Genomic DNA, 60948 nt, shown 5'->3' with positions numbered 1-60948 from the left:
GTGCACATGTGATGCACACCATCTTTTAGAAATTTGTAGTCTTGAAGTCTGAAGTTGAAAACGCAAACTTAATAAAGTTCCTTTACAGCCAGGCTGAAGGATGCTGCCTGTGGGAATTGCTATTAACTTACCTTTATGCATAAAATCAGCAGGGTGACCTTTGCAGGAGTTTTGGCTTAAAGCAGCAATAATTAAGTGATGGGAGATACTTCATTAAGCGAGGTCATTTATTAGTTTATCTGAGCTTAAGATATAAATATTATATTACAGATGGGTTTATTTTGAAATTCGAGGCTTAGTGGCAGCCTTTTGTTGTCATGCTGGTTATTTATTTTTAGTTGATGCAATGTGGAATGCAGTTTAATGCAGACACATGGGAGTTCAGGGCAAATAATCCATGATGCTGTGCAGATGTGCTGCACACGTCTGGCATGATACTGAAGAATCTGATAGCATTGTCTATCTTTTGCAATGCTGGAAACCATTAGAAACATTAATTGTCACAATAAGGCTTGATTGGGCTACATCAGAGTCCCGGCCGATTGTTTGGGGATGTATAACTCAAATCCTGAGGGTTCTGGGGATAGGCTGTAGTTTCTGCTCCATTTCACTCCAGTCAAGCCTGAAGTGTATGAAACAGTGTCTAGCAAGTGCTCTCTGAGTGTGTCTTCCATTCTGTGAGTAAAAACTACAATTTCAGATCAGGAAATGCCAGTGAAGCAGCAGTCGTTCAGTCTATCAGAAAAATAAATATGAGATTGGATCATTATAAAACTGCTGTATTTATTTTATAAAGTGCCTGGAGGTGAGGGAGATACACAGCAAATGAATCAGCTGAACAGATTCTATTAGTGCAATCTGTGACTTTTGTAAGATTTTCAAACTGTATGGACCCAATGCACTGAAATGCCCCCCTCCAAAATATATAGTGTGTTATATAATTTAAAGTAAAATTTTAATCAAAATCATTTTTTCACACATACAGTCCAAGTGTATACAAGTAACACAAAGATACATGATTTACAGAGACAACGGCTTCATTTTCACAAAACTTTTTTTTCTTTTGTTTATAAGGCAACCTGGGTTGTTCAACAAAGAGTTTTTATAAAATTATGTCTGACATCAAACAGCACTGAATACACATCATGTACAACAAACGATGTACAAAATAAACAAGATTTGGTCGACAAAGTCCAGTGGAAATAATAGAAATACATAGGCAGTTAAAAAGTCAGTATGTCAGTAAACATGGTTTCTCTCTTTGGTGAGTTCAAATAAAATATAGTTTTATTTATATTTTATTCACATTTGTTTAAAAAAAGTTTCTTTATGAAAATACGTCACAGTTGTAATGTAATGTGGTACACTTTGTATGTATGTAACATATTGAAGTCTTGGGAGGATGCGCAATGCCATGGCTAACTTATGACGCCCTTGATCAGAGTTATATATTAATGGGTAAATAATGAGAGGTGATCAGTATTTACCAGCTAACATCAAGCGTCATCAAGCAGCAACAGCAAAAATGAACTAAGATCAACAGAAACAGATGTTGTAATGTAGCAAAAGTTTACAAAATACTTTTTTTTACATCAAGATGTGATTAAATATTTTGTGTTATATACACCATCTTCACATGGGTTCAGTTTTTGAAATAAATTCTGGATGTTTTATGTGACACTTTTAAATACAAACCCCGATATCAATGCAAATATAATCTGAAATAAATACATAAACGTAATAAATAAATAAAACATGGGAAGGTCATTCACTTTCTGTCCGAAGCTTGCAAAATCTTCTTAATGACCCCTCTGGAGTATCACAGTATTAAGCGTTATTGTTAAATCCACACAAAACACACATCAAACAGAAATGAGGGGTGCTGATTTTGCCACCCATCAAATGTCAGACAGTTTTTATTTAACAGATGTGTAGCTAATCTATCAACACAGAAGGGAATATGTGCATCAAAATGTAAGCTTGCTGTAATTGATCGATAAACCTTTTCATAACAAACGTTTCCTCCCTTATTATTATCTGTCCATACATGGCTGTTTAAATTACTATTGGGTGAGCAGCCTTAGGAGGTGTAAGAGCCGGGGTTACAGGCAAGCAGAAGGTTGATATCACCAGAGCAAGGGTTTAGGAAAAGGATCGGTCCTCATATTGTCAAGCTCCTCTTCCTTTGACCCAGAAGCTTAACACTGATTATAAGGAAGCCACAAGGATTTCGTAAAGCCAAAAGAATTTAATCTGCTTCCACTGTGCCTGCATGACAAATCCATGCGCAGCACTTAACAGATTACATAAATGAGAATCACTTGGCTCCATAAAATAATGTATATATAATCATACCTTTCCTCGTCTGCAAGAGAACTCTAAGTTGGGAACGCTCATTTATCGCTCTCGGGGAGTTCAAACACATAATACGTTAAATTGCTCTTTATGTCAACACCTTCCTTGCACAGTAAAAAAAAAAAGCAACAAAAAAATAAGACCAAGTCTAACAAAAGGAAATAAAAATAGTTGTAAAATCAAATCCTCAGAACAAAGAGGGAAAAAAAGTATTTACCAATGTTTACAACAGTAAGAAAGATGTAAAAAAGAAAGAAGAAAAATGATTTAAAAAAAAAGACACATTATAAAAGCTTCTTAACAATGGCTTGTTTGTATAAAATAGCCACATCTCACATTAACCAAAACATCATGTGTTGAGATTGTGTTTTAGTTTAAAAAAAGCAGTTGATGACTGTACGTTAAATTGTTTTCACTTCAGAGTGTTATGACTCATTTTTTATTATTTTGTTTTTACTCTGTGCTGTTTTCTGTTTTCTTCCTTACCAAAAAGCTTCTTTCTGTCAAATTAAGCTGCTGATAAAGAGCAGGTAATTCAAAGAGCAGTTTAGCATTTTTATCATAATAGATACAAATGGCAGTTTTGGCAACATATGAATGCGTCATGGTCAGTCAAATTTCAAGTACTCATAACCAGTAACAACAGTAAAATTATAGGGTCAAACCTGATGTAATGTGACCATTGAACCATTTCGTTGTTTCGAAAAAACCCAGCCCGTCTACGTCCCGAACGGTACCTTATAACGAGAACTTCATGTCATTTTTGTGCAGTTAAAATGAACTTTTGTCACCAGGCAAAATAAATCGCATGACTCCTTAGTCATACCGGACAAACAGCGACCTTGCTGGAGGAATCAGTATGGAGATTGCGTGTTTCTGTGGTCACACGGCTGTGGTCTGTTTGATGCTGTGGAAGCTGATCCTGGTCGGAGAGGTCGGGATAGACATGGCTCGTGCCACTCGAACTCGAAGAGCGTGGTTGTCCTGCCAGCGGTGCCACCGTTTTCTTACTGCTGAGCGAACCTACAACGATAACAAGATATATAGAGAATAAAAGAATATTACAATAAACTTCAAATTATTTTTTAAGATATTATACAACATTTTGGGAAGTCATTTTAATTGTTTAATGTAAAGATAGAGCCATGTGAATAAATAATTGTTTTAGACGATTCTGTGCAGTCCTGTGAAACTCCATTATTCAGTTCAGCTTGTAGAAAGCACCTTTAGCGCTCCTTAACTTGAAGTATTGTTTTCTGTATGACTTCCAGTCTCTGGAAGAACCCACACTTCTTTACAACACTTCAGTTCATTGAGGTTTGTAGGCATTTGTTTATGCACAGCTCTCTTAAGGTCCTGCTCCATCATTTCAGTCACGTTTAGGTCTTGACTTTGGCATTATAACACTTTGACTCTTTTCTTTTTCAGATTCTGTTATAGATTTGCTGCTGATTTAGCTATTGGACAAATGGCTTCACATTTGAAAGAGTACTTTGGTATACAGAGGAGTTTGTGGTCGACTCAGTGACCGCAAGGTACCCAGGTCCTGTAACAGCAAAAAACAGCCGAAATCATCAGCCCTCCAACACGGTGCTGACAGTTGGTCTCAGGTGTTTGTGCTGATTTGCTGTGTTTGGGTTCCTCCACACATGGTACTGTGCTTTATGGCGAAACATCCCTACTTTGGCCTCACATGTCCAAAGGACATTGTTCCAGACGTTTTGTGGTTTGTTCAGTTGCAACTTTGCAAACCTAAGCGTTCCTGCCATGTGATTTTGGAGATGCTTTCTCCTGACAACCCTTTTAAACAAACCGTGCTTGCTCGTTTTTCTTCTAATTATACTTTCATGAACTTTAACACTTAACATGCTAACTAAATCCTGTAGAGTCTGCGATGTGGTTCTTGGATTTTTTGCTGTTTCTGTCACCAAAGAGGTTGTCACACTTGTTGATGAGCAGCTGATCGAGTGCATTTGATTAGCAGCACCTGGCTGCTACTTACAATACCCACTGCATTCCTGTGGAAGCAGTAAGGGTGTGCTAAGTTTTTAACAAGATTATAATGAGTCCTGTTAAAACTCTGATTTTCTCATGACTGTAAATGTATGACTTTAACGGTAGACTATGAGACCGTAAACACATTAACTAATTAACTAACTAATGAAAAATAATATTCAGGTAAAAATGTTATATTAAAAAAATATAACTTTTTTGCCAATAATTTAAAGGGCTCTGTTCCCACAATGTGTGTCTTTATGTATAAATTAAACCCCATTATTATACTGATTTAATTTCTGTTTCCTCTCGATTACGATCAAACGTGACATAATCGTTATACTCCCCGTCTGTTGTCCTTTTGTCTCGATTTATAGGTTTTTCTTTTATTAAAAATTTCTGAATGTGATTCTTAATAAAAGTCACCTTCACAACCTTCCACCATGATCTGGCGTTATATTTTAAAATCAAATAAATGGTGATTTCAGCATATTTGGCCACAAAACCTAATTTCTGTCTCTGCTGCTCATCCACCTCCCCGTGTCCGTATTCAGTCCTTTGAATCCAAGTCAGGTACAAAGTTTTCCACACTCACATTAATTTTAATGACTGCAGTCAATGTTTTTTGATGCAGGTCCTGCCACTTGCTAGGACTTGACATCTTCTTAACACTTTTAGGCAGTTATTTGGGCACTTATTTTAAAGACCCCATTTAAAAGAATGGGAATTTCAATGGTCCCCCAGAACATAAAAATTGCATGCATCAAATCATTGAGTGAAACTGCTTAAAAGGCCTGGCAACTTTGCCCTGGAAAAAAAAGGTTTCTTTCTCAGAAGTTATACGTCTACTTCACTTGTGAAGAGTTACACAGCATTTTGGCTTCACTATCGGCTCAATCAAGAGTCCCAACACAATCCTCCTGACTCATTCCACCAGACCACTGAAGAAAAGCCAGTTTAATTAATATGGGTACAGTAAACTAAGAAAAACAACACTACGCATATTTATGTCTATCCCCAAAATGTTGAAACTTGACTGTGCACTTGTAACAACATGACTTACTAATTTGTTTCATGGTTTGGCTGCAAAAATTTCTGGCACAACTTCACCTACTTCCAAGGTGCATGGAGAGGATGAAAGAATTCACAATGCAGGAACTCCAGCAACACTTGAGGGAAGATGTGGCCTGATGAAGGCCCTGATGAAGGCCACAAGCCGAAAAGTGTCAGTCAATTATTAAAGTTGTTCATCTTCCCTCAAGTGTTTCATGGTTTGGCTGCCAGAAAGCATCTGATTGATTCATTTGGGTTAAGAGCGGAAAATGCGGTCCCTCTCATTATGAAATCCTCCAACAGAGTTTTATTCAGGAATCTTTCTTTCCATCACAATGATGCATATGCCTCAGTGTTTCTGTTTGCTTTGATCAATTCAAGATCTTTGACTAAAGAGCCTCAACAATTCCAGATAACATCAATATTAATCCAAAAGTCTCAAAAAGCAAAATCCTTGCTACAAAATTACAACCACGTTACCTCAACTCAAGATAATCAACTCAATCAGTATACCTTTAAGTCAGGGGTGTCCAACTCCAGGCCTGAAGGGCCGGTGTCCTGCAGGTTTTAGATCTCACCCTGGGTCAAAACACCTGAATCAAATGATTAGTTCATTCCCAGGCCTCTGGAGAACTTCAAGACATGTTGAGGAGGTCATTTAGCCATTTAAATCTGCTGTGTTGGATCAAGGACACATCTAAAACCTGCAGGACATCGTCCCTTCAGGCCTGGAGTTGGACACCACTGACTTAAGTCAACGCTTCAAATTTCCTACTAAACATGCTAACACTATGCCTCACTATATAAATAAATGCATCCTTTAGACTTGAAGGACGTAATGTTTCATTTGATTTCAATGGCTTGCCGGTCTATAATTGACCCAGTATCTGAAACTGTCATGGACCTGGGTCGTTGACCTAGTGTTTTGAGTTTGTTTGGCTTCATGAGGCATTTTGTTTTGCATTGTTTGCTCTTGTTCTTTCTTCATGGAGTATTTGTGATTATTATGTTCAGTTTGAGAGCCCTGGGGTTATTTCTTCGTACATCAAGTTTTGTTCCCTTTCGTGTCCCGTTTGTCTCGGTCTGTGTGCATCCTCCCCAGAATCTCCTGTGTTAGTTATTTGTGCCTCCCTGTGAAGTCTCTCTTGTCTCCCTGTTTATTCGCCTGTTTCCCAGTCATGTCTCTGTGTGTCTGACTGGTTGCTCTCACTCTCTTGCCCCCTGTCTGTGTCTACCTACTCGTCTCTTTCTCCTCCCTCTGTTCCCTGTATTCAGTCAGTCTGCGGCTCAGTGCATGTTTCTTGTTTTATTCTGACAGTCTCTTGTCCTGTGTGCATCTTGTTCAGTTTTGGTTCCCTTGTCTCGCAATGGCGTGTCCAGCGGGGTGGCCTGGGGGGGCACAGGCCACCCCCCCAACCAGACTGACCACCCCAGGTGCCACCCCAAAGGCAAAACAATAAAATTCAATCAAATATCAAATGTCCGATTATGTTTTCACGGTGAAGCTCAGATATCCGAGTGTAAGTGAATGCAGCATCGGCTTCTGCGCTATGTGCATCATGTTAGCAAAGGTAGGAGAGCCAAGCACGAAAGACAGCACTGCAGGAAACAATTTTTCGGTGAAAGAAAATGAGGACAGAATAAATGTCCCGGTAAGTAATATTAAGTTTGTTGAGTTTAGTAAACTTCGGTGAAATTAGAATACCAAGGAAAAAATAACACTTAAAGAATAATTGCAGCCGTGGAATATTTCAGACAGTATGCTACAGAGGGGAGCTAACATAAGAGTTATGAGTTATAAGATGTAATCTAAGTCGTAACATTGCTGTATGGAGCTGCAGATTTGGTTGCAGGTTAACATAGCTGGACTGGCCATCGGGCTTATTTGACTTATTTTTTATTTTTTTTGTAACGGCATGAACAATGAGAGGTGGTGGATTGGCCAGATGCAGGTCGATGTGTAGAAATAACTCCGTTGTTTGGTGGTGGCTATGGCGGGGCTTCCACAGAGGCAACAGGTGGATGAGGGAAGGGGAGGCAGGAGGAGAGCCCCGAGGCAGCCGCCAGTCCGAGTGTCAGGTGAACTGAACTTCAGGTAAGAAGTTATGACCTGCAGTCTATCTGGGTCAGATATGAACTAAGTTTAGGTGGAGTTTATTTTCGTTGTGCTGACTTTTTACTGTCAGTTGCAATAACTCATACTGCGTTCTAGCCAGCTTGGAGTTTTTATACAGCTGTTCGGTTGCTATGATGTTACTGATAGTGAACTTTATTTTATTCATAAGGTTAGTTAGTAGAGTTGCCAACGGCTCCTTAAAAAAATGGAATGGTCCCTCAATCAGAGAAAATATTACACGTTTCGTATTGAGCTGAGAAGAGACGCAGTTTGTCCCGAACTTCAGCTAGAATGGAAAAAGACACAAAGCTGGATTTATTCTGTCTTTACGCTGCACAGCTGCCTCTTCTCTCATCCTGCCTCTCCTGTTGCTACTTCAATCATGAAACTGATCGATGATCAGCTGATCTTTTCTCTCTTGTTTGTTTATCGCCCACTTTGCGCCAGAAAGAGGAAACCAGCAGATGTTGCGCTAAACAACAGCAGCACGTTTAAGCTTGATCGGCTGTTGTTAGAATTTATTTAATATTAATTTCTAGTATCAGCTGATGTTTGCTGGAGCCACAGCTGTAAAGCTGCTGGTCATGATGTCGGTTTGGATATCTGGTGAGAGGGAAACGTGAAGACCACCCACCAGGATCCTTTTTTATGTAGCTGACAGCTGGTAACTGTGCAGGGGCGGGTCTAGCAAAGTTTTGCCAGGGGGCCAGGTAGGGCATTAACAGGGAAAGGGGGCACAAAGAAATACTTTTCTTTCTTATTCTCATTTAAAATATCTAGCTTTTATTAAATAATTATCTAAATCTTACAACCAAAGTTTTTATCTGACGTAAAATGTATAGAAATCATACATATACCAAAAAGACTGTACATCACTGTCACAACAGGGTTTGTTTTCATTCAAAGGCTTTATGGCTTTAATACCTGGTGGGTCGGTCTGTAGTCAAAATGCCCGATTTTCTGTCCCAGTCCAGCCCTGCAGGTTATACTGGCAGTGTCACCATGCCAGCTGAATGTATTTCATCATCAGCCAGTGTTGTTCTTTATCAATATTACCAAAGTTTACCATAAGGCAGCATAGAAAGTTTTATTCAAATATTAGTCTTTTCAGTTGTTTCTCCACTTTTTTCCTGTTTCAAAATCAAACACCAGTTTGTGAGAAGATTATCTTCTTTTTTTAACAGGCAGAGAAAGTTTTACATTGGAACTGGCTAATTTGTCAATTGTTTGTTACAAATGTTCGTATTTTAATATTCAAAAATGTTTTTGCCCAAAACATATGTGCAGTATATGTCAGTAAAAATACTATGCAAATATTGCTGTCCTTGAATGCTGAGTAAACACTGACAAAGCACTGATTGTATCTCTTGTACTTTATCAACGCAGTATCTAAAAACTTTGCACCGTAGTGGTTAAAATCTCATTCTAATAAGAGTTAAAAGTGCATTTGGTTATTAGGTTTATAGGATTATTGAATTATGGTTAATGGTTGGTAGAATTTTTTTTTTTAAACATTATCTGCCAATTAAATCTGCCACCCTTCTCCAAATCTGTGCCCCTACCTGGCCCCCCCAACAAAAATTTTCTAGACACGCCACTGTTGTCTCGTCAGTTAGATTATGTCCAGCCGTGTTTCCCAGGTGTTTCCTCTCTGCCCTTAATCCTGGTGTGTATATGCCTGTGTCTCCTCCGGCCTCTTCTTGATCTCCCTCATTCCTCTGGCTGTGTATTCTGGCTGTTTAGTTTCTTAGTGTCATTCCAGTTTTGTTTTGTTTAGTTTTTCAGTTAGCTTAGTTTCTGAATCCAGCAGTAAAGTGAGTTCAGCCCTGCATGTGTGTTCTGCGTTTTTGGGTCCTATTCCTGCCTGCCTCACACAGCGTTATGACAGAAAAAGGATGTTTTGACACAAATTCTTTCAATTAACACTTGTTCTGTGTCTAGATAACTGACAGTAGTAAACATAACACGGTTTGACTTTGACCACTGCAGAAGAAATTAATAATTGGATCCCCTGGTACTGGATATTTTTGTCTTATGAACCACGTCAGTAGCCAATTGAATCAATTTCAGTTTGAGTCCTGCAAATAGATCTATTAGTCTCTCATTAGTCTTGATTCTACTTGTGTTAAGCTCTATTTATGTCAGATGATATATAAACTATACTGACCATTCTCAGATCCCTGTCCGTCTTTCGGCAATAAAAAGCTGGATAGCTCCAAATTTCCTTCCAACTAATGAAGCCAAATCAGGGGTTATATTAAAGTGTCACACCCACCCTGACAGCTCACATAAAAAGGGAGCGTAAGTTTTGATGACATTTCTATATTTGTGGTATTTGTCATTTTGTATTTTGTTTTATATTAGTGGAGCATTTTGTAGCTGTGGTTTGAAAAGTGTTCTACATATTTATGCACTATTTCTTTTTCTAAAAATGATACTAAAGCCAGACAAAGACAGGAAGCCAGAATGTCCATATGGACAAAAACCAAAATCGGAAAACAACAAGCTGTGACAGAGCTGGGTGGTTTTTATGCACTATACTAGCAAAATCATATAATAAATAGCAATAGTTAAGTCAAGCCTCCTAATTTTTCATTTTTTAAATAAGGACCGCTTTACAGCAGTCGTTTGTAATGTGGCCTAAAGTCACACAATTGCTTTTTTCGTTTTGTTGTTTGCCACTCAGAGTCTTAAATTGCAATTAATATCTGTTCAAATAGGATGACTCAATTTCTTCACATCACGTCATTAAATTAACAAACTCTTTACCCCCGAGTTTCAATAATTTTAGGGATGAGAGCGCGCAGCAAGAGAGTCCTTCATTTTTTTTCTATCACAATTTATCACAATTTATGTGTAATCATAATGGCGTTAATGACTTTCAACCAGCTGGAGTTTTGGTAATTTGCTTTTATTTCAATCAGGCAAAAATGAGACAGCCTCATAAAAGTTTTCTATGCTGTTATTTCACTGACTGCACGGAAACTCTTTGGCATTTTCTTTTCTATTACAGCTACTTGATCCTCCCCCTGGTTGAACATAAAAATGTTAACTTGGAGGCAAGTTAGAAAAACAATATTAAAACGAATTAAGGCTATCAATTTATGGTTTTATTAAGCTTGTGTATCAAAGAAAAAACTCCAAAGACATTGACAGTAAAATTAACATCATAAATAACGGGCGTTTTGCTAAACTCCAGTGACTCACCTCTCCGTTTAGAAAGCAGTAAAACACTGACACAAAGAACCCCTGCAAAATAAGACACATTAGAATTAGAAGCAGAAAATGTGCCTGTATTATGTAATGGCACTGTAATTAGACGCAATCATTATAAAGAAAAGGCAAAACAAATTTCCAAAGCAAAATATAGAATTTTTAAAGCTCTACTCGAACCCCCCCTCCCCCTACTCAGCCCTACATTTAAGCACAGGAGATAAATAAATAAATAATAGCCACAGAGCAGAAATCATGCCCACATGGCTCTGTTATTCCTGACAGCTGAGAGCACTGAACATGAGGTAGGAGGGCCATGTTGTGTGTAAGCGCAGCCAGGATGCTACTTCAAATCATCTTCCCACAAGAAGCCTTAGAACCTGAAAAGTCGCTCTTTAAAGTAGCGATACAACTCTGAGATAAAAACACATTAAGAAATCAGAATGATTCATATTTTTAGCTTTGTGGGCAGTGAGTGTGAGCTTTCAAACTCTGGCCACTGTCACACTGTATTATTAATCATAATCTCACCTGAAAAGACTGTAGAAAGGAGTTGAAATAGATGAACACAATTTGCGAGATGTCATCCTCCCCCGGATTCACAAAGAAGAGCATGTAGGTGATGCCGAGCAGAGGTAGCAAGACTAGTGTTGCTTTCACGGCTTTTCTGTGAAGACAGAGTTGGAGTCTCATTTATAGAATTGCAAAAATTGAGCCTTGAATGTCAGCCCAGTGGATTCTGGAAAATGCATGACTCTGTGTCAGCGGCAGACAGGGATAAAAATAAAAATGTCACCCTCCACCACATGGATGTTTCAGATTGGAAGATGGGCCCCTTTTCAGGGGTAGCAAAAATATGTATGTCACATATAATTCTAGCTCTTCTGTAATAATTTTGACAGTGTGAATAAGAGCAAAGTTTAGCTTTCTTGGTTTTGCAATGCAACAATAAGCCATCACATCTATAGATGAAAATGTGGATGATTTATGTCCTCCTCCACTGCATCCATAAACCTCCTCTGTGGTCCTGTCACATGTCCAACATGTCCACTACGCCTCCTCTGAGCACGTCCAAGCCAATTTTGCTTCGGCTCTCTGAATTTGTTTTTCCAAAATAAAGCTCAAACTGTCCCATACTTTGAAATGTTCACAAGAGGATCCAATAAGCAGACACAGCAGGCACTGGCAAGTGGATGGATAAACTAGAAACCTTAATCTAGAACTCATAGACAACCAAAAGCAGTGTGAAGTGTGATGGAAAAACTCAAATGAATCCAAATCCATGGAATCTAAAACCCAACAGGAGCAATCCAAAACACAGGGAGGCAGCAGAAAACAAGGGAGTCTCGAGAACAGGCGAGAGATGTAACAACGCCTATACGGACTAGGGAGAGGGATAATAAGACACAGGAGAAATCAATCAAATCAGGGTGGAAAAAGAAAGTGAAAACACATAAAGCCACATGAGGAAAACAAAAGGGCAAGTAAAAGAAAGAAGGACAAAAAAAACCAATACTTGCAGAACAAAATACGCACAGGCTCAGACAGGGAAAACTCTGAAAGCACTCACGTGAGAAAAAGATTCAAGATCATAAGGGCAACAGCCAAACCTAATTCAAGGAATAACAGAAAAGACCATGGTGGGGACTTTTAATATGAGCTATGACAGTCCCATAATTTAGGGATGACCACAAACCTTTCTTTGCCCTTACTGATTATAATTTTCATTTTAAAACAATCGGTTTTTTTAAGGTCAAGAAGTTCAGCTTGAAACCCCTGTGCTTCATTTGCTTAAATTTGTATGGCTCACAACAATCACCAGCAATCCAGCCCCAGCCTGAAAAGACTACACTCAGATTGTCTGAGCCGTGACACTGAAAACACTCTGTGCGCTTGAAATAATCCCCACTGGAGAAAAACACACTTGACACAGTAACAGCAGGTAGGTAAACAAGCTCACTCTTTTAGCAATTTCAGCCATTCCAGATCTACAACCTAACAGCATAATTCAGGTATGCACTCAGCTCGTGCCTCTCAAGCGCACGCTAAATCTCTGCTCTCTTCTCAGGCACACAGAATCAGACAAACCCAAGGTTTTTCCCCTTTAACTGTTACTAGTGCGTGTAAATGAAAGAACTTCTTGCATGAAGTATTGCAACTGAGTTCACTAAGGTTGAGGCGTTTGTCTTGAATCTTTATTTTATGGGTAAGAAGCACATTTGTAGTACTTTTGCAGTGTCCTGTAATAAGTTACAAGACAAGACAATATACTTATTTTGTTTCAGGCTTATATTATTATTATTATATACTTTATTAAGCACACTGGTTACCAGGTTAGACCTGTGTTGGACCCCTGTTTGCCTTTAGAACTGCATTAATCCTTTGTGGCATAGTTTGAATAAGGTTCCTCAAACATTCCTCAGAGACTTTGATCCGTTTTAACATGACGGCATCTCGCAGTTGCTGTAGATTTGTCAGCTGCACATTCATGATGTGAACCTCCCATTCACCAGATCCGAAAGGTGCACTGTTGAATTGACATGTGGCGACATTTGGCATTTGCGAAGTGAATTTATTGTCATGTCGAAGAAACCACTTGGAGATGATTTGAGCTTTGTGCCGTCAGATGATGGGTACACTGTAGTCATGAAGGGATGGAGGTGGTCAGTGTTTAAATGATGATCATGTAGTACAACAGGGCCCAGTGTATGTCAAGAAAATATCCCCCATACACCATCACAGCACCACCAAAAGCCTGAACCATTCATACAAGGTTGGATGGATGCTTTCATGTGGTCTATGACTCTACCATCCAAATTTCACAAGACACCAAATCACAGCACAGTTTTTTAGTGAAGTTAGTTTCTTTTCCCACAAAATTTCCAATACTTAGCCTTAAAGTCATAAGGCAAAAGTCACAACCACAATAACAGATTTCTTCCTTAATAGCAGTTTGATTTAATTATCATTAACACCGGACCCTTTGATCACCAAACATCTGTTCACTGATAGGATATTAACGCTCTTAGATTTGTATGAAATGAGGTCTGATGCTGATGATAAAGGTTTAAATGAGTCTAATCACTCTAAAAATGTGCTTCTTCTGAAACACTCCTTAATGTCCTTGAAAGAAGGAAGACAAAGTGTACTGCTCCTAAATTTATATGCAGTTACCAACAGAATCAACTCACCTGTACTGTATTGTTTCTGATGTGGTTGAAGCTCTTAGTTTGGTCATAAGAATTCGAACTATATTGAAGAGGAAAACAAAGTTTATCTAGAAGAAGAAGACATAAGGAAATTATTACTTTAAAATGCTGTGCTAATGACTTATATTATACAGAGGGGAAAATATCAGACAGCTCAGTCAGTGTTGAGCTGGGAGAGAAGAAGTAACACTCGTCACAGCATATAATCTTCCTTAACAAGACAGTGATTAATCATATTACATGTTGCTAAGGACTTACATAAGCACAAACATTTATGTGAAATCAATTTCTTATTTTCAGAAGTCTTTTGTTTGGAAACCCTTAAGACTACAGTTCTGTGCAAAAGTCATGAGTCATCCCTCATTTCTTTATATTTAGCTTCAAAGGAGTCAGACAGAAGTTTTTCTTTGGACATTGAGTCCTTTTTAATTCATTTTCAGTCCAGTCCTTGCACCTGACCATTTTCAGTGGGATGCTTTTTGTTTGTCAGTTCACTTAATGCTGACCACTGGCCATATGTAAAAACATGAAGCTGTGTCCTGCTTTGGGGCTGTATTTTTCATATGGAATCAAAAATGCAGAAAAGTGAAATTAATTGATATTGATTAACTATGTAATATCATATCTAAAGCATCTGATTGGCAACAGCTTGGGTTTTTTTTGTATTTCAAACAATCTATATACTAAAGTCTTACCTGGATAGAAAAACACAGTGGAATACTATTAGTCATGGATTGGCCTCCACAGAGCTGAGACCACAACATTGTTGAAAAAGTGTAGGATCATCTTCATGGAGAACAGAACAAAACACAACATCCAAAGAAAAGCTTTTGATGTCCTTCAAAGAAGCCTAATTCTGAAGACTACTTAAAGAAATTACAAAAAAAGCTTGTCTAAGAGAGTCCAGACTGTCCTGAAGAATACTTGAAAGTCAATATGTTGGTATGACCAGCTGGTCGTGCTGCCTTTGAAGCTTGCTGGTATTGTAAAAGTTCTTTTTCGAGCCTGAAGGCTGCTTAAAGGAATTGCTGGAAAGCTTGCCGAAGAGAGCTCAGGCTGTGTTGAAGAATAAAGGTGGTCACACCAAAAATGTTCCATGTTTGCACATTTCAATAAATGGCTGCACAAAATATTCAAAAGTGAGGGGCTCAGTACTTTTGCACTGTACTGCTTTTGTGACTTTCTAATCTAGTCACTGCACAGAAATGCAAAAAAAAAAAAATCAGTATAGGGCAGATTTTCTATGTTAATTAGCAAATAATGTCAAATTAATGGCAATAAATTTACAGTCCGTTTTCTTTGTTGTAGCTCACCAAAAGCACAAGAATAACAGGTCCCTGGTAAATGTAGTCCATGTATTTTCCAGGTTCTTTACCAAACCAGCATCTGTTGACAGGAAAAGAAGAAGAAACGTACCGTTAATTAAAGAAATTATCCAGAAAACATTCTAATTATGTGGCCACAAATTATTAGGGGATTTCTTACTGTTCATTTTCATAATACAGCTTTCCTATGGCCCAAGCCACAATTATAGGACACGGAATACCTGGAGTAACAAGGAAGAGTCGTGTAAGTGGAAATAAAATAAAACGTATTTGGTAAACAGATTTTTTTTTTCATGGAATTGAAGAAAGAAGGTCAGAATAATAAAGACAAAAATCAAAGATTGTTTTTTTTTTTCTTTGCTTTTCGGTTTTTGTTTTGTTACATGCACAGCCATGGGGAGGGGGAGGGGATAACAAACTAACACGCTTCAACTACAAAGAATCAAGTTAAAACAGAACATGCTCCAATTTTTACTGCCCTCAAGGGTTATAGAGTAACGGCAACAGTAGCATAATCTCTGCCAAAAGGGGCTTCAGAGTCATACCATATAACTCATGAATCACAACTGCTTCCCCTAGTCCAGCATGTAATGTATATCTGGAAAAAGTTTTGATGTTGATGCTTTGACAAAGTAAATAGAAGGTTTTTCACATATAAAACAAACAACACAAATCAAAACAATCTTTTTTAACTGCTTTAATAAAACAAAAAAGGACCAGTTCACCATACCTCTAAAATCAGTCACTGCTGAATAAAGGCCATGCGTTAACGTGTCAAATCAGCGTGTTAGGTGCCAGGCCTGACAAAGTAAGACCAAGTGTGCTTGAATAGGCTGAGATTTCTTATAAAAAGCATTGACCTCTCCAGAAAAGAGCAACTGCACTGACCGTATCAATCAAACGCGAATGCAATCACCGTTCAGAGCATACTAATTTTATTAGCTGTCTTCAGACTGTTTTTCATCAAATTTTTCGTTACATGTAACATATAACAGCTTTGCAGGAGGAAAATGTCCACAAATCGGACGAAATGTTCGTAAATCTGAAAAGTATCAGTAAAATCACTTTAAATAAAACACACATCAAAAGCAGTTTTGATCCCAGCTCATCAGACCTGTGGTAGCGGACAGATTTCATGCGCCCCACTTCTATCACCTCCTAATGAAATTAATTAGAAGCCTCTCCAAATGAAACCCAATGAGAAAGCACCTGCAATAACCCCATTTAAAATAAAGCATATATTATATTGTACATACTCTATGATTGTTAATATGAAATTAACGACTTAAATGGATAATACTTTATATATGGAGGTGGAGTGGATGAGTGGACCTGCAAATAGGAACTACTCTGCTAATCTAATCTTTTTGAGACAAGCTGCCAGTACTTACTATTATATTCTTATTAAAATCATATTAGAGAATTAAAAATCTGATGAATATGTGTGAGATCTTTTTTTTATTTCTATTTCAAAGCTAACATTAGCTTCCCAATAATATCATCCATCTGTCATTCACCGTCATCTACTCTCTACATCTGCTGATAAGATTTCATATTTTAATCTTGTGCTCACAAAGCTCCATTAACTCATTTTCTCATGACCTAGTTTGAAGTAAAGTATGAGGGGTTTTTCTTTCTGCTGAGCACACTATGTCCATTACATAAACAGAAGGAGAAAATCTCAGTGTTTCCGGGAAGCATGCGAGCAGAATACTTTGTGTATTTCTGTCCCTGATGATGTTGGCTCTGTACAGCATATAATATGCTTGATTTATCAGTCAAGGTGAGATCATTTATAGGGTCATGATGGGATATCTGCTGTATATTCAGGACTCAAAGTCAAGCACGCTGCATGCCGGTTCTTTCATTAAATTAAAGTCTTATCTCGGATATGAACCACTAAAGAGTTTCCCTCCTCTTCACTGGAGAAGTGATTGTACTCTCGGGCACATGTTCAGTTCAAACAATAACGCCTGATAACAGTATTTTGTCACAACCTGGTTTTCAATTAATGCAAGAAAAGTGAAATTCTCCTTTTGAGTATATGTATTGTTTGACAAACTGTTCTTTTTCTAATTTTGAGCACATTCACCAGTCACTCTGTTAGTTACAGCTTGCTAGCGCCATGTTGGATCCAATTTTGCCTTTAAAACTGCCTTAATATTTCATGGCATAGATCGAACAAGGTTGAATTCCTCAAAGCCTTTGGTTCATACTGACATAACAGCATCACACACACAACAAAACCAAACGTGTGCCATAGTCAGCTCTACAGAAGACAAGCGAGTATTAAAGGAGTGACGTTTTGTCACTGTGGCAGGTAATTTCAAATGCAGTGTTTCTATCAGCTTAACAAACAAACTGTCTGTGTTCAGTTTATTTCGCAGTTTTTTTTCTAGCTGAAGGTCCAGCTGCTGTATTTCACAGGGAGAGAAAAGAAAGAGCGCTAACGTCACTCAGAGAAAGATAAGAAAGGCAGGACAGGAGATGAAGAACAGAGGTTAGATTTAAAGGTAAGGACTGCTCAGTAGTGTTTGATAAATTGGATATGCAAGTTTTCAAATTTTTTAATCAGGTATGTACAGGTCTGTAAATGCGACATGTTTTTTTTTTTTCATATTGTGAAACATGCTGCAAAACAAACTGAGCAAGACTAACTGTGCTATTTAACCTCCTAGGACCTGGCATCCACATATGTGGACATCACATTTTGGGTTATTTAGACCAAAATACAGTTTTGCTCTACAAGGGCCTGATATCCACTTATGAGGACATTATACTGCTACTGTTCTATCAAAATTTTAAATGAATATCCTCATATGCGGCTCTCATTTTTCATAAAAAGAAAAACAAGGTAAAAAAAATGCATGCCGTGGAAGAGTTTAGGTCTTAGGAGGTTAAAGGTTGCATGAAAATACTCTGCAGGTTAGTGCAGGATAAACTGGTTAACTTGCTGCACTGTGGTGGATTTAGATCAGCTGATCACAGCCGCTACATTAAGAAAACCTACTGGAGCTCTCAATAGAAATTATTGTGAGCTGCGATTCTTTTTCCCCACGCTGAACCACAACTAATATTAGGGTTCCCTCACCTGCTGAATCCCACTTTAACCTCTTCGCTACTCATGTTCCTCGTTAGAGGCAAAGTTACCCTCTACAATGTAGGCAACAAAAAACAGGGCTATTTTTCATTTTCCTTCTTTTTTTCTGCTCATGTTCTCTTTAACTGATTCAAGCTGAGTACATTTAAGGATTATTTCAATTTACATAAAAATTGTATACTTATATACTAGTATTTTATCATCACATTGCCACCTCTGTTCATGCTGTTTCCACCATTCTGACAGTGCTGCAGAAAATATTGAGAGTCATTAGGCCAGACAACATTTTTCCAATCTTCTGTTGTACAATTTCGGTGAGCCTGTGTGAATTGGAGCCTCACTTTCCTGTTCTTAGCTGGCAGGAGTGGCGCCAAGTCTGATCTTCTGACGTGGCTGCAAGGTCTGAAGAGCTGTGCATTCAGAGATGCTCTTCTTGGTTGTAATGAGTGGTTACTGCTGCCTTTCCACTAGCTTGCAGCAGTCTTTCCATTCTCCTCTGACCTCTGATATCAAAGAGGTATTTTCACCCAGGGAACTGTTTTTTGTTTTGTTTTGTTTTTTTGTTTTTTTAATCGTTCTCTGTAAATTCTCAAGAGGATTTATTAAAAAATCCCAGCTATGTTCAAAGTCGCTTAAATCACCTTTCTTCCCCATTCTGATGCTTGGTTTGAACTTCAGCAGGCCGTCTTGATCATGTCTACATGTTTAAATGCATGTGTGCCCTGGTTGCTGATTTAATGATTACCTGATTATGTATGTCCTTCAAGAATCAATAACACAAATAAATAAATATTTGACATTCGTACGAGCCGCTTTCCAATTTTTTTTCTGCTGTACTTTAATCTTCTAAAGAAATGTCTTATAACCTTATCAGCTAGTTTTTAGAGAGATCAGAGTATAGTAAAATGGAAAAAAAAACTTCTATAAATACAGTGACAGATTTTAATAACACAGTGGATAAAAATATCATTGCTGTGCCCTGTTTTTAGATTTATTCAAGGCCTTTGAAATGGTGCATTTTACACAATCCACTCATTTAAAAGTATTGGTTCATCAAAGGAAAGCTTATGTTCATTGTGTCCAAACAGATGATAGCTTGGCTTAAGGTAAAGGTAATGTCACCTAATAATACTTTGTCTTATTTTGTTTCATTTTACCATTTTATTAAACTAAAGTCTGTATATTCAGCCTGTTTATGCTTTGAATAGAGTTTATAAAGCACTATGGTTTTTCCATAGAGTATGAAATGTGTTTCATAAAAAAATGCCTTGAGCTGAATATAGCATGACAAATGCATTGATAACAATCATACTTACACCAGCCGATAAACAGGAAGACCCACTTTCTCAGCTTATCAGTTGAATATGTCATTACAATGGCTGTGTGAAGGTAGCATCCTTCAACAAACATCCAGAAAAAGTTTGTCACCACAAAGTAGTTGTATATAGTCGTTATTAAGCGACACCAAGGCTGAAAAAAAAGAATTCAGAAAAGATTTTAAAGACTTTGTATTGGTAAATTAACACCTCAGTGATACTTTCAAACCCCATAACACATCACTACTGTTACCTCATTGCTCTCATGGATATTGTGGTCAATCAGCTGAAGCAAAAACCACATAACATTCCTCAGTATAAAGGTGGTGATTAAGTTCCAGTGGATGATGTTTCGAAGACATCGTATGCTCCTAAAACAATAAGCCAAACGCAGATGGCTGATTAAGATGTTTTGAAAAACAAACTCAAGTCAGGTCAGTTTAATTACTGCATCTAGACCGTTTAAGCACACGACACATGAACCAACGTGCTATCACAGAAACAATACAAAATGATTTAAGAACAAGAAATAAAATATAATTATTTAAGCTACTAAATTAATGAAATTAATGAATGAAAATGGCACAATAAATTAAAACTACAGTAATTTGAGCTGAAAAGAAAAGCTAATGAGAAGATGTAGGTTTTCAGTTGGATTGGGTTACTGAGGAAAATGATCTAATCCAGAAACAGAGACAATTCCAAGGCTGCGACTAAGACTGCAGGGTGATCTGCACAAGCCAATTACTGTAAGACGTTAATCAGCGGACATAAGTGAGTAGGGCTGTGCGATATGACCAAAATCTCATATCCCAATATAAGAATTCTATCGTCCGATAACGATATAAATCACACAAATGTAACATTTTCTGTAAATTCTGTGAATCTCAGGCAGCTCATCTTGCCTTAAGTGTTTCCAGCTGCGCGTTGCGTACCTGGGGTCGAGTGTTTTAACCGATGCATGAAACTATACATTTTTAGGCATAAGTTGTAACAGCCGCTGTTTTCTTTGTGAGTATTTATTACACGGCGTGCTGCGGGGAAACGCCTGCTCTAACGTTTGAGTCTAAGGTTTATTTTTTAGCACCTGGTGGATCTTTTTTACTTCTCATCAGTAAATAATCTGCTCTTTCACGTGATTCAGCTTATTTTGAAAAGTCTCAACAGGATCTTGAGCTTTATTGTGAAAGGTTTATGTGGAACATAAACAAGCGGACACGCGATGGTGTTACCGTCATTGTTGCTAATGACAACGCATAAAAACAGGCGCTTGTCCGTCCACAGTGTGGTTATATTAAATATAAGAGAAAGAGAGAACTTTAAGAAATTAACATAGCCACTACAGTGACCATCAAAACCATAAAAAAATATTGCCGTAAACAGTTTATTTTGCGACACCACGAAACAAACGATAGCGTCAAATGAAACGATAGACGTTTTTATATCATCATCCGATATATATCGTTACATCCTATGCCCTATTAGTGAGTGGCATGGGATGTAGGACTGTAAAATGTCTGATAGATAACCTGGAGCGAGCCCATTCAACCTCTTATATGTGAGCCACAATATTTTGAAATTCAACCTGTATGTCTCAGGAAGCCAGTGTTGCGTTTTAAGACAGGGCTAAATACGACTGTGCTTCTGACTGTGCTTCTGTGTACCTGTCAGAAGTCAGCATTTTGAACCAGTTGTACAATGCAGCATTAATTCTAAGAAGTGAGATCGTATGAAGAAAAAATTTAGAAAGCTGTCGCACAATGCAGGAGAACGACTTGGAAAGATAGAGGCAGTGTGGTTAAGGACAAAACTGATAGTGCTGAACAGGATCCTTCATCTGCTGGAGTAAGGAGAAATAAATAAAGCATTTGTTTCTCAAGGCCTTGACAGCCTCCTGATATGTGTTTAGAGAATGTCTTAAAATTTCACAAGGCACTTTTTTTCTGCTTCTTTTGTGCTCTCCTGCATCATTGTCTAAGTGTCAAAAGTTTAAAAGTAAAGGACAGTTTATTCACAGTGAGATGACATTATAGGCTGGAATATTGACAAAATAAGTTTATACTTGGGATGAAGCCGCTGCAATGGTTTGCCCGGTTATTGGCTTTTACACCTTTGATCAATTTTCTGGCAGTTCTGTAATTGCAGTCAGTGTGTGAAAACTGAGCCTTTTTTAGGCCAATCAATTTTTTCCAGTTGCCAGTTCCTGTTTGCAGGCAATTATTACGAGATTAGTTTCGAACTACATAAAACTTCATGATAAACTAAAAGTGTGCTAACTCTAAAAATGCATGTATAATGTTTGTGTGCTCAGATTTGACACAGTTATGACTCAGGGAACAGGCACTTTCATGCAAATTAGGGTTTTACTTTTTTTAAAAATGTAGACATCTTCAGCTTTAAAACACTGCTGAAAGTTAATCTTTGTACAAGATTTAGCACTGACTTATAGTTGCAGGTGATTCTTCAAATGCATTTCCCGAAATGGCCAAGAATAAATATATATGTGGAGAAATAGTTGCTGATTTCTCTGTGAAGTCTAGGGAGATTTAACCTCAGAAGACAATAACTATTTTAGTCTCCATGAAATAATCGGTATTTGCTTTCAGAAGCCCATATTGATCTAACCTCAGTACACAAAGTATCTCAGGATGCTGGTGTTTGCCCTCTTTTGTCATAACTGATATATCGTGTGTGTGTGTGTGTGTGTGTGTGTGTGTGTGTGTGTGTGTGTGTGTGTGTGTGTGTGTGTGTTTTGAAGCCAGGATATGAAAAGAGATACAACTTCAAACACAAGTGTTGGGAAACGCACATTAGGCCCTTCCGTGCCTGAGTGCTCCATCGCGGCTGAGCTGCAGAGTTCTATTCATCTGACATAAGCAAGTTAATGATAAGCAGTGTGAGTATGATGTGGATTTCACTGATTGTCTTCCATGAGGTGCATACAGGACACGTTTCAAATATGCACTATTTTTGTACTTGCCTTAAGCACAAGAAGAGAATGAAGGCCACGACAAGAGCTCCCACAGAGATGCAATGGCCTAAGTAGTTGATGATCAGCGCTATTTTATAATGCATCGGATATTTTCTCTGAAAAGACAGCCCATGAATTACTTCTTTATTGTTACAGCTGCATAATAGAAACAAAGACAAAGCAATGTATAAACACAGTGGAAGAACCTATCTAGTGCATGCAGTTTAACAACAAGAGTGCCTTTTCCCTGCAAATTTTAGATGTTAATACATGTTCAGTGCACTAATAGGTCGTCACAAGTAATTACATGCTTAGGTCGTGACAATAGTAGAGGAACCAAGAGGCAGTGGCATGCAGAGTGCATTCAAAGCCAAGCTTTTACATTACTGATGCAAATAATCATTCATCTTTAATGAAGCAGTTAGCAAAGTATTCTATGCTTGAATGAAAGTAGGTTTTTTGTCTTTTTAAACTGTTCCATTTGCAAACATTATTGAGAGACCTAATGATCCCAACATTGGTGGAGCAAATACGTTTCCCTTAGGCTGCAGTTAAATAATTTTAGTCCGAGATTTTTGAATTTGAATGATAACAAGAACATAATTTGTATGAGAGGGCTGTCTCTACATCATTTCAGCTGCTACTCAATCCAGGCTTCATTGTACTGAGATTTAACTATGATTATAAAAAGCAAATGTCATTGACATACTTCAGTCTTGGCTTAAAATTATCTAAGAATATAGAGCAAGACACAGAATCGGAGCCACAGTACGAGGTAATCAGGCCAAAACTTGCTACATACAGTGCATCGCTCCTGCAGTTTGTCCTCCGGCTTTGTTTACAAAGACACAGACAATACTGCTCAAAAAGAACATGTTTTAAAGTGGGGGGGGGGGTTTAACCGCACCGTATCATAAAGGGACATACGGTTCTGTTTGGTTCTTTTTCATTGTTGCATCCGATTGCAATTTTTCTGACGATGATGAGTGTTTTTCTGAAGAACTGCAGGATTTACTCCCGCCTGCAGTCACCTACCTTCTCCTCCAAAATGGGTTCACAGTTGGAGTAATTACTCTTCAGCGCCCATGTTCCGTTATCCATACATTCCCTGTAAGCGCTCCCTGCAAGAAAAGAGAAAACGGTAAAGCTTTGGCATTCTCGCAAACATATTGTTTTAAAATGCACGTTGAGCTATAAAGATAAATACAGATCTTGCATATTCATTATTCCAAAGCACTGCAATCAGCTAAGTCAAGAGCAGGCATAAACCAGTGATTTGCTGTTACAGTAAAGTGTTTTCCAAGTAGGTAAGCTAAACCATCCTTGTAATTTCTTCAGAGCTCAGTTCAAAGTTGAGCACTACTATCCGTCTGACTCTCACCCAGAATACCAATTTAGCAATACAAATTTTTATTCATAGGGGGAAATGCAAAGCCTCTTACTCTGTCAGTTTATTTGCATATCTCTTAAAACCCGCTCCCCATAATCAACTTTGAACTGCATTTTCCATTTTGAAGTTCTTCCTTGTGCATTCAGTGGGTTCTTGTTATCTCTTTAACACTAGGAAATGTATAGAGGGCAGGGGGGAACACAGCAGCATGTTTCTGCCTTTGTATTATTATGATGGCCAATTAAAGTATTCATTTAATCAATTTTATTCCTTTATTTAACTAATTTGTGCAGTTTTCCAAATCCATGCAATCATTAATGTAACTTATTATCCTGCAAGGTTTTGATATTGTCCTGAAAATAAGCATTGTTGAATGAATAAATGCATTCCTCTGAACGTTTAGAAAACTGATATCATACCCAACTGTAAACCGCAACATTCACATTAACCCATCTTAATTCAAACATTCTTGTCAACAACAAAATAAAAAGCGAGGACAACGTCCACCTCAATTTTTGAAGCAGTGGCAGGAACAGAGTAATATCCTTTGCATTCAATTTAATGTTATATAATGTGACAGTTTTGACAGCAGAGACCACAAAACTGCTTGTGGCAGCTACACAAGACAAGGAGAAATAAGATTTAAAATGAGCTTGGTTTAAGCTCTTCACTTGACTGATGGCGACACGTCGTGACTGCAGAATGTTTTGTGCTCTTCATGAGGGAAAATCCTAGTTCTCAGCCATGTGAGAGGGATCGACTTGTGCAGGCATAGTGGCAATTCAGTGAAACCAATAAAACAACTGACTCTGTGGTATACGACACCGTGAATTAGTTTGTTTTTTTTATGTATTCTAAAACCATATTCATCGTGTGAAACTGCCTCAGTGTGTTTATTGATCAAGTGCCATGTGGCATTCAGCAAAGTCCCGGTGCATTTAAGGTTCCATGTCTGCAGGGTTTAAAGTTTGATTCAAACAAATGAGAGAACCTGCATTTTTTTTTTAATTTGTTGTTTTTACAAGCAGTGAAGACGGCAAGGATCTCTAACAGGAGCATTACTTCAACACATTGCATTCATTTGGAGGCAACATGCATAAAATAGCTGAAAAGGATCATTTTAGTAAGATAAGATAAGATAAAACTTTATTAATCCCTCGGGTGGGTTCCTGTGGGAAATTCAGTTTCCAAAAGCACAGCACCGACAGAAGTTACAGAGTTACAGAATATTATATACACACGCACACATATATATATAAATACAGAGACATATATAAATAAAATAAAATATACGAAGGGGATAAATAGAATAAATAGGAATAAAAATAAAAATACAAGTGAATTGTATTTTTTATAATAGTAGAGAGAAAAGGAAGATTATAGCAGTTTAAACTGAACTGCAGAATTAGAAATGTCAGGTGTGGTCGTGCTCGTCTTGCACTCGGGTCCATCTAGCAATCATAAGGTCAGTGGTTCAGTTTTCCACCTAGGCATCCAGCTGTGGGTGTGAAAGCCACTTTAAAGGCATAGAAAAGAGTGCAACGTGAATGTGGCTTGTAGTGCTCAGAGTAGAAAAGACACTCTTTTGAATTAAATACTGATTAAATACTGCATCACCACATGTCTGTGAAGCACAACGCCAAGATATTTTAAAAACATGCCGAGGCTTTGATGTGTAGTGTAGTGTCACCATAACCACTTCACTCATTACTTGCAGTTTGCAAATTGTCTTACTGAGCTACTGCAATGGTTCTCAGGGAAGTAAATTTAAGCTTGTTGAATTAACAAAAATAGAACAGCAAATTATTTTTATTTCAATCTGTGGCTGCTACTGAGCAGCAAATAAATAAGGTATTAAAAACATTTTTTCACATTTATTACAAAAGAAGAGTAATCACAGGTGTCTCAGTTTAGGCGAATAAAGCTAAAAGTCAGTATGATGACATTAACAGGATGACTGTATTACTTAAAGGTATTAACAGACAAAATTCCTCAAGGCACTTTTGATTCATTATTTTTAATCTGTGTGAAAAAAAACACATATTTTAAAATCTCATTAACTTAATATCCATTTTAATAGGACGTGACGCCTTCAAGTAAGCTAAGCTATTATTATAACTGCAGCACAAAGTACTTTCCAGTTACTTTCCAAGTATCCTACTGTGTTTGCGAATCAATCAGCGAAGGTGAAGAAACAGAGGAAGGGGAGCAGGTTGTGGATTTCTCCCTGTGAGCTACACCACTGAGGCAGGACTAATTCAAAGCACTGGTGCAGGGAGAGCACATTTCTGACAAACCATCTGTGCAGTGGGCATGATGAGGCTTTTTTCTTCGCATTATCCTTACAGGGTATTACATTCACGCAGTTAAAAAAAATCTCTAAATGACTCATTCTGTGAGTTTGGGAGGAGGATTAAAAGCTTCCATGTGAGGTGCTAACAATGCTGTAAGCGACTTAACACTGACCACGCTCCACTGGGGGTAAAGACGCACAAGAACATGGAAGAAACGTGCAACTTCCAACTGATATAGTCTTTGCCAACAATGCCCACCTCTTCAGCTAGCCACTCTGCCAGTCCTCTTTCTTGGAGGCATGCAAACAAACACTGTACGGCTGTTCAAAGATTAGAAAAATTGGAAGCTCTAAATGAGGAAAAGAGCGCTTAAATTTAGTCTGGATTGGTCATTCCTGCATAAATGTTCAGATAGATGATTAAAAAGACTAAATATTGCTTGATCTTGATTGAAATTGTAAGATAAATCTGGCAAAAAAAACCACCTAATCCAAAGAACAAATCAGTGCCTTTTCACTTCAGCTAAACTTGACCTGTTTCTTTTATCTGTGGGTTGTGCTGTCAGCTGTGCTATACCAACTGTGAAGCGACAATAAACAGGAATATTTCACTTAGTGTTTGCACAAGGCTGTCTTTCTTTTTGTGGTGTTTGATTGCTCTGACTTCCACTTATCCCAGGTGGTTGGGTTAAAAAAGAAAAGAAAAACTTGATACGACTTTTACGCCTCCTCAAAAGACCAAGCCGCTCTTTATAGGTTATCAAAAATTACCCACTTTTTTCTGCCGTTTTGAGAAATAGTCACTAAATCTGAGGTTTTTTATGTGGATAGGTTTCAAAATATAGTGAAATTGAAAGGCTACGATATCTAAAAACTGAGTGAACGCATCACATTAAAGCCATGCACCTGAGCCAGTTACAGCAGCTTTTACTTCGAGCCATATGAAATTTGATTTCATGAGCTGGGTAGATGGAATAAACTAGGCCATACAATAACATGGGAATATCATAGCTCATTGCACTTTGATATTTTATTCAAGCAGCAGGAACTAGAGCAAAGCTGCCATATTACAGACATCTACGTCCGAGAACAGGCAAGGACATAAACTCAAGAGAATTAAAGAAAATGAATGAATTATTTACCAGCCAGTTAGTCCAATAAATGATTCTAAGTAAACGGTGGTCCCAGTTTAATGTTTATACTAAACTGTGGCCACTATGGGCCTCTGCAAGACATATATGTGTATATACGTCTTACTTAGTTTTGAAAAAGAAGAACTCGGGTGAGATAAAAAGGCTCATTCTGTTGCATTTATCTTTTAAAATCGGGCTGGTCTTGGTGGTGACTCACTCTTACTAGAATTACTAGGTGGGAAAATTCCATAAATTAATTCCTACATGAACTGTATTGGTATTTATCAATGTAACAGTTAATCCAGCAGTATGTGCAAGCTCTTTAATCAAAATTATGTTTTTAGTGCTAAATTATTATCATTGCTATTATCAATGATTTTTCAAATTCCCTATTTTTTTAAAAGCGGGGAAAAATAGTAAAACCTATTATTATTCTTTGATTAAGATGACAAATTACAGTCATTTGCTTGGATTTCTAAACAGAAAAAACGGTCTTAGTGTTCCACTATTATCATTAATTAATTTCTGACTTCTCGGATGAATTCAGTGTGCCGGCTCAAGTTTGGGTAGAAAGACATTAATTCAGTTTGTTAATTGCCTGATAAATAATTTGAGAGATTTCTAAAATATTTGTGCTTCCTTATTTTTATGACAGGTGGCCTAATAAATTCATTAAGTACTGTAAGTCTCGTCGTTTTGAAAAAGAAACTCTGACTGGAACAAAAGGGTGACATCACTCATTCTGTTGCTTTGGATTTTCAAAATCCTGCTGAATAAACGGCTTCTTTGCATCTACGCTTTGTGGTTCAGCAGCGATACGATGCCACAGTAAAACTACAGTAAAATAAACACATTTTACTCTAAAATGTGTTTTTCTCTTAGTTAAAGTTATGTTTCACTCACTCACTCTTACTAGAGTTGCATTGGGAAACTTACTTTCTGAACCACATGACTGATTTCATTCAGTTAGTTGAGGTTTTTGTTAAATTCCCGCAGAGCTTAACAATTTTATTAGACCACCACCCTTGTTCGGTTTATTCCGCAGCTGACCTCAATTAACAGCACTGATAATTACAAAAATCATTATTTTATGTCTCTGTAAAAGTTAATCCTCCAGCATGTGTGAGCTCTTACTATCTAACACAACTACTGCTCTTGCTCACTGAAAGTCATATATTGCAGTATCTTAATTTGTCATGCTGTCTTTGTAGCCATTGCTACAACAAAAGGACACATGGGGATGTGTCCTTTTTTTCTCCCCTCTTCTTTTTGACTCGTGTTTTATTTTCCATCTCTGCTGTGTTGCATCTGTGTTTGTAAGGGTTTATGCGGCGCCCTCCATCTCCCACTCTCCTGGATCCACTCCAATCAGTGTGCACACCTGTGGTTCAAGCGCTCAATTTTGTGCAGTATGCCCTTGTCTGCAGTCATTGCTCGTTTCAGCTTTCTGACTGCTGCTGTGGTAGTTATGCTAAGGCCTTGTACTCTGAGTATGTCTTTTGGTTGGAACCAATTGAACTCTGCGATGGTTAGACTTACAAACGCATTCCCTGCCTGCCCACCCAAGCTTCCGCTCGTCAGTTTATCTACAGCAACGGAGGAGTGACGGGAGAGTCACCTGCCCACTCTCACTCAGGCTGCCACACCACACACTATCTGCCGCTGCCATCAATCCTCTGTCTGCCTCTCTGCTCTCTGAGCCTGCACGCTCTTTCTCCAAAGAGCCATCGCATCCACATACAGCTACTTGAGCATTCGCACTAAAAGCTTGTTTTGAGTCACTGCCAACCTGAGTATGTTTGTCCTGCCTTTTGGTTCCAGAAATTCTTATCATCTTAATGCTTGGACACAGGTTATCTCTGGATCTGTGGGGTTCTTTCTCTAATATTGTAAGCTTTTACAAGGACATGGTTTTAAACAGATGCTATATAACTGCGAAAATGGCTTCATAGTATTATTTTCATATGTATTTACACTATTTGTCTGCAGCTGTTTTATAATGTGAGTTTTTAGGTTGCTTGTTTAACATTGTCAGGACGGTTTCCTTTTTTGGGATAGCATCACATGTGCTTTTTTTATGTGTCAGCGACTGACCTAGCCCTTTTTCTCTTGCAAATGAGTCCTTTTCAAAGGGCTTTTTTTTCCTTTTGATCACATGTCTGCCACAAGGAGTTGGCCTAAATGGTATGTCAGCCCAAAACACACAGAGAATACACTTGTGATTGAGTTGTGCTGATGAAAGCAGGAAGCAAGCATTCTCTGCCTTAAAAAAAAGTAATTATTTTTATTTTAAAAAATATTTTACTGCCTCCAGCTTCCAAAATATTATATTTGACCCAGATCACCGGTGGTTCAGATCATAAAATGTCTCCAGTGAGCCCAACCCGTCAACACTGACATGTCAGCATTAAAATGCAGCTGTTCCAAAGCCCTTCGTTGACCTCAGTTTGATCAAAGACAATATGGCAGCTAAACAACTTTCCAAAAACCTACTGTCTCGTCCTTGTCACATTAACTCTGTTATACATTTTGTCAGAGGTGCTGATCCTTTTCAAATCAAAACAGTCTCTGGCTCTCTGGCATTATCAGCACACTCTGAGGCTGGATTACCTGAAATAAATCTCTGGGTGATTCATTCTACGACATTACTAAAAGCCCAGACTTTGTTAGATCAAAGTCAAGGATACATCACAAAGTATTTAAACTCATTTCGCAGACAAGGCCCTTTTGGTGCCATTAAGCACTGAGCTTTTTTGTTGTTTTCACATGCATTTATGTCTACCAGTAATCAACACCTTAGTGCAAGGCCTGTCACCAGCTTGATAAAAAAACAGTGTTTGCGTTCAAGTATTATATCATATCTTTTACCGAACAAAAAAATTAGATGTTGCCACTGTTAAAATGAAAAATAAATGCAAACTTTTAAAGTTTATAAATCAAACACCCATTTAGCAGACTGCGGTGAATATCTCTGTTTTATAATCAGACTCGTGTGAAATCTACGCACACTCATGACTTCTATAAAGGGAACAGCCGAAGGGAAGCAGTAGCTCATGCACAGTTGTGCTGCACACAGGCTTGTGCAGAAGTGTTCCTGACATATTTCTGCTGACAAAATTAGTCATCCATTTCTACTGTACAACAGATCTTATAGCTTAAATGCAACATAGATCTTGAGAACACAGCCACCATGGATAAGAAAAACAACTTGTGTAAATATGTACTAAAGCCATTAACACATGGATGTTTAAATTTAGCGCAGGGAATCTGTCTGAGTCGAAAATCCCACTGTAGCCTTGGTGTTTTCTCAGAGTGACTTTAAGCCTTAGTGTCATGCTCTTCCTCCTACAGCTGACAACAGCTGGAGATGTGGCTGCAGAAACGCTTCACTAGGTTTACAGAGAGAAAACTCTCAGAAAGACCGGGACGTGGAGCAGCCTCATGGGCCACCTAACCACACAAGCCCCACTGAGCTAATCAACAAAAGACATATGGGGCTACTCTAAAAGCTTTGGCTTTGATGTCTTTACTCTACATCCATGATGAATACACAGAGCAGGAACGTCTTTCTTTAAAAGTTCACTTGCAAAAATCAAATTTGAGTTTCTTAAAGTTCGACTTCATTTAGTAAAAAGCCAACGTTTGGGCAATGATTTGTCATAAAAATCTAACAACGTTATCTGATTATTCTATATAGGCCATAAAGTCTCATTTACAATTTATACAGTTTATAGAATTATTTGGGGGGGGGGACACTGAAATCAGTCTATAAAACCCTTCACTGCTCATTGTATTAAAACAAAAAAGGCAGATTTGCTTTGCGTCTTAGATAGATGTGGGTTGGATACATCACGAAATAATCACTAAATGCTAACAATCTGTACAGAACATGTTTATAACAAATGGCCTAATTTCAATCCAGAAATTATATGAATTCAAAGGATATTTAAAGGAATTTAAAGGAAACTCTTGGTCTCAAACATGCTCATTCCAGTATATCATGACTTTTGCAATGTTCTAATAAGTATATAATTACTTTAATAATTACTCACTCCATTAGTACATTACCTATAATAGAATCAAAAACTATATGCATGTACAGTACTCATGTCTTCATATTCTGTCAGAAAAAGCAGGAATTGAGGTGAAATGATTTATTGAAACGTGTGTGTGGTCATGGAAATACAGTGTATAAGGCTCAAAAGGGAATATTTTGGTATGAACAGGTGGACATACCAAAAAATATTACTTTCAAGTATTCTTCAGCACAGCCTGAACTCTCTTAGGCAGATTTCTTGTAATTTCTTTAAGTAGTCTGAATGTCCTTTAGAAACTATTCCTTCAAAGCTCTTCTTTGGATCTTGGCTGCCTTTTGTTCTGTTCTCTGTCACGATGATCCCACACTGTTTCAGCAATGTTAAGATCTGGGCTCTCGGTAGGCTAATCCACGAGTAACAGTATTTCCATTGTGTGTGTCTGTGTTTTTGTATCCAGGTATACTTTTACTGCACTGGCAGTGTGTTTGCCATCATTTCTGTACTGCGGGCTCAAGACTTTTGCACTTTACTGTATATTTCATCGTGAAGAAACAGAAATATGCAAACAGAAAACTAACATTTGTTAAGTTTTGTATGGAAAGGTTGCTCAGTCTCCTACTTTAGTCCAGACAGAACTTTAAAATATATTTCATGTATTTGCTCTGTTTTTTCAGCCCCACCCAGATCCAATGAATAATGATGCTGGTGATACAGTTATCTGAGTTTACATTTATGAACATTTGCAGGTTAATATTAGCTTTTACCATTAAGCCCTATTGTGCCTAATAACAGGCGTACGCAGCCTATGAACGCTCAGTCCTGCTAGTGAAAGAAATGGTCTGTTTTCTTTTATTAATCAAAATCTGCATTGTTCTGTCAAGGCATTATTGGCATCTTTAGTTCTTGTCAATAATTTCAATTGTCCCCGAGTTCAGATTGCTTGGAGCCGCTGACATGTATGACAAATGAGAGAAAAAGTAGTGCTTATTTTGGTGCTTGTTTTATTGCAGTGTCGCCCATCATCATCAGAGGTTAATACTTTCTATTTATTAGCTGTCTGTAACAAATCAGCTGCTTCACTGGCTTGGCGACCTGGTCAGATAACACGGTTTCTAAGAGGGAAACAGTAGCTGAGCAAGCTTATAAAGTTTCTGCATGACGAACAGCTCATTTAGTTTTAAGGCGAAGCAAAACAAAGACCTCGGAGTAGGTAATAGCAGGCAGCTGAAGGTTACTGAGCACTTCTGTAAGGTTCATCATGTCGAACAAGTAGATTGTACACAGTACTGACAAGCTGAAGAATGAATCCCTTATGAAGGGAGGAAGAGAGAATCTATGACTGCCACTCTACTTCACTTTAGACGCTTCAATGAATTTCAGAAACGAGCTAATGAGAATGATCACATCGGTGCATACTGAATGTGGTGAGTATTAAGTCTAACTTGTTTATTCCCCGTACCATATGTTCTTTTCAAATGTGCTCAGTGCTTGGGATCATTTTTTCAGTCCGACTTTAAAGTTTAAAGAACCGACTTTTCTCAGTTCAACATGAGAGAAGAGGACAGATTTTGTTTAATTTTCACACACGCACCAGGAGGGAGACAGAGCGCCTACAACCATTACCATTCCTTCAAGTGAAGATTTCCATTTGTTTGTTTTTTTAGCTTCATAACTGAATATACAGATTTGGAAGGTTATGGGAAGAGAAAAATAAAGGAAGCATCTGACCACTTCTGTTTGAGAACATGTCAAAGGCTGGTGAGCATTATTATTTGTGGCTGTTTATTGCTGGGGAAAGGGCAGAACTAATCAGTTCAACATCAGAAGACTGAGGAAACCAGCAAATACTCACATCTGAGAAGTGGAGACCAGAGAGGTTTTGCTAGAGTGCTAGAATTTGACGATAAGTAAGTAAGTAAACACAATCAACTTTCAGCTTTCATAAAATCACGAGTAGTAGCTTCACTGGGCATGCCTTATAAGTACCACAAAATGAACATTTGCTATGAAAGAGAGATTGGGTAGGGTTGTCAGGGTGTCTCCTCTTGCTTAGCAAGGACGACTGAATAGCTTAAAAAGCCTTGAGTAATGACCACTGAAGCAGACAAGTCAGCAGAGCCCGAGGAAGAGATACCGGGTAATCTTTTACTTACAGCTGTGGCTCTTAAGCTTTCCTTCTTCTCTCCATGCCCTCTTGACATATTAGCTGTAACTGCAAATGCAAAATTTTTGTGCCTGTTTGCTGTCAAGCTTTCAACCCTCAGCAGCTGCACTGAAGCCAGCTGGTGAGAGAAAATTAGCAAAAACCCACGTACTAAGACTATGTCCCTCCGGGAAACAGAGACGGCATGAGGAGGATAGTGAGAACATTACCCCACAGTACAAAAATGAAAAGTATGCAAGGATGGCCACAACCTTACCAAAGACTTGTTTATAGCTGCTCAGTGAAATAACAAAATGGCTTTTCAGTCTGACCGTTGCCACAATCGAGTCTTGGTCCTGTAGTCTTTGAGTTTTAACTCTTCGGTCTCTGTTTTCCACACGCAAAACTGTGCACAGAACAGTCACAACAGTAAAATCACTGACAGTTGAATTAAATCCCATTTATAATCTTGTAACAGTGCAATGTTCTGGTTGTTGACATTCATCAGCAAGCGAAACACTGATGCGGACCAAGCACCCGCACCAAACGCTGCAACACCGCTCCGTGACAGAAGGTGCTTTCCCACTGCACACCACAATTTGCAAAAACTAATTAGGACTGCCTCAAGAAACAAAACAAAAGAGCTCAAGGCATTTACTCAGAAATTTCCGTTATGATGAAGCCTGCAAACTATATGACTGTTATGGCAAAAACCACGACAGTTGCTTTGTTCAATACTGAAATCAGAGGTATTCAACATCATTACACACAGGCTACCTCACATTAATAATCAGCGGAAGGTAAAATTGTAATTCAAATAAAAATTTGATTAATTGCACAGCCATAAATAGGACCAGAAGGATCTGCTGCCAGCATGCAGCGCTGACAGGTAACAGCTGTTTCAACCACGTGTGGGTGTATTTGCTTTAATGTTGAGGCTGATTTAGTATAAAATCCAATATGTTTTGGAGGAAACACTATTGCTCTTGGTCCCACAATACAGTGTTTACAATTTTGAAATATTAAGCTTAGATTAAGATTATATATATTGGTGTCAATATAGAAAAAAGCTATGATGTCACATGAATAATGTCTTTTTTACTGTTTCAATATTTTTATTATGTTTTTTGTTTTCTTGTAAAAAAAAAAAAAAAATTAACCACATGTTTTGATTTGTGGGGAGAAAAAAATATTCTGTCAAGCCAAAAGATTTTCACACTTCAATATGAAGCTTTAGCTAAATTTTTAAAAAAAAGATAAAGGTATTTATGAACCTTAGTCCTATATGAATCAAAGGTGTAAACATATGGTATTAAGCACATATGTGTTATCCCCGCCTCAGTCCTGGGGGATTTAACATCGAGGAAATTTGTAAAATGCAGCCCCAGATATGAGATATGTGACCGATTTTCCTTTGATGTATTCAGCAGTGCTGCACTCTTCTCTTTGATTTCAGACATATGGTCATTTTCTCACTTTGGACAGCAACGGTAAAATAAGAATCCAAAAATGAACATCCCTGATACCCCAGTAGCTAGTTATTCTTGCACGTACGCATGCACGGCTCAAAATAGTAAGTAACGAACAAAAGCTGGCTCGCAATTCAGAGTGTGATGACAGTTATGAACAACAGGGAGATGCATCTCCAGGAGGAGACAGTAAGAAGGATGCAAGGTTAACTGACAATTCTTCATGGGTGGCAGCTGCACTGCAGGAGTCTCAGTGGTATACAACTGAGAAAACTGTTACCTCTGTTAACAGGTACTGAGATTTTAAGACTTTTTTAACAAGAAAGGCGGTCCATGGTCTGAGTTTGGATGTGTGAAAACGCCACTTTGAGATAGAGTGGGGAGGATGAGGGTGGAAAATTAATTTGAGGCATCTATCGAGACACAAGTGCAACACTAAAACGAATGCAGTTTTCAGGACATATGGATGTAAATGTGTCATTTGGTCTGAAATGATAAAATGAAAATGTTTGGAAGGAGGACTTGGATTTACGAGTGAACACAGAAGTAGGAATGAAAAGAAAATAAACCATAATAAATAATCATGACATGCTTTGCAGATATTTGTGTTATTTGGTAGCTTCAAAATGTCTCCGGTACTTTAGTGTGTCATCTGTGGTGAGTGCAGCCAGCGAAGGCTGGTGCTGATTGGACCCCCTCTGGGTCTTGGTGTGCAATGGCTAGTGAAATGTTTGCAACACATACTGTCCTGAATTTGCTGATTGAACCTCTTACTCAGTCTCACCGTGGAGAAGGGGATCAAAGGTTTCAAAGGGCTAGAATTCGCAGTAGGAGAGGTATTTTGCAGAGACCTGTGGTGCCGTCATCAGATTGAGCAAAGAAAAAATAGCACAAGTTGTGGCAGACGCATGTGCATGTTTCTCGGCATTAGAAAATGCACATGAGGTAGATTGCATCAGTAAGATAAGTGTCACAATAAGACATTTTGTGATTTGGGAACACCTAAACAAGTGAATGCAACAATGAGCGTTGACTGTCTACATGTAATTTTCTCCAATTTCTTCTCAGAGCTTTAGGAGGGAGGAAAATGAGTTTCATATTAATTCTCCTCTGAGTGGGGACATGACAGCTCACAGACAAGAAGATGCAAAACAGCCATTATAGCCATTTGAACTGTCATTAAACTTCAGCGAGTCATTTGGTCATGCTGTGCAGTGAGTAAGCTTTTGACAAATAAGGCAGGATTTCTTTTACACATTCCTCGTCACACAACCAGTCCTCCTGAGAATCTGCTCTACATTTTAAGACTTGTGCTCATGGGTCCGTCTGCCACCATAGGCTCTTAAACAATTTTTAATAGGGAACATCTACAAAAAAAACTGTGCTAATACCAGTTTCACAATTACTAACAATGCCTGTCTATATTTATCCACCACCTTATATTAGTGTCATGTTTGCCTCCAGAAGGCGAGGTACAGAATTAGCTGTGATTTAAAATAAAGAGACAAGCTGTATCCCCCAACATGCAACACTACATCAGCTTCACTCTCTCCACTGTCAGTCTGAACCAGATACACAGAGCAGCACTGATATGTCTCAGACTTTATTAATCCTGATAAGAGAATCAATAGAGCTCTATTGTAGAAACAGCTGCCCTGATTTTGATTTGTGTTGACTAGGATGGTACATTATGTGCTAACAGGATGTCGCCTATGTGAGAATGAACACACACTCACTGGGAGGAGGTGAATTTACAAGAACAATATGAGCGATTCACTGAATAATTAAAGTTGTGCTCTGGGTGAACAGAGAAAGCATACAGGTCACACATTTTTTATTTATCTTCCAAAACTAAAACTTCAGCACTAGTGCCACTCTTCAGTACTGCTTTGGACTGCTTGTTTTGCCTGAGGCTTGATAGAGAGCACATCATATAGTCGTTAGAAAGCACACCGTATCTAACAACTGTGGCCCAACGGTGGCGATTTTCATTTCATGTAAACCAGAGGAACGAATAAATGCGCTGCAAGAAAAAAAACATGAACAGAGGAAAGTTTAAAAATGCATAAATGCTCTTAAGTCACTCTGCGCAGACATTAATATTTATACAAGCCAGATGAAATGGAAAAGAATTTATAGCTACTTACCTGAACTGCCCCGCTAAGCCTCTTAAACTTCTAATTTTTGCAAAAGAATCGCAACATTTTTACTTTACACTTGCTCAGCTTCTCATTTGAAAGCACCACAGAAAACCTACACGGTTTCAAGCAAGATGTGGCATTTATATCTTGTACTGTTCAACAACTGGGAGTACAAACCGCAAGGGATTCTCCTTAAAATATCCTGGGTCATTCATTTCTAATATGCAGGCTTGTATAGAAGCATGAAATACCTGGCTCTTGGATATATGCTGGGCAAATGGCTGCTGCTAGGCATGTGGTCAAAGTGATTGGCTTAAAACACATCTTGTTTGGCTTCAGTTTGCAAATTGCTGCGCTGCATTTTCACAGTTCTTTTTTTTTTTTTTTGCATTGTTTTAATTAACACCTGCTCATGGGATGTTAGGGCCTACTTCTATTCTTAGTCTGACCTATTTTGTGGTTTAAAATTTGTATTTTTTTTCCTGAATGCAAATGAGGGCTGCTAATGTGACCTAGGAGGATGAGAATAATCACCTACATTGTCTCTGGTGTCACATCACTTTGCTGTGAAAACACGCAGAATCCTGCAGTTAAGCTATCAGTTGTGAAGAGTTTTGTAATGGCCTCCCTGCTGTGTCGAACCGCAATCTATTAAATATTCTGCTTTGGCTTCTTTAATAGTCTGACTTAAAACAATGCATTTATTGTTGCATGTTTGACATCCTAAAAAACTGAAAGTCTATTTCCTGATTTGACAGGAAGAAGAAAAAAAGATTTGTTTACATAGCTAAGATAATCCAAGCATTTCAAAGCGTATTAGCTGCACATGTCACATGTCAGATCTGTGTTAAAAATATAACAATCCATGTAATTACAAATGTTGGTGACAGTGAAAGAATAAAACCTGTAATCTCTGCTGTCACAAGAACCAATCCCTGTAATTAACTTACTCATCAACTTTTTCGCGCAAGGGCGAAAAATCTGTCACCTCCTCTATCTAATTTCTGAACTGCACATATGTTTGAGACAAACATTCAAACAATATTTTATTTACTGTTTGATTGCTGTATTCATTCACTCCTGGGTGATGCAGGAAACTGCAGCTGTACAGTTCTTTGTACTTCTCCTATTATCTAACGGGAAACTCTTCACACAGTTCAGTCAGTATATTACAGCCTCAATATCTAAACCTGAGCCTGATAAAAATGTAATATTGACTCACCAGGGTGCTATCTAAACCTTCACTGGACAAGGTGTCTCAATGCTTTTCGGTATGCTTTTCACACTGGTGGATCAAACCAACAGGCGTGTTCAGCTAAGATAAGATAAGATAAGATAGAACTTTATTAATCCCTCGGGTGGGTTCCTCTGGGAAATTCGACTTCCAAAAAGCACAGCAACGACCGAAGTTACAGTTACAGAATTGTTATTTATATATATATATATATATATATATATATATATATATATATATATATATATATATATATATATATATATATACACACACACACACACATATATAAATACAGAGACAAATATAACTAAAATAAAATATACAAAGGGGATAAATAGAATAAATAGGAATAAAAAATAAAAATACAAGTGAATTGCACATTTCAAGTATTGAGTCTATTGCACTATTGACTATTTACAAAAAGTATTGCACAAGGTATTGTACAGTGAGGTGAAGAGGCACTACAGCTTAGTTGTTCCCCCCTCCTTTGTCCTCCTGTTTCCCCTCCCTCTCCCCTCCAGAGAGGAGTTAAACAGTCTGATGGCGTGTGGGACAAAGGAGTTTTTAAGTCTGTTAGTTCTTGTCTTGGGGAGAAGCAACCTGTCACTGAACAGACTCTTCTGATTGTTTATGGCCGTGTGCAGAGGATGCCCAGCATTGTTCATAATGTCCATCAGTTTCTTTAATGCTAATACTAAGCAGCAGCAGAGCAAAGTTGAATCAAAGGTGATCAGACAGCAGTTGATTGTGGGTGTGTATCAGAGGTTTGGTGGGTAATGACACTACACCTGAGTCTATTACAGAGATAACAGTAGTGTTAAATGAAAAGTCCAGATATGGACACTCTGGACACTCACACTTGGTGCAGGTCGGTTATTTTGTGAAATGAATGGTGCTGTTTTCTCGGCAACAAGTTCATCAGCCTTATGACTAACACAGGAGTTACATAAGGTGACAGTGCTGGGTGGCGGAGTTGTGATATGCTGTTCTCAGCTCTTAGCTAAACTGTTGGCTGACACAGATTAGTTTGGAAACTGCTCAGCCTGTCAAGCCAGCAGATTAAAACCATCCTCTTAGCGTATTGTTGAAATCAGAAGCAAAATGAAAAGTATTATTCTGAAATCCCACACCCACCCTCCCCCCAAAGAAATTGACCAGATAAGTCATTTCCGCAAGCTCTTATGAACTAGAGTTGCATTTTGGAGATAAGTAGCCTACAGGAGCTGAGTGATCCAGGGTGACACGCAGGTAGGGACGGGGGTGGGCGCCTAAAAATTGTATCATGATATTTCAAAGACATCTGCAAGAATTATATTTCTGATGATGTAGAGAAATAATCCTCAACAATGTTTTATCTGAGATTGCAGCTTGCCTGCAGCACTGTTTATTTGTGCAAACAAAATAATGGACATTTTCTGTCCTTCATTTCCAATGAGCTGCTGTCATCGATGACAGACGATCTCATTCAAAGTGTGCTTCTACTGAAACAAGGTGCCCCCAGCAGCAGAAATATCACAGTGCAATAGTAGTGGCACAGTATTATATTCAGTGATGCAGCATAAGACAAATGTAAGTGTAAAAGGAGCCTGGTTAGTGGTTTCAGTGGAAATTTTGGTGGTTTGCATTTGGATTGTGGGGACACACAGTTATTTGATACTTTTAAGCAATTATTAAAGTAACTTGTATCTAATCAGCAACCAGCACAATAAAACTGAAGCTGAAAACATTTTCTACCTGGGATGTTGTTACTTAGGTCAAACAATTTGCTTAATGTCCTGTTTTTCCACCATTTCAATTGACATCATATTATTACATATACTTGCCCAAAAAATATGAAGCAGCACTGGTAATTTCTACCATTTGTGCTTCCTGTCATAGGGAGTGAGGCCCGCGAGTGCTACAATGATGCTCAGTTATACCATTTTTGGGCCTCCTTGCATTTCATGGTGTGTTTTCACATCAAGTGATGAAAAATACTTTGCTAAGTATTGTGCTTTGTTGGAAGATGTTCAAATATCTCCCTTTTTACTAAATGTCTGGGTGTGTCTTGTTGTTTTGCGCAATAAGGAATTTGCACAATAACCATTGCTATAGCAGTGATATCACAATATGACACTTTTTACACATAAAAGTTTTGTATATTATGCTGTTTTATATTGTATGATGCAGCCCAAGTGGAAGGCGTCCATAGAGTCCATTGTTTGGTCACACCAGACAAATCTCAAACCCCAGTCTAACTGTTAGAAGTCGAGCATGTGAATACTGAACACCTGTTTAAGATAAGGAGATTTTTAAAGAAAGCAGGCTAGTATTAAGGTCCAATGTTTAGTAGACCCATCCATCCACCGCAACCTCCTCCCAATGGAGGCTTTCATTGTTTCATATCCTCTCTTATTTTGGACACTAGATGGTGCTGCTATGATAACAGTTATACAATAGTTCTAATGGGCAGTCAGTCTCAATTTTACAGCAGATCACCTTGCTCGCTCTCTCGCACACACACTCTCTCTGCTGATACTGGAACACCAGTACAATGCCAAATTGTCCAGCTGTCTATTGGAACAAACAAAATTCCCCCTCCAGTAAAATCAAACCAAGAGATGCCCTCACATACATGTAAGTAGCTTACAGAAGCAGAGATTTGAGCGATCTTAGGTGTATTTGCCCTTTAAGTGAAAAGCACACACGCACATTCTTAAGCAGCTGTTCCTGTAACAGGAGGTTTAATAATGATCACTGATTCGCTGTCTATGCCGCTTTACTTGTGAACACAGGGGGGGTACTAATAATAAGCCTGTGGAAAAATTATCTAATTAGGGTAGAAATGAAAATTCATAAGACGGTGGACTAAATGAGAGATCATTAAGCTGCTGGATTTGTTTGTTATTGCTTATATTAACGGGCGGTTGTTTGCAGCACAAATCATTTTTTTCATGAAGTCTTGCTGTAATTAACGCACTTGCTAATGTTGCGCTCTTTTGCTTTGCGCTATTTCTTTTTCCACAACTGTCTAAATAATTTTCCACAAAATGCTCCACAGTTTCCCACACGTTAAGGAACTTTTTTCCACGATGGAAAGACTTACTCGTTGTGTTGTACTTCACCCCATTAATGTACTCAGGGCAAGGTCTTTCTACAATCCTGCCAGTGCTGCTCCGTGGCCAGCAGGTTCCAATCTCATCGGTTGTGGCATTGCAATATAAACCTTTTAGGGGGGAAACATAATAAATGAAAATAAAATAAAAGATAAAGGTCGACGCTTAGCTTTCTATTTTTAAGATGTAACAGCAAAACATCTCAATACTGAGGAAGGAGAATGAAGCAATTCCGCCTTACCATCAGTGCTCAGCAATGACAATGAAGCATTTGCCAAAAAAGTGTCCTGGAAAGCCTCTATTAAACTACAATTTAGGTCCCCGAGCTCTCCAAATATGATCTCATAAACAGTAGCATCCATAGTGCGAGCCGCCACTTTTGGTCTGAATAATGTGCAAGTCCGAGAGGAGATAGGCACACTGCCGTGCCCAGCCGTGTTCGTGGGCATGTGAATCGGTACAACCGTAATGACAAGTAGAGAGCCCGGCGCGCCTTCTGGAGAGCGCGCGCCTGGCCAATCAGAGCCGCGGATCCGCTCATCCCTCCACGTGAAAGACAGCCGTCACACCGCACTGACCGGATCATGAGCCTTGTTACTCTGACATTTCACACCTGCTACCCACCTGTCGTGTTTATTTATGAGGAAAAAGTCGCTGCGTTTGAAATGCAAAGTAGCGTGTGTGGGAGAGATTTAGAATGAAATGTACAGCCAGGTTACCTGTTGTTGCGAGTGAAACTTGAATGGAAGGGAAAGAAACAGAACAGAACAGAAAGCAGTAAGAAGAATACTGGGTTCAGTTATTGGTTTTATATTTGTATCATAGAGCCCTTTTTTCTGTATGCAAATAGTAAACGGACGTTTTCAGGGCAGGAAGCTGAAAAGCTGATTGTATGTCGTACAATAATTAGACTCGGTGATGACGTCGGCTCCTTTGGCTTTTGTTTCTAAATAGCACTAAGGACACAACTCTGTCGGTACTCTTTAAGATGATGCAGAGCTTAATCTGGAATGTTTGGACATAACCAAGTTTAACTTTTGCTTTGGATTGCTGTTATCATTTCCTGTTTTACTTTGAAATCTGTAATTCTTATGTGTTTTTGCTTTACTTTTTCCATTATTGTCTTCACCTTGTAATATAAAGCACCTTGAGGAGAAGCTGTGATTTGGCACTATATAAATACAACTAACTGAAGATTGAATTCAACTGAATTAAGTTGAACTGATTTGTTTTCTGTCACTTTTGCACACCATCCTTAACCTATTATGTAATGGAGTCACTATAAGGCAGTATACTTAAACCTGACTCTCCAACTAGATGCTTGTACTCCTTATACTCAAGCCTTCTAGTAATTTCTTGGTTCTCTCTGGGGTTTTGTTTTTTTGTTTTTTGGCTTTATCTGCATGCAAAAGGACATACAAGCTCCCTGACCTATATGCTTCAGCCAGAACCCCTTCAAGTTTGTTTTCATTGTTGTGTCCACAGATTTTCAGAATACATGCCCTTTCTGCTTTCCCCTTGTCTCTTCTGGTTATCTTGTGTTTGACCCTTGCTGTGATCATTAATCTTTGGATTTTTGGACTTTTTCTTGCCCCTGGTGTCCTGGATTTGGGTTGTCTCCTCCTGTAAATCGTTACGAGGTTACCCGAGGACTGTGAAAGAACCAAATGTGCTTCTAGTAGCAGAAAAGCTGTATCTCTGGCATTAAAGTCTGACACTTGGAAGCCAACCACCCACCTCAGCAGAGGGTTTTTGTGAACGTATCTTGTCAGCTCCAAATGTGCACCTGATACATTTTTCCCATTCACAAAAACCGGAAGCATTTAAACAAATGCCATGGTGCAGTAGAGGGTAGTCTCTTTGAAGACTGAGGAAAGTACAAACTAAATAAAAAATACTACTGTGTACCTTCAGAGTGTGTACACTCACAACTGTTTATTTTTCATGAAACAGAGCCCGATTTTGCACTTTTGTACATTGAGTAGTTTTTCTGTAAAAAGGTGAAAATAATTATGACCACAATGGCACTGATCATGCAGACCAACACTCCCTGCCAGGTTTACAGTTTTGAGTACCCTTTGAGTGAAAGTACAGTTCATTCCACAAATGAGTGACTCAAAATACTGAATGCTTCTTATTAAAGATGTGGTCTGTTTTGCTTTAAACAGTCATTTTTTATTTATTGTTATTTTTTTCGACAATTTTGATGTTTTAATTACTGCAACGTAAAAGTGAGATTCACGCAGCTCTATTCCCAATAATTTCTGCTAACTATGGGGCAAAACAAAACAAAATAAACTGTATCAATAATAAAATCTCAAGGCTTACATTATTTGATTAAATCTTCCAGTTTCTCATAAATTCTGGAGCTGCAAATATAGCACGACGAAAAATTCAAATGTTTTGTCTCAAACTTCGATTCAAATTAATGAAAAGTGTCTAGACTGCAAATGTGACTCATAACAGAGTTTAATATCTTGGCTGTTTACTGTTAAATGTGAGACGTGACCTTTTCACCAGCGAGAGGCTTTCTGTCTAAGCTCCCTCTTAGCTTCCACATGCAGAACTCCATGTCACTTTACGCTCCAGTCATGCAGTCATAGATCGGATTGTTGGGTTGACCTGGCCATGTGATGAACACTGTTGTAATTACCCAGCTATAAATAGTGCACCAAAAAGTTAATTAATTCTCCCACAGCATCCACTCTGTGTTATACTGCTTCCAGGTATGGGAAGGCAAAAAAGCACTTTAGGTTGAAGAAAAGAAAACATCTTTCATTGTTTGATTCTCGGGATATCTGAGATTATTAGCTTTGTGAATAGCTTTAGAACAAATTTCTTCCATTTGTCACCTGGAGAACAAAATGCTTCCAATCATTAACATAATGTCAATAAAGAAGTCGCTGTCTCTTTGTAACTTACCTAATCTATTTTTTCCTGGTCGTAAGTGAAAAACAGATGAAAGCCTCTCTGCTGCTCACACAGAAAACACTTTCCTTCAACAAAAAGAAACCAAGCTTAGAAGACATCAAACCTGGCTCAAAGTGAAAATTTCATTACTGGATCCTAAAAAAACCCAATGCAAGTTCCCTTTTTTTTCCCACTGAATTTTCCAGCCAATCTAGGGTAAAAAAAAAACAAAAAAAACAAAAAGCAAACTGCACCACAAAACTTCTGAAGCCACAGTTTAAACTTTAATCAGTGAATTTTCCTTCAGGTACAATGAAATCGTAGCAAATGAAATTTAACAATGATTGTCAGATGCAGCCCACAGGTTGATTTGACCACTGAAATGACCTAAAAGTTTTGCAGCAACACACAACCTAATGTTTAGTTCTCAGATTGGTCGAAATATGCGCCCATATGCTCATAAGACATTTTTCACTTCCTGATTTCTTCGTTTTTGTATATTTGTAACACTTTAATGTTTCTTTAAACAAACCTTGATTTTAAGAAAAGCTCCTCTGAGTATGAATGCAGAAGGCAGTTTTTTAAACTATGATTCCATTTATTTTTTCATTTATTAAGGGAAAAAAATAACATTCAAACCTACCTGGCACTGTGTGAAAATTATCCAGGAATAGAGAAAGAACTAGAAAGGCCAGCCTGTCAAAATTACTTCGAGGGGACATCAACAAAGGCGGTCACAAAAAAACCCCAGAATAAGATCTAAAGAACTGCAGGCCTCACTTTAGGTCAGTTAAGGTCAAAGTTTGTAATTCAGCAATAAGATAGAAACTGAGCAAAAATGGCATCCATGGGAGAATTCCGAGAAAACCACAGCTGACCAAAAAGGAGCAATCTTGTCTCGCATTTGATGATCCTTGAGATTTTTTAGAAAATATTCTGTGAATTGTAAAGTCTAAGCAAAAAATACTTTTTCACAGCAGTGGACTGTGTCTTATTAAGTTGCTGGGCTGGCAGAACAGCTCCAGTGTGATTTCTAGAAGTCTCTGAATCTCTGTTTTAGCGGTGAAACAAAAAGATATTTCCTCATTTGTGTTTTAATGATGCTGGAAAGCATTTTGTTCAGAGGGGTTCAACGAGGATAAGAGCCGGCCGTGACCGCGAAGGCCAAATCATATGATTTACAACACTGACATATTCATCAAGTCATCTGGTGACCTTCCATGCCCTGTGGATTGGGGTATTGTCACTTTGGAAGAAAACACTCCCCTCAGGATAAAACCTTTCATAATAGGTTAGAGGTGACCAATTAGAGTTCCTTTGTATTGATTTTGACTGACCTCCCTTCAAAGGGGACATGAGCCCAAACAATGCCAGCAAAATACCCTGCACAGCATAACCAGAGCCCTTCACTCTTGGCCAAAAGATCTGATTTTTTTTTTTAACATAATTTTTCAGCTGCCTTTTGACTTCAGTTATTTAAATGTTTTGACCTGATTAATGCCGATATTTTACAAAAAGCATCAAGTAAATTTGTTTTGGTCTTAAAACTTAATGCTCACAATTTTTCAGTGGAAAATCAGAAGAAAATGAATCTGCTTTAAGAACATATATAAATGTGATGCATATATTTCACCACAGCAGATTTGTGATGGAATGAAAAACTTTTTTCTGCTTGCATGCCATTTCATTATATATAATCATCCTCATGATTTCAGCACTTTTTTGTTTGAACAACAGTGTGTTCACTTTGAGCTCAGATGAGGGACATTTCATCACAGTTGCGCGGCCCCATGCTTGCATCTCTGAGCCTCAGATCTGGGAGCCCGAGTACCTCAGGACCCAAAGGCATTTAAACCTAACCCCACATAACTCAAGCACACATTCTGATTTCTAAAAGCTTGTTGACTCTTATGTGGGACTTCTCTTTGCTATCCTTAGCCTAAGGGTACTTGATGACTCAGGGTTTCATTTGGTAATATAAGTAGATAAGATGCAAGTTTCATCTGCCTCAGGATGACTAATCAGATATGCCGTATCAGAGTTCCCTATATTACTTGAAATTCTCTTTGTCAGTTACTCTGAGTCTAATTGACCTGTTTCTAAAGACTGCAGCCTATACAGCTGAGCTATTCTGCACAAAAATGGTCTCCTTCGCTTTGCAAAGACAGAACCAAACTCCTAAGAAAGCTATGATATGTTGGCTAAATATGCACAAGAGTAGCTCGGAGCAAGGACAAACAAGAGAGCAACCAACCGCAGAGAGAAAACTGTAGGGGGGAGGACACAAAGTGCACTTCAGAGCACCTCGATGATCTTCCAGGTTAAAAACAACTGCACACAACAAAAAATTATACCGGATAAAAGCAACAAAAAAGGTCAAAGCAATAACTTTTTGGTGAAAAATACAGAAAGCCAATGGATACTATAGAGGGCAGTGACACGTTTTGACTGATTTTAACATGACACCGTACATTATCGAAGGGCTTAATGATAATGAGCAAGGCTGAGAAACTTTGCATGGCTGCAGGGTGGAGTATGAGCTACTTACTGCACTCTAGCTACTGGTCCGGACGGGATTCCCGGCCGCGTCCTCAGGTCATGCGCGGCTCAGCTGGCTGGAGTGTTCACGCACATCTTCAACCTTTCCCTCTCTCTGTCTGTAGTCCCAGCCTGCTTCAAAATGGCCACCATCGTCCCTGTACCCAAATCCTCCACCATCTCCTCATTGAACGACTGGCGACCTGTAGCCCTGACCCCCATCGTAAGCAAATGCTTCGAGAAGCTGGTCAGGGACTTCATCTGCTCTGCACTACCCGACTCACTGGACCCTCTACAGTTTGCATACCGCCACAACAGGTCCACTGATGATGCCATAGCCCTGACACTACACACTGCCCTGTCACACCTGGAGAAGAGAGACACGTATGTGAGGATGCTGTTTGTAGATTACAGCTCAGCATTCAATACCATCGTTCCCTCGAAGCTGGACAGGAAACTGCAGGATCTAGGACTGAGCAGCTCCCTCTGCAGCTGGATCCTTAGCTTCCTGTCTGACAGACGCCAGGTGGTCAGACTGGGCAGCATCACCTCATCCCCCATCACACTGAACACTGGTGCTCCACAGGGGTGTGTACTGAGCCCTCTCCTGTACTCACTCTACACCTACAACTGCACAGCCACTAACAGCTCCAACATCATTGTGAAGTTTGCGGACGACACTACAGTGGTGGGTCTTATCACCAACGGTGATGAGACGGCCTACAGGGAGGAGGTCAGCGCCCTGACCCACTGGTGTCAAGACAACCATCTCACCCTCAACGTCGCAAAGACAAAGGAGTTGATAGTGGACTTCCGGAGGTGCAGAGAAGTACACACCCCCATCACCATCAACGGCGCTGCTGTGGAGAGAGTGAGCAGCTTCCGGTTCCTTGGCGTACACCTGGCTGAGGATCTTACGTGGTCAGTACACACAAACAAAACAGTGAAGAAGGCGCAGCAGCGCCTCTTCTTTCTCAGGAGACTGAAAAGATTCGGCATGAACCCCCGCATCCTCAGGACCTTCTATCGCTGTGCCATTGAGAGCATCCTCACTGGATGCATCACCACCTGGTATGGCAACAGCACCGCCTACAACTGCAAAGCTCTCCAGCGAGTAGTGCGGTGCTCTGAACGGATAATTGGAGGTGAGCTTCCCTCCCTCCAAGACATCTACAGGAAGCGCTGCCTGAGGAAAGCGGGGAGGATCATCAAGGACTCCAGTCACCCCAGCCATAAACTGTTCAGACTGCTTCCATCAGGAAGGAGGTTCTGCAGCATCCGGTCCCGTACCAGCAGACTGAGAGACAGCTTTTTCCATCAGGCCATCAGACTGCTGAACACGTCATAGACACCTCAGCTTCACTACTGGAACTTCAACATTATGCACTCCACACTGTATATAAATGCCACTTGTTTTGCACATATTCAACTCTGTATATTTTATATATTTTATTATTATTATTATTATTATTATTATTTTATTTTATTTTTTTACTATTTAATTTGTAAAAATGTGTATACACACACACACACACACACACACACACACACACACACACACACACACACACACACACACACGTAGGAAAATATTTAGTATACACATCCAGAAATGCATACACTATTATATATTGTACATATATTTATTAGTTTCAGGTTGGCCATTCTTGTATTTTGCTCGTTTGTGTTGTTGTGTTTGCACATCTCTGTTGCTTGTGGGGCTCGCACACAAGAATTTCACTCGCATGTGCTGTGCCAGTGTGCCTGCACATGTGATGTGACAATAAAAAGTGATTTGATTTGATTTGATTCTATGAAATGACAGAAGAAATACCCTTGTGAGCGGTGTTTTAGGCCTCACAGCATGAAACCATCTGACAGCTCAGCTAAGCAGTCACATCCTGATTCCTGCTAAGGTGGCATAATTGATAAGCCCTGCTCATTGTAGCCATTTAACTCCCAGACCATTTGGCTGTGGATGTGAGCGGTCGAGTCCACTTTGTTGATTCCCTGCTGCCGCCAGCTATGACACACTCCTCTAAGTATCACACACAAAAAACCCCACTAGAACGGCAGGCTGATTGATGCTCCGTCTGAAGTGAGTGACCGCGCCGACATGAAGCAGCGGTTAAACACTCCATTTCATTTCTGTTTAAACACACTTTCATGTTTAAATACCATAAGTGACCTCTTCGGGGGCAGAGGGAGGCAACCGCACTGCAATTAATATTCCAAACGAAATGAGCTGTTGTCAGCGGCGTCTTTGTAAATAACTGCCTACATTTCTCTGCGAGCTCGGCTTCCAAGAGCGAGTCACGATGAATGCAGTGCCTTATCACAGGCAGAGAACTTCCTATGCATTATGAAGGCTGCATGGAAATCCCACATCTTTTCAACGTGGCTTGCAAAAACAGATCATTACAGTGGGCTGAGTTCAAACCGTGATGCTGCTGTCGCACTGTAGATAAACACGCAGCTTTGTATTACTGACGCTGGCTTTGTGTGTCATGTCACTTTGTTGTACTGCAAATCGTTCACCCACCACCCTGTGAGTAGGAACACAGGTTTTAATGTTTGGAACAGAAGCTGAAAAACAACATGTTGCCTATATTAACTTTAAGAAGGGATTAGATGATCCGATTCCACTGAGCACCTGCATAATGATAGTTGATGCGTAATATAATTAGTGAGATGATCACAGAGAGTAGCTAGTAGTTTTGTGCCATTCATTTTTATTGGTGCGCTTATAAAGGCATCAAGGACAATTTTGTGACATTAAGACAATTTGAATATAATTAAGGGAATAGAAGATTCAAGCGAAACTGGCGTGTTGCATGAATTGCGATGGTATAAATGTCAGTGTGGGTGTTTTTATGTCTGCTTTTGGGAATGAATTCTTAGGGTTTGGGGAGGGGGATGCTAAAAACAGCACACTGAAGGAGTTTCACAGTCACTAAAAACAAACCCAAAAGAAAAAAAATCTAGTGAAGAAAATTAGCTTGAGGCTGTTCTCTGTATAGAACAAAACAGGTAAAAAAAGAGAGAGAGAGAGAGAGAGGAAAGAAAAGCAGAGGTGCGTTACTTTGCTATAAGAGGCTCTATAATGAGACCATGAGATGTGGGTGGTTAGTGAATACCCCTCCAGCTTTCGAACAAACACTCGCACTAAAGTTCAACCGAAGCCTGGACTTTTTATCCTGATAGATGTGTTTGTCTTGTTTGCTTATTTGTCGATGTGTGTGCGTTTGCATGTAGTTTCCCTCTTATCTACTGTGAAGAGAATCCAATTCAGAGTGTGTGTACCCCCCAACACTGAGCTAAAGCTAAGGATCTGAAATGACTCCTAGTAGTTTGGACTCTAAAGTGTGAGTTATTGAGGCATAGATGAGAGAAGACTTTTCAGCTGCAGCCTTTGTTTTTCTTTGTTTTTAAATCTTTCGTCTCAAAGCATGTAATTTCCTCCCTGAGCTTTATAAAGAGTGGTGCTACCTGAATATATCTATTTTGGCTGTCACAGCTTAAATTCTTTGTCAAATAAATTTTCCCAAATCACCAGAGAACACAGATATACAATTAAGGCCCGTTCTCAGACAGCAGCGGTGGCAGCTGCATGCTGCGCATACTTAGGTCTCCCAAAAATATCAAATTCACTTATAATATTTTATGGACAATTTACACAGTTAAATTTTGCTCTTTGAAACACGACAGAGATGCTTCTATGATCTTGTTGAATTCTTCATCACTGAACACTGACGCAAATGAAGCCTGAGGGAAGGATTCGGCTCATTGTTTCTCTTTTTCATATAAAGGTTTGTCCTTTTAAGTTTCCTGGAATTGTTGAGATGTTGTTTCTGTGTGAGTCACTATATGATACATTATTTGACTGTACTTCAGACTACCTCCAACCTGGCAACCAGTTTTGACATACAACATAAAGCGTCTTCTTTCAAGCTCTTAATACTGCCATGACCTGGAAGACTGACAACCTACATAGACATACTACATGTGTCTGTAATGATATCTCCAAAAGACTCCACATAAAGTTTACTTATTAATTGTATGCTCTTTTTTTCCCTTGTAGTCCCCTCACCGTTGCAAAGGCTCTTCAAACAGAAATACATTCGCTTGTGAAAGGATGCCTTGAGGCCACATGTTCTTCTCTGACTTCACTTTCTCACATTTTTCCAGACACTCTATATTGTACGTTGCTCGAGTGGTCCACTTACTTTCAAGGTTAATTTAAATTGTGGTTTAAATGAGCCCAACTCACCGCTGCTCTGTTTGTGCTTTCTGAAAACTCAAAGCAACACCAACAGAACACCGTACCGCCTCAGATATGGTTCTCCCCTGAAGGAAAAACAAAGTAATTCTGTGCATGAAATAATTATTCAAACACAGTCTAAAAGAAAAGCTGGTAGAACAAATGAAGCTTTGTTTAGTTTACAGACTACAACTTAATTCTTTGTAACTTTGCATTATTTTTGGGCGTTCTTTTCACACACATTTCTAGTTGTCTTTTTACACTGCAGGACGGAGTACAAGGCAATGCCGGGGTAAGCGTGAAAATACTTTTCTTCACCTATAAAAAGATATGCATGACAATGAACAGACGATAAAATGCAGTTTGTGGAGAAATGCTTGTCCAGTTTAATAAGAAAAGTGTCACAATGGGAGGCTGCATGTGTGAGATGCTGGATCTACTCACAGAGGATAAAGAAAAAATGTTGATCTCAACCACTTATTATCCAGAGGCTGATTCCATCCATGATCCTCATCATATTATTGATGCTAGACTGGCACGCCCTGAGTGCCTTTGTGAAATTGCTTGACAAAAAGGACTGCCTTATGGGATCTTATTCCCACTGAATGCTTCGGTTTAACCTTGTGTGAAATGCATATGCTTCCGAGGCTCTTTTAGACCATACGTATTAGTGCCTTTTATAGTTTTCTACAAGTTCTACTAGTTTTAAATGTTACATGAGACATCTGTTTTAGAGACTTTTTAGGAAGCTCTCAGGAAGAACACAGTGTAATAGGAAAAACACACAAACATTACCACAGTTTGAGATTCGCTTCAGCTAATGATGCCGCACAGCGTTCTTTTTGGTCCATAAACCTAAACGATTAACCTATGCCACAAGAGCATTCTCGGTCCAACTTTTGAAGATTTGAAATGTCCCCCCTCATCTTGCTGCACAGTTTGAGGTGAAATTGTGTAATCATTCAAAATGTAAACATTTTCATTTAAAAGAAGTTCTGCCAGACAGGAGAGCTTGTCTATAATAGTGCCCCCAATGTGAGTGAAAGCACTTCAAACACAATTATGGCAAAGCAGTAGTATGCAGTATGAAAAGCTGGGTTTCTCCACAAACTATACCCTGGGGACAGATCTATTGAAGCCTCAAAAGTCTCAAGCAGATCTAAAAGCCATAAGCCGAGGTTGTTTGATAGACGTATCATTTTATTTAAAGACTTAATGGCTTGGAACTTCTAACATTATGTTGTGTCCTTGTCAAAGGTCTTTGGAAAGTTTTCTTGATTTTATACTAATTTAATCTGAATGAATATTTGCACAAGGGACAATACGTGCATCACCAGTGAAGAGTGAATAATAAATATTAGCCACTAAGATGATCTCTTTGCAGTCCTTCTTTAGATAACCTCTGTGCATTTGTAACTAAAGAATGAAACTTCAGTTCATTGCATTAAACGATCGATATAAATCAAATGTGCACATATTGTGTTCATACATGTAAAAAGTGTATCAAATTTTATTATTTTTTTAATGTATAAAGTTGACAGACTCAGTGCATCCTCACTATTGTCAGAGCCTTTTCTGATCAATTAAGCTCAATTGTTTAGCTTTTTGGTCACTGCGGCACGGGTGCGGTCTCTGGCCCGCTGCAGAGGAGGGGTGGCACGGAGGCGGGGCTGAACAGGTGTTTGGGACGAGTGACTGATTGTGACTCTTCTTGTGTTTTCAGTGACAGTCGAGGAAGGAGAGTGGAGTGACCATTGAGCGGGAGTGTCTGTGTCCCTTGTGTGTGTCACCATACCCACAGTGTGTGTCCGTGTGTTGAGGCCCAGCAACGTCATTTGGATTTTGTGTGTCCTTCTTGCAGAGGTGGGAGGTTCAGTAGTAGAAGTACAAATACTTTGTTGCCGCACTTAAGTTGAATTTTTAGTATCTTTCACTGAGAATTTACTTTTCAGCCAACTTTTACTTTCACTCTCTAAATTTCCAAATATAATGTTATATCATTTATAGAATTACACTCATGGGTTCAAGTTGACCAGAATGATCCAGAACAGTGTTTTTGCAGGTGTAAGTGAAGATGACATTGCAGTACTTTAGCATCTAGCTAACACTTCACTAATGTAGCAATAAAAAAGGAAGTAACATTTTTAAGTGGCAGGTATTTTCAACAGTTCAACAAATATCAGTAAACATACAAACTGTTTCTATGCAGTTTATTGCGCGGCATGTCTGTGAGCCAAATGTCCAGCTGTTGTATTTCCCATAGAAAGAAAATAATGTGAGATAACATCACTGCGAAATGGAGAAAGATGTAAGAGAGGCAGGGCAGGAGAGGATAAAAAGAGGTTATACTTAAAGGTAAGAGCAGCTAAGTGAAATTTGATAAGGTGAAAATCTAAAGTTCATATGTAATGTCCTCATACATTTTAGAATTTTTTTGCAGATATTGGATCTACACATGATGTGTGGCTTAAGTTAAATTTTTCATATTATGAAATGCTGAGCAAAACTAATTGAAATATACTAAATTTGTCTCCATTATGCAGTATTCATGGAAATACTGTGTGAGAGAGTTTGGTGCTAAGGTGTTTAGTTTGCAGTACAGGGGTCCTTTCTTCGTACCTCGCTTACTACATCCAAGATCAAATCATCGCGCCAACTTTGAGCTCACTATTCCAGTTCTCCGAACACACCTGTCGTTGACGATTAGTATAGCTGGATGAAGTAATGTGAGATCACTGGGTGGCTTAACAGGGGCTACGCATCGATAGTAGAAACATTGATCGGCAACCCTCTGATTGGTCGGCGAAAATGTCAAAGGAGAGCGCTCGGTATTTTTCGGCAGCAGAGCAAGAACTCTTGAGTGAGGGATTTCAGGAGTTTCAGAGTTTAATTAAAACGCAAGGGAACACTGCAAAGGCTGCAAAAGCAAGGAGAGAGGGCTGGCACAAAGTTGCTGACAAATTAAGCTCGTAAGTAATTTAATAATAATAATAATAATAATAATGGATTGAATTTATATTGCGCTTTTCAAGGCACCCAAAGCGCTTTACAATGCCATTATTCATTCACTCTCACATTCACACACTGGTGGAGGCAGCTACAGTTGTAGCCACAGCTGCCCTGGGGCAGACTGACAGAAGCCAGGCTGCCATATCGCGCCATCGGCCCCTCTGGCCAACACCAGTAGGCAGTAGGGTAAATTTATTATATTACATTATATCCTCTTTCACATTAGAGCCACAACAGGACCCACTAGAACATGGGAACAAGTAAAAGTGGAATATAAGAATATTCTACAGAATGGTAATATTTATCACTTATATTGCCTTTAGTCTCTTGAAAAGAGACCCTGAAATAATCTGTTTGTTTGTTCATAACAGCAACCAAGAAAAGGGCAGAGCAAAAAAGGACAGGTGGTGGTCCTGCACCCCCTCGTCAACAAGTTGGTTAAGTAAATAATACCCTCACGGGAAAATCGATATCTCTCTATGAGCACACTGTCGCGCTGAGCTAAAGGATCCTGTCTATCCCGTAATATACGCTGAATTCTGAAAACTCTCCTTATCAATCTTGCACCTTCCACAATGGGTGGCTCGCGTATACGGACAGGACATGGCTGCGACAGACTTCCCAAATCCACCTTCGCTTTTATAGCCGTGGTCTCTCATCTTGATTACATGAAGTAATTTACTATTACTACTCTGAACTGTGAATTACATCTGAAATAATCAAATACATGAAATAGAATGATTAATGGTACATTTCCCTTTTTTTAGGAAATGACCTGTATGTATCTGTGTGAAATCAATAAAAGAATCAAATACTGCATTATCTTTAGTTACATTGATAATATTTATTTATGGAAAAACAGTGGAAAAATATCGCTGTTGCTTTCGTGTAAATGAAGCGGACATACCTGAGTGGCCGCGATCTAATCCTGTTTACATAAAGTGAACCTGCTCCCAAGCAGGTTTACACTTACGGATCTGTTGCTATGACAGCAAGTCCCGGATGAGCTTCGGAGAACCGAACGATCCAAGATCACGCGAAATCGTCAACAATCAAATCCAGCTAACTTACTTAGCGAGGTACGAAGAACGGACCCCAGTGGTGAAGTTTACATTAATACACTATGTTGGACTGGGACAGAGCAGCTGTGGTGTTCATGGTCAGTGTCATGGCCAGTGTTGGGAAGGTTACTTTTAAAATGTATTCCATTACAGAATACAGAATACATGCCCCAAAATGTATTCTGTAACGTATTCCGTTACGTTACTCAATGACAGTAACCTATTCTGAATACTTTGGATTACTTAATATATTATCATGCTTTTTACAACAACGTGAATGTACTATTGCTGTGTGATTTATTACCATTACTGAAGGTCCGCGGCTCCGAACCTTAGTAAAGGGACCTCTGACTAATACGGCGGGGTCCGTGTTGGGCTTTTAGCCGAAAAATAGCTTTACTTTGTTGTGTGGGTCAACTTTTCTTGCGAGAGACAGAGAAAGGCGTTGAAAGACTGCTCCAACGGAACTTATTGTTTTCGGAGGAGAACACGGTGTACAGTCGAGTCTTAATAGCTTACTTACAACTGGGCTCCTCAGGCACTCTTCTTGGCTGAAGTGGTTATTATTATATTTACATGCTTCCAGCTCCCGTTTTTTCTCGATGACTGCTCGTACCTTTCCATTATCCTTTTTTCTCCCTCCTCTTGCTCACAGACACATAACGGGTATGGCAGTCCATTCTCCCTGCAACACGGACTATACTGCCCATGAGGCTACATTCTTTCGAGCTATTCTTGTAGCATTCTGCCTGTTAGCTTAGCACAACAACAACAACAACAAAAAGGTGCTCTCTCACCCAGGAAACACACAGCCGTGCGAGAGATAGAGCGTCGCCCTGTAACCATGGCAACCGTAACGCTGCCGCCTGGAACAACAGCACGTAGCTGTCAAACAAAACCCAAACAGTCCTGACCCGCGACAATATGAAACAGGAAAGTACCGCAGTGTAATCCATTTATTTCAACAAAGTAACTGTATTCTAAATACCACCTTTTTAAACGGTAACTGTAACGGAATACAGTTACTCATATTTTGTTTTTTAAATACGTAACGGCGGTACATGTATTCCGTTACTCCCCAACACTGGTCATGGCTGTCCCTCCCCTCCCCTGGTTTTGCCAGCAGTTTCTTCCTATTAAAAGGAAGTTTTTCCTTCCCACTGTCGCTAACTGCTTGCTCATAGAGGGTCCTCTGATGGTTAGGGTTTTCTCTGTCTGTCTCTGCTGTTTTTGTGGGGTCTTTACCTTTGTAAGGTCTTTACTTGTATCTTCAGACAACAGTTGTTGTGATTTAGTGCTTTATAAACTGAACTGAATTAAATGGAATTGAATTTTATTGCTTCCACATCCAGCTCTCAAGACTGGTAGTGGACATTAGCATCAGGGTATCGGGTTTTGATATTATTTCTTGTAATTTGTATATAAAATTCATATTATTTGATTTTGCTGTTTGCTATTCCCCTGCTAAATTGGCCTGTTTTTCTTGCCTCTAAAGTAATAATGTAACCATGTAACCAAGCCCAAGGTTCCATAAGGGGAGAGCTGCCATTAACAACTGTAGTTGTTGAGTGCAATTGACTAACAGAGCTCCTCAGTTAAGTTGCATCATCAGAGGTATACAGGGTCAGGATCTGGATGTCAGTAGTTAAAGCTAAGCACGCCCCCACCATTGGCTTAAATTAGTTTCTGTATTTCTTTTAGGATACAATTCTTAGAGTGTGGGAATCATTGTCACCAGTTAACCTAACCTAACCTAATTAACTACATGTGTTTGGATTGTGGGAGGAAGCCAGAGTAACCCAGAGAGAACCCACAAAGAATATGCAGTCTACCCACACAAATGCCCGGGGCAGATGATGGATTCAAACTCAAGATTTTCTTGCTGTGTTGCTACAGTGCTAACAACACCATCACGCTACCCAAGTTGTTTTAAAATCTGAGTTGTAATGCTTCAAATTTAGCATTAAGTTGCCATGTTTGGAGGAGAGGGTAAAGTTCTAAGCTAGATTACTTGGAAAGGTGTGTGTGTGATATGATTTAAAGCACTGCATTTTGAAACAGTCTACAATGCAAATAACAAATCAAAAACTGTCACTCAGTGCTCGTGATGCTGTGAAAGTAAAGACAACACTATGTAAATAAGGAATGATACAGAACATTTTTCAGTTCAACTTTTCATTATTCCACCACTGCTTCAACACAAAAACTGTCACTTACTAAATAAAACAAACACTAGAGCAACTGCAGTTTTTGGCATGTCTGCATTGGCTTCATGTTTCAGCTCATTCACACACTGGGGAAAAAAACATTGTTAAATCAATATTGCACGTACTTACTGAAGAAACTAATCAGTTGAAACTCAGAATAAGGCCAAACAGTATTATTAAGGTCATAAATTTAAGCCCTCATAATATTTAAACTGGTGGGTTATAAATGGGTGTATGTATTACCCTTATGCTTGTCATGAATAAGGAAATAATGTTTAGTTCTGCTGTAAAACTGAGTATTTTCATGTGGTGAATTTTGGAGATTCGGCACAATGACCACTTGAGGCCAACCTCAGGTGGTCATTAGACCTGGAGTTCCTGCTTGGTTTATAATATGGACACGAGCTGGGCACTGACTTTGCCTGCTTGGTTTTTATATTTCATTTGACATACTTAATGAAAAAATATTTAAGCGTCATTCTGGCTGTTTATAATAATCAAATTAGATTTTTTAAATCTATGTTAAGTACACAGATGTTCCTTTCTGACTAATTGGAGGAGCAATTTGGAGCAGCCAATCTGGAATATGAATTCTAGTAATTATGATAGTAATCACTAGAATATAGACTCCAAGATGTTTAGCCCAGAAATTGATATATATCAAATTATTTAACTAATCATATGCAGTCCAAGTGCCTGCCAGCACCAGCACCCAGACTCTGCAACATAAACTGGATTTACTGCAGCACTTTAATTAAGAACTGATTGACTCAAGCTGAGGTCGTCGCCATCTGCATTCTGGATAATAGAGGTGGTACTTTTGGCACAACTGTCATATGACAGGCAAAGCAATTCTGCAATCCCTAAACCTTTGACCAGATGTCATTATTCGGGAGGTTTCTCTTTGCACCTCTCTCAAAATTGAAAGCACCAGGGCAAGGATTCTGAGACAGTCTAAAGAGGATTTCTAATAGAAGCCATCCTGGCTATTTGAGAGGCTGAATAAGTGGAAGAAAATACAGAAAAGCCTTTAGATCAGAGTTTAAGAGTCCACATCTTCTCAGTTTCTTTCATTACTGGGACTGTGAAACCCAAACTGATGTGTATATGCCTGTTTGTGTGCAATGCAGTAAAATCCTTTCCCTCCTGATTTTGTTGTTCTTAATTCCTTTCTTTTTTGGACCTTTGATTAATCAGTGTTCAGAGTACGAAGTGGTATTACCAGGCAGTACACTAAGCATGCAGACAGAGCCTTCAATCAAGTTACCCCTAGCACCCTCAGGGGGAATCAGACTATATGTTTCAATCCAATATCCTGTCTCCTTTATTCCAGATCCTCTGTAGTGATGTTTAATCTCTGTAATATATCAATAAGTCTCTGTGTGTGTGTGTGTGTGTGTGTGTGTGTGTGTGCGTGTGTGCATGCGTGCGTGCGTGCGTGCGTGCGTGCGTGCGTGCGTGCGCGCTCTTTGCTTTTCTCACTTCACTTCAAACTTGGTGATGAGCCAAGTAAGTGCAGTGTCATCTCTTTTGCTGGGCACCTTCATCAAAAAGTGATCACGTGGTTATGTTGCTATAGACTGTATGAGTCACACGGGCTTAAAGACTGTTTAGCAACTGCTTAAAAACCCCATAACAACCATTGTTTGCAAGGGAAAAATGTATATTGGCCAAACAGTTGGCAATTTTTGGAGAATGTTACTGACATTAATGGAAGCTATTGGGAGCTGGACCTGAAGCCTTCTAGCAAATGCTTTGGCATATTCCCACAGCCTCCCTCAGTTTGCATATGGAATATCCCAAACTATCAAAGATGCAATCTGTTAGCAATCAAATCAATCACAAGGACATTTTAGGTGCAGGACTTTTGATTTCACATAGGGAGAGCCAGCAACTTCCAGGATCCACTCACCAACCTGTTGGGGAACAGCCAGTTTTCCCCGGCAACCTGTGATTGCCAGGAGGTTGACGATCAGTCCCTCTGCGTGCATGACGGAGACTAAAAGATCAACATAGCATGCAAACACGTACTTAGTGACAAGTCAACACAGAGGTGATTTACACCTGTTGTATTTTTCATGTCCATCAGATGATGACTCCTCTAGCTGCAACAACACTTAACACTAACAGTAAAGGCTATAGGAAAACAGCCTTTCTTTGTGGACTCAATACTTTACAATTAATTTACAAATGACTTTGTGGGCTCAGGATCTAGATTCAGGTCAGACTGACTAAGATATCAAGTTTTGTAAATTATAAGCCTTATTAAGACTCAGAAATGAGGATTATCCAGGGTATGTAAAAGCAATGACAATAGCGAAAACCCTGAACTTTAGGGATTCAATATTCAGTAGGGATTCCTCATTCTATCTGTGATTAACACCTCTTATTCTTGAATTGTGACATGACAGCTGTCATACTCCTTTAAGTAAAATAGTAACAAATAAACCTCCAACTGACTGTGACATATACCTTTTTTCCTTTGCCAACAGCGGCTGCGCTACTTTATTTACAAATCATGGTGATTTCATCGTCCTTTTATTCTGTTTAATCTTAAAACTCATAAACCCAATATCCCAAATGTATCATCTTTGTTATATAATATTATATTAAAGGTTAGGCTCCATTCCCTCATCGACCGGCAGATGGATGACATTAAAGGTTGTATAAATGAGATTTTAAACATTACTATTGCAGCAAAGCAGTCCTTGCTATGGAAAGACACAGATGAGTGACGTAAATAACCCTTCCTCTTGTGAGTTTCTGTCTTCATTTTTTTTTTGTAGCCAGTCCCCTTGCCAAATCATATTTCATGCAAATCTCTTCCTTTGAGACAGTCAGCGTCTTCTGCATTCATAAAGAGTGCGGTCCAGCGTTGTAAGTCTGAGCCCTATAAATACCTTTTTTATGTCACTTACCTCATTTTGTTTGCATGCTTTTTATTTAGGCTCAGGTGTGAATCTGTACTTGTGCCATTCGCTACTGTGTGTCCGTGCTTGTTTATCTGACACATCACTCAAACATCATTTTTAAATTGCTGGTTTCAAAGAAGCTGTCACAACCCTCCTGTTAACAAAGCTGCCTTCACGTCTCAGCTGAGATTTAATCTGCGGTGCGGTTCAGTGTGGGATCGCTCCTCACTGAAGCTCCTCAGTCGTTTAAGACTTGTGATCTCAGCAGCTTTTTGGTTTTTTTAATATTATTATTTATTTCCATCTTATATCCAAAGATGCAAAGGTTTTTGAGTGCATATTTCATACAGGAAAACACTAATGTCACAGAGAAGAAATCACGCCCTGCTCCGTCTTCGGATGAAAAAGTGTTTCTGACATATCCGTCGAGGTTTTAAAAATAATAATAAAAACATCATG

At 38.9% G+C, this 60948-nt stretch overlaps 1 protein-coding gene across 1 annotated transcript; it reads right to left on the bottom strand.

Moving 5' to 3' along the window:
• Positions 1 to 769: 769 nt before the first annotated feature.
• On the bottom strand, positions 770 to 42041 carry crhr2 (corticotropin releasing hormone receptor 2). The gene is made up of 12 exons (XM_085438677.1): positions 41833 to 42041; positions 41582 to 41701; positions 23689 to 23774; positions 22663 to 22769; positions 19936 to 20053; positions 19683 to 19836; positions 15427 to 15487; positions 15255 to 15327; positions 13924 to 14009; positions 11264 to 11399; positions 10727 to 10768; positions 770 to 3378 (listed from the first exon to the last, which is right to left on the bottom strand). Exons 1-12 carry the CDS (start codon positions 42038 to 42040, stop codon positions 3238 to 3240), a joined length of 1332 nt encoding a protein of 443 aa, XP_085294803.1. The 5' UTR covers position 42041; the 3' UTR covers positions 770 to 3237.
• Between the last annotated feature and the right edge of the window lie 18907 nt (positions 42042 to 60948).

Source organism: Copadichromis virginalis, linkage group LG18 (genome assembly GCF_057382275.1).
Source record: "Copadichromis virginalis isolate Kocher_CV1m ecotype Utaka linkage group LG18, C_Virginalis_male_GT1.1, whole genome shotgun sequence".
NCBI classification, from domain to species: domain Eukaryota; kingdom Metazoa; phylum Chordata; class Actinopteri; order Cichliformes; family Cichlidae; genus Copadichromis; species Copadichromis virginalis.
This window is presented reverse-complemented; position numbering and strand designations above follow the sequence as displayed.

What these genes read in the sequence shown, in the direction of transcription:
- crhr2 (XM_085438677.1), bottom strand. Translation starts at nt 42,040, where the DNA reads ATGCCCACGAACACGGCTGGGCACGGCAGTGTGCCTATCTCCTCTCGG. An exon ending in GGTGAAGTACAACACAACGA is followed by an intron (nt 23,775 to 41,581) that starts GTAAGTCTTTCC and finishes CTTTTCTTGCAG; the next exon opens with GGAGCGCTTACAGGGAATGT. An exon ending in CTGTTATTCTTGTGCTTTTG is followed by an intron (nt 14,010 to 15,254) that starts GTGAGCTACAAC and finishes TTCTTCTTCTAG; the next exon opens with ATAAACTTTGTTTTCCTCTT.